Here is a 64,804-nt window from a genome sequence, read left to right on the forward strand (position 1 = left end):
CCAAAAAGAAGATATGGTCCGAATGACGTTGGTTAAAACCAATTAAATGATCACTATACAACTTTTGCTAAACCAAGTGGTTGGTGATTGTTCTTGTGCTGGTTAAACCCCACCAGCTCCTCACTAAACCTAGTTGGAGGATCTTTGTGCTTGGTGATTTGTTAATTTTTATTTTTATTTTTCTCAGAGATCAGTTAGTATTTCATATGTGTTTGAGTCCTGCTAAGACATCCCCCGAAGAAACTTTTGGAATCTCTCAATTCTGTGGGTGATTCTTGGTTATCATGACAGTTTTTATTTATTTATTATTATTTTTATTGTCATTCATAATATTTGTAGGGAATACAATTTCTTTTTACCTGGTGCTGGTCCAACATGTTCTCTGGGGAGGATGGTGAAGATGTTTCTTTATGATTCATAATACATACATTTGTTTTCTCTTTCAAAGCAATATTTAGAAATGTTCAACTGATTCCATTAAGTTTTGAGTTGCTTGAGTAAATGCTTTCTGTCAATATGCTCAGATATTCTACGAACAATGCAAACCTCAGAGGACAGAAGTGTGTATGACAGAGTTCTGAATGCCATCTTTGATGAGGAGATGTTAAGCGTGAAAGATCAGCAACATCGTGATGGAAGTGTGGGATTAGGTGGAAGGGATACTTCTGCTGTGCAGTATGCAGATTTACAAACTGAGGCTCGTGATTACGTTGTTGACATCACAAGGGAGGTGTTCAGACAACATTGTGCAAAACACCTTGAAGTAATACCTATGCATTTGCTAGATGATTGCCAACAGTTCAATAGGTTTCTTTCTTGAACTCTTCGTAGCGTGTTTACTATAATGTTTTTATGACATAGAATTACTTTCTGTTTCTTTTTATGTGTTCATTCATACTGATTATTTGTTATATCCTACAAGGAACACTGTCAAACTTTTAACCCACGGAGGAGATATGCTTGAACTTAGTCATGAGCTGCGCTTGCCTTTTGTTAGTTGGGCGATCTCCAGCCAGGTATTAAACAAATCAAAATAAATGTTTTGTTGCTTGTTTTTCTTATTGGTTTCATTCTTGTTGTACAAGATACAAACATTAATCCTTTTCAGTTCCTAAGTTAACTTCTTATTGGTTTCATTCTTGGTTGATCATGCTGGTTTGGCAGTTTTGAAGCTCTGCTTGGGTCTTGTTATTTTCCTTTGTGAAGCTAAGCGTGGTTGCATCCTAAGTAGATATCATACATGTTGGCAAAATCATTACAAAAGTACCCGTATACAAGGGGAAACTAGTAGTTTCATAAGTTGTTGAAGAAAGATTGATGGGACTTGAGTTATGTATGCTGGAAATCTACTTATCTTATCAATTTCTACAAGGTTCAGAATCTCAGTGAGATTTCACATATATTTTAGGTTTTATAAGGAGAGAGATAATGGCAGCAAAAAACAATTTTATCATTGTTTTTCATTTTGCCAAGTTTAGAAAAATACTGGCATTCTTTTAAGGGAAGGACTAGTAAATTCTGTAACATAGATGAAAATAGAAACAAAAAAAATATGCCTTTTAGCAGCAACAAGGGTGGGTGACAGACAAGGGCTCGCTTTTAATGATAAACTATATATACTGAATTGTGAACAGGAAAATCATGGGAATGTGGATGCAGACAATTTGGCGATGAGAATGCTAAAATGGGTGGTTTGAAAGGGTTGTATGATGGATTTAGGAGAATCTACTTGTGAATTAGTGATTGTTCATTTAATAGCTAAGAATCAATTGAAAGTTGAAACCTAAGTTACTGTTTGAAAGAAGATCAAAGTTGGATGAAAGTCTACAGTAGAGCACTGGAAACAGGGAGTGGCCGAGATTCATTGAACCCTGAGATAAGTTTTTAATGCTGACAGTAGTTTGATAAGTTGAAAAAAAAAACACGTGATATTTGTTATACAAGCTTCGGACATTAGGCAGTGTAATGTGTCCATCCAATAACCGACGCCTAGTTTCAATCATGCATTCCACCATTGCAAAATTCTGAGGACAACTCAGTTAGCAATGGATTTGTTTGGGACATGAATTATTGTTTTATGTTTAGCCGAGATAGATTTATTTATAAGATGAAATTATTGCTTTATAAGTTTATATACATGCTTCTTTTGTCTCTAAAATTTTATGATAAAGTCAGGGGGCATAACTTGGCCATTCTACTTGTAGAAATCTTCATTCAAACGTTACGAAATATCCTCTGTGTACAGAAGACCTGTTGGACATTCACCCCCAAGTCGCTACCTTCAGGTATGAATTAAATGCTCGTTTCTTATAGGTCTCTCTTTCACATTATATTTTATCTGTATAGAATGTTTTTAAAATGTTTATGCTCTATCATTAACTGTACTATGATTTTCTTCCTAAGTTGATGTTTGTGGCTTAATAATACAACCTTATGTCAACACAGGGTGACTTTGATATTATTGGAGGCGCATCAGCATTAACAGAGGCAGAAGTCATCAAGGTGATACATTATCTGATTTATTTATTTATCCCTGATTTATTTAGTTATCATTATTGGAGGTGCATCAGTATTCAACAAATATCACGTTATTTCTGGACAATAATTTGTTATTTGTTGGTAATTGACTAGCATGCGCTGGCCAATGAGTTGTGTTATAGGCTTTATAGCATATGCTTCATAAGTGTGTCTCATCTTGCAGGTGACAAGGGACATTATAGCTCGTTTTTTTCATGCAGTTTTTTGTGATATTCATCTAAACCATGGGGACTTACTGGAGGCAATTTGGGCTTGGGTAGGAGTCAAGGCAGAGCATAGGCAGAAAGTAGCAGAGGTACACAGTTGATGTATTCTGGATATTTCCGTAAACAATCTGTGTAATTCATTGATGGTATGATGACTCATAGATGCTGCCCTTTCTGAATGAAGCTTCTGTCTATGATGGGCTCTTTATGTCCTCAATCTTCTGAGCGGAAATCCAAATGGGTGGTAATCAGGCGTCAGCTTTTGCAGGTTTGATAAAAATTATTAAGTGTTTGCACTTTCTAGTTTTCTAACAATTACGAGTGTTCATCATAAAGAAAACAATTGTAATTGGAGTTACCTAGCAGCCAAGCGGATATTCTTGTCCTTATGATTTACTAAATTACTATCTAGTTTGGCATATAGAAACCAAATGAAAGTTTTTATCTGGTGTGGTTAATTCCTTTTATTTTTATTTTCTGTGTTGTTTTTTCCCTTAATAATGAAGTGAACAATGTCAGGACTGAAATGCTTTTCCGACAAACCAAAATAGATTGTCAAGTTATAGGATCTTCGATTCTATGGATTTTTATATATCTATTTTGTTTGACAAGAAACATATTTTCAGTAATAAAAGGAAACATTAAAAAACATGGGAGAAGTTGTCCACTGCACAAGCAGTCTACACAACTACAACAGTTACAGAGTACAGAATTGTAACATTACATGAATTGAAATCTAAAATACAAAAAGCATTTGGAGGATTGCCTAGTTTGGTAGCTATGTTGTCGTACAGTTAAACTAGCACAAAAAGAGTTTTGTTAACTCAATTGTGAAAATCATTATATTTTGAATATATTATTGGTTTCAGAAAGATTATCTATTTCTTAATAATTATTTTCTTTGACAGGAACTTAATTTACCGCAAGCTGTTGTAAATAGGCTGCAAACTGTTGGTTTACGGTTTTGTGGACCTGCAGATCAGGCACTTGCTAGACTGAGGGGAGCCTTGCCAACTGGTATTCTTTTCATGGCTGATGTAAATACTTGTACATCAATTGAGAGATGATAATCAATATCAGAAATTTAATGCAGATAAACAAACACGGAAGGCACTTGATGAGCTGTCGGATCTCTACAGCCACTTGAGAGTTTGGAGGATCGAACAAAATGTTTACGTAGATGCACTTATGCCACCAACTGAGAGTTATCATAGAGATTTGTTCTTCCAGGTATCTTAGCTTTAGATACATGCTAATTTTCCTTTTTCCTCTTCCAAATAGCATAGCTATACTTTAGTATTTCATATCGGAGGAAAGTTCATAGAACTTATTCAATGCATCTGAGGCAGTAGAGTGAAGAACACATTAAACAAATGAAATTTGAACTTTTCAAACATAATTAAAAGTGTTTTACAACCAAATGGCTGATTTCAAAATAAGCATAATACTTGGTTACTGAATAGTCAGTACCCAAATATACTGATTTTGTGCCAATAAAAAAATGCCATGTGTTTCTTGTTTTTTAGAGTCCAAGGAATATTAAATAACATGTTCATTATTTTTTAAGGAACTGTTATTGGCACTCCAAAATCTAATTGTGCACTCCTTATAAGCGTATTTTCTTTGTAGATATATAAAGTTTAGAGTGTACAAGTAGATCTTTGGAGTGCCAATAACAATCAATTCCCGTTCTTTAAATAAATGACCATGTGTTAAATATCATTGGCCATATCGCAAAGTCAGTATATTGGGTGTTAACCAGTCAGTGCCCAACTATTGTCCACAAAATAATAAATCAGATGGGCTTTATCATAGAAATTTACATAAAACATATGAGTGATCACAGAACATTAAGCAAAGAATTTTCACTCCCAAAATACGTCATTTCATTTCAAACAGCAGTCAATAATAAATAAAAATAATTCAAATACTACACCTTACAAGGCCAACACATTAGTCTCCTGATGTATGTACTCAATTGCGCATGTCACTTTTGTGTTTGCTAGTGTGTTAGTGTGATGTTTTTTTCTAGAAGAAACAAATTTCATTCCAAAAAATGAAAATGTACAAAAAGTAAACAAGAAGTCCACCAATGGACTGGATAAAACTGTTTGAGTGATTTTGTTCTTAAGAATCTGTTTGCAATATGTGTCCCATCAATATTCTACTACGCAATTAAAAATAAAATATATACATTCCCATACAAAATATTTGATAAGAAAAGAAATTTTTTATTTATAAAGATTTAAGTTAAAATTTCTCTCCTAGGTATATTTAGTGAAGGACAACAATCCTGGATCACTTGCCGAAGGTGCACTGCTTGCTGTTGGCGGCCGCTATGACTATTTGCTTCGTCAAATGTGGGGTCTTGAACATGTAAGTTACACGCATCTACTTTCTTCTAGTTACCTTTTGTTGTTTACAGGACCAGCGAGTGCTGGAAACCACAAGAGTTCTGAGTATATAATATATATAGATGTGGGTGAACAATTGATAATGTGCTTGAGCTCTTTTTCATTTGCATATGCCAGTGCCCTTATTATTGCCTAAGTTGCTTAGTAGAAAATTTGGAACTGAATTTAGTATGCCCCCTCTGACTTGACTATCACATGGCAAATTATACTTGACTATGTTATAAAACCCCTCATGCTACTCGAGTACTTTTACTATTTTTGAGGTTTATGTAAATTTTCATAGAAATCGTATGATACCAAGAAATCAGAGGTTTGAACGTGGGAAATCTTCAATACCATTCATTGAGACAAGCAATGTGTTGGAAGAGTTTTGTGCTTCATAGAACAGTTTTGTTCTTAGTGGCGGTCAAAATTTGTAGTGTTAGTGGGATATGCAATTGGTGGTAGGTATCAGATTTTGGTAGGATATGTGGTTGGGAATCACATCTTGCAATCACGTTTTTTATTTTTCCCATGAAAACAATTGTTGCCAGGTTTGCTCCCATGCCTTTTGAATTGGAGAGTTGGTATTTGGAGTTGGTGATGGCTATATTGTGGGTTATCTGAAAGGGGAGACATATGAGGTACAAGAGCTGTGGAGAGGGAAGGTTTTCGTCGGTCCTTAGGGTTTCAGTTACACCAGAATTTGAGGATTTTACTATCTCTTTATGGGCTAAATTGGAAGGCAGCTATAGGATAATGTGGCTGTAGTAGGTTCATTGTTTATCTCTGTGAATCAGATGTACTCTTTTATTGGTGCCTCCTTGTTCACTAATCCTTGTGTATCTTTCATCTTCTCTTAATCATATTTTGTCATTTCTAAGGAAAAAGAAGACACATTGAATGGTATTGGATAAGTTTTACCAACCAGATGATATATATTTATGCTATACTTACATCTTGTGTTTTCTCTTTTTTTTTTTTTTTTTTTTTACATTGACAATGGTTTTTGTTTTCTTTTTGTTAGAAATCAAACCCTCCGGGTGCTGTTGGGACCAGCCTTGCATTAGAGACAATAATTCAGCATTCTTCTATAGATTTTAAACCAATCAGGTATATTTTTACTAGCTTATTTAGTCTGTCTTGTTACATTGCTACTTGCCGCTAAAAGTCCTGATCATTATCTTTAATTTAGATAAATTTCTGTATGATTTGATTTTATTCTTGCAGAAATGAAGTTAGCAACATTGTTCTTGTTTGTTCAAAAGGAGGAGGTGGTCTATTGAAAGAGCGCATGGAACTAGTCGCTGAGCTATGGGAGGAAAACATTAAGGTTTTTAGATGGAATTTTCAAAGATTTTACGCTACAAATGGTTGCTTAACTGATTCTGTGCTGACCAGCGAATCCTTTGTCTATTAGGCTGAGTTTGTCCCAACACCTGATCCAAGTCTTACAGAGCAGTATGAATATGCAAATGAACATGACATAAAGTGCCTTGTCATCATAACAGACACAGGTGTTTCACAGAAAGGCTCTGTTAAGGTAATATATGTGCTAATGTAGGAATAATAGCTCAGAACAATTGATGTGTCAAAATGTGTGTTTATGTTGATACCATAATACACTCGCTGGCAAGAGAACATTACTAGTATATATATATATTAGTAAGTGAATAGTTTTCTCCGTGAAAAGTAGGTAAAACCAAAGCTGGGAAGTTGAGAAATGACATTACATCTGCAGTAAGATGCTATAAATTTGGCATCGATTAAGTTCTTTTCTATGTTTTTTACCATGAGGAATTTACGTTTAGTTGGAAGTGGTCCTAGTAGATTTATAGAATGATAAGATTTTTCCTACTTGTTAAATTTTAAGTTCAACATTCTTTCTTTATGATCAACTATTGCAGTGTTATTTTACCCTGTACATATGAGTGTTACCATTTTGATCGGATTTCGATGATAGTCATTCTCAGAAGGCTATAACCTATAAAAATATCTGATTGCTTCGTTTCTAGATGAGTAAGGATGTACCACCGGTCCACCGTACAGATTTATTATATTTCAAGAAACATAGATGAATTGGATGAAAAATAAAAGAATTTGATAATAAATCTGGAGGTGGTTTAGAGAGAAAATCTTCGCCCCAGATTATAGCCTACAAGACTTAAATGTCGGTTAAACCTTCGATTCTTGAAAAGCTTGGATTCATCTCCTGAATTAATTTTGGAACTTTGTTTAACTGTATCTCCAGGTCCGTCATCTTGAACTCAAAAAAGAAAAGGAAGTTGACAGAGAAGATCTTGTCAGGTTTCTGCTGGATGCAATGGCGATACAATTTAGAAATCCTTCCATTTGGACTTAGGCGTGTCATCAAAAGCACAACTTTTTCTGGTACGTGAATCAAGATGCCGAAGTACCTGCATAATTTCTGCATATAAGATTGCTTGTGAAAATAGTCCCAACAATAGCAGCTTTTTTTGTCTGTACCCTTTGTTAGGAGCCCTTATATGGTGTGTACACTGATTATCCAGCCCTTGTCCTGTTTCCATATTTTGTTCAGCTTTCCTTCAAACCTGTTGAGTTCGGGGGTGGTTACGCGGTTGATTTTAGTTTTCTTTTCTTGTGGGAAGATTGTTTAGGGTTCTTCACTTTGTATATGAATTCGCAAATTTGTATATATTTACGAGCCAACTTGTCTAATGAAACAGAAAATAGCAATAGCAAAGCTTTGTCATGTGAAGTAGAATGTCTTATTTCTTTTAATGAAGAGAAATTTTGGGAATTCTTGAAGCTAACGGAAGACTTGGCCCAAAAGCGAGGACAATAGCGTTCTGGAATTCATACAGCCGACCTCACTTAGTGGGATAAGACTTTGTTGTTGTAAGAGAAATTTTGGGAATCAAAACTTCCCATCGTCTCTAATTGTCTTCGTTTGGTTGACAACGACAGCAATAGGCATCCGCTCTCTAGGCGACATTGCAGAGCAAGAAATTCCTATCTGCATTACTGAAACCAAACATTCCTCAAATCTTGTTGCATGGAGTGGAGCACGGTCACAATATCTTGTAATTGGTCTTTCTTGTATGTTATTACCGTATGTTTCATCATAATTGTCACCATCACCATCTGTCTCGAGGAGCAAAGAAGGGTCAACTACGTTCATGACATGGCAGGCAACACTGTAGCTGCAAATTTGTGAATGCTTAGACCATCGTTGAACGTGTCGTCTGTAGGTCTTTTTCCAATGAAAAACATTGCTCGGCTTTAGATCATAGTGAACAATGGGAGTTTCGCAACGATGGTGGAGATATAGAAGCAACATCGATGGCAATATTCAATTTCTCCATAGTGCTCAATCTCTTGATTTGAGATTGGTCGTCTTTTGGATGCAACCATGAATCTAGGCCTTCGTTTTTCATGAACTTGAAAACTAGGCCTTTGAAGCCGTTACCTTGATTATCCATGCTTGAGCAAGCAGTTATGATCTGGAGAAGATTTTGATGCCTTATACTTCTTAAAGCTTTGCATTCATCAAAGAAACTCTCATACGCTCCTTGTTGATGAAGGTTTAATACCTTAACAGCAACTATCATTCTATCGCTAGGGAGTACCCCTTTGTAAACAAAATCAAAACTTCCCGAACCAATCAAATTGTCCACAGAGAACCCATTCGTTGATTCGAGAAGTTCAGGGTAAGACACACCCGATTTATAATCTTTATAAGAATGTGCCATTAGAGGTCTACCTCTTTGCGAATATGTAGTTTACTAACCTAATTTTCACTCAAATGATAATTTAAGAACTAAATCGGTAATTCACTTGAAATAAAATTAATTGTTCATTGGGTACAACGGTTGTGTTTCTGAGGTTAGACAGAGAGGAACAAGTCCAAATGCTGAGGACCGCGATTGGGCTGGGCTGACTAAGATTTTTCCTGTGTTATTTACACTATGATTTACTTTACCCAGACTCTGGTTGAGAGCAGTTCCAGCGTTGGCTGGTGCTCGGGGGAAGGGCTGGTGAACAAGGCCGTAGAGCCTGAGTGAGAGAGTCCACCATGTGGTTGCCCGAGGGACAAGCCTGGCATGAGTTGCCAGCCCGAGATCCTGAGGGCTTTATGACGCACGGCTGATGTCACCCAGACGTCAGCCACTTTTTTTATTTTTTTCTGTCAGGCGTGTGGCTCTCAAGCGCGCATATGGGCTAGTGGGCTGACAAGATTTCAGGAATTGGAGCCCGCGACTCATTGAAAATTGTTACCGTTAGGAAGCCACATGGCTTCCCACAGTCTGTTCGATCTCAACGGAAAAAAATTTTGGACTGTCTGATTTGCAACGGTAATAAAAATAAAAAAAACCTTATTTAATATCAATCGTTGGATCTGAGATCAACGGTTGATATTATTAGCCTTTATAAATATTAAAAAAAAACAGTTTTAAAAATCAGAAATGTTACCGTTGTGACACGTGGCATAATCTGGAGTGTTGGAATTCAATTTTTTTAAATCCAACGGCAGAGATTAATTAGTTGAATAAAAATTTAAAAAAAATTGTAAAAAATCTGAAATTTTTTTTTTTTTACTTTTCTATAAATACATTCTCATTATCATCTACTTTACACATAAAAAAAATTGAAAAATTAAAAAAAAATCTTATCGGAAATCCATCACCAATACTTATCTTTTTCGGATTACGACACGTGGCGCAACGAGAACGATTAAAAATCTGTCGGTCCAAAATTACAAATAAAATTATTTTGTATTATTTTATAACTTTTCTGACACACCCCGACCGAAATCAGGGCATGTTGGCCGTCACGTGGAAGTGACGTAGCCATGTGCACAGTGCGGAAGCTAATAAAGTAATAATATAAAAGTACGAATAATTAAAAACTAGCATACATAAGGTCAAAGTAAGTGTGCTAGCGTAAGTGAAACGCTAAGTTCAGAGCAATAAGTCTACCGCAGTCCAAAATAAAAATGATGCAACAACAGTGCACCCGAAGGTGACCTACATCGGTGAGTGTCTGTCAGAAATGCCAGGAAGCCCTCTGGGGAAACCACCGAACTTGCTAAGCAACTAGAACCTGGAGGGGCGCAAAACAAAAGCGTGAGTGGGCAAAACAAAGCTTTATGAAAACCATTTAGTAAAATACATTCTAACCCCTCGCCGTAAAACCTGTATACTTCCCAGAAAGTAAACATACATACGTATATATAAATATGCCAATCATGCTCAAATATATGCCATGTCAAAGCCTCATAATAAAATGCAAGTGCTCAGGTATAAACCGTATCAATAACATATCACTGGCAGCCGGAGTCACCTAAAGTGACCTGTGCGGCTGAATCTAGAGCTCAAATCTCAATCTCAATAACTAAACCTGCCCACGAGTCGGAACCACCTATAGTGATCTGTACGACAGGCCTGGGTGTAATACATATAAACACTCTAGTGCTACGATCACGTGAAGGCTGTACGAATAATCGCGGGTCACCTACGAGTCGGAACCACCTAAAGTGGTCTGTACGACAGGACTGTGCACCTAACTTGGATCCAAGCTGAGCGTGTGGTGCGGAAGGTGAACGACACTTGAAGGACTGTGCCCTACTCAGGGCGGGAGCACTAACACCGGGGGTGCAGGTTATGAGCTCTCTAAGCACCTCTAACCACTATTTAATGCGAATATTAAATAACGCTTACCTGGCACTTACCTGTGCCTCCGCATCACCAACGTATATATAACCGTATAAATGAATATGTATAATAACCATATATGCAACTAACTATGCATAATCACCAATAATAATAAAGGAATGGCATACACTAATAAACATATACATAAATTTCTGGGAATTATAAGTATATAGGTATATACGGAAAACAAAAGCCCACTCACTGGTATGTGGAAGGGTCGTAGCCCCCCTGCCTCGAGTGACCACGCTTGTCCTCGGGATATGTTTCACCTATATGCGAAAATACTATAAAAACGTTAATTTTAAAGCACATAACCAACTTCTCGTAATAACTTCTCATACATTGCTCAAAATGGACAATTGAATATACCAACGTGCCCTACACAACCTCAGGAACACACCAGAATTTTTAGAAAAAATTTTCACCGCCGCACGTGCCCCCACGCGCCGGCCACGCGCAGGCACGTGTTTGGCATGCTGACGGCGTCAACTGACGCCGTTAGGAATATTCCGTCAAAATTGACAGATTCCGTTAACGGCGTCAGGAATATTCCGTTAGAATTGACGGAATATTCCGTCACCTTCTCCAGCGAGTCTCCGGCGACGTCGCCGGCGCCGGAAACTGGGAAAACCTACAACTCGAGTTTTCTCGTTCATTTTTCAACCGTTTTTCATGATTCTTGCACCAAATTAAAGCTTAGGACTAGTAGAACACGATCCTACAAGTTTTAAGGCCTAAAAACTACTAGATCATACTTGTCCACAAACTCCAAAACTGGCCAACTTCAAACTAGGCGATTCCGACGTCCAATTTCGTCCAACGAAGCACTCCGAGGCTCCTTGGGACCTCACTAATTCATCTACAAGCTTCAAAATCCCAAAAACGAGCTAGGTTAATTTTGCATGAATAGTGACTAAAATGGACCTTGTGAAATCGACGTGAAAACGTCGAAGTTCCTACCTGAAACTGGTACGATCTTGCTCCCCTCGACCTCACGAGCTCGAATATGGCTTTAGTTCTCTCGATCTGTGGGTGTAGAGTGTGGTTGTGTGTGTGTCCGTACGTATGGTGAATGAGAAGGGGGGAGAGAGACTCGGGACAGAGAGCAGGGAAAGGGACAGAGGAATAGGGAGAGTGTGGGTGTGAGTGTGTGGCCCAGATCATGCCAACACACATACAAAACAACCCAAAAACGTAACGTAACAAACTAGGGGTAAAAGGGTCATTTCACATGTATGTTTCGATAGTTTCGGGACGGGATATCACATTTTTGGATAATGACACGCGGCGCAATGAGAACGATTAAAAATTCCAATCCGAAATTACAAATAAAATTATTTTGTATTATTTTATAAATACAAAAAATAATAATATTTTATTGCCTATTGCCAAGGTTATTGAAGTGCAACGATGAAGATGCAAAAGACAGTTACTATTCATTAGGACAGTTACTGTTTACTTGGTGGATAGCGTAGTGTATTGCCTAGTGGAAGGGTTCCCACGCTATAACTGCTATGAACATCATGCTCAACAATTTGAATCCAACATCCATCACAGTAACACATGTTTGAGTGTTTCGCCATCCTTTTCCATCCCTCTTTTCCCTCTGTATATTTTGTTGAAATCAAATAACTAAAACTAAAAACGAAATGATTATCTAATTAATAGTTGGTGGGTAGACTCAAAATGACCTATAAAATAACGGATAATTGACGAGTATATTTGTTAACGACCAAACATGTCAAACATCCGCCTAATGTTGCTTTTAACTGGTTGGGAAGCTAATTATGCCTTGTGTTATAGTTAATTAGTGCAAACTATCCTAAACCCTAAGCCCAATCAGTCAATTAAGTTAATTTTTCCACAACTAATTTTGTGAATTGAAAGGAATTTTGCATATTTGGACGAACGCAATAAAACTGCAAGGACAAAAAATGAAACCAAAAAAAAACCTTCATGGACGAAAGTGAAATCGATACAATTTTTGAAGGATATAATAATAAGGACAGCCACCACATACCGTATTGCTATCTACACTTTTCTCACTTCATAGTCAGAATCGTTCAATATTTTAAACAGCATCTCAAATCGATCAAAGACATAAAGTACCAGACATTGCCAATCGCAAAACCTCCCTCCCCAGCTTCGCTTCTGCTCATTGATCCTTCTTCCGGCAATGCAACACGACGGAAATCGGTTTCGACATGGTTGCATGTTGAGCATCTGGTCAGCAAGCCCTTGTCGGCGTTTCGCTGTACGTGTTCTTGTAAATGTTGCATAAGCTTTGAAGGATGCCATTGGAATCTTATTACGGATGAACCCAGGGCTGTTGTTATAGTTCCACTTGGCTTCAACATCTCAATACAAAATGAATCGCCAAGTTTTAATTTTCTGACATTTCACGATTAGGTTTTGAAATAGTATCGATTTATGTTTAATTTAATTTGAATATATGGTTCTTCATTGTGTTTGATGACGTGACAAGCACATTGACTCCTTTATAAGTTGACGTGGAAGCCACACTTGCATCACATAGACTAAAACGAGTCACCGTGAAGCTTCAGCTTCTCCTCAATCAATAATAGCAAACAATCACGTAGATTTGTATGAAAGCTCATTGGGTCAAATTTGATGGAAGACGCAAATGTTATGATTTCGAGACCTGAAGGTGCACTGTGAGAAAATTTACATTTCGTCATGCATTTTGAAAACCAGCTATAACTAAAATATATATAAAAAAAGGGTAAAACGTAGCTGGTAAAAAATGAAAAACGAAAAAGAGTTACAAACGTGATATTAGCTCAATTGATTAAGACCGTTCACCTGGTGTACCAAATTGTTGGAACTGAATAAACAAAAGAACTGATTGTCACAGAATACAGGTGGCAGTCATAATACTAATACTTCCATTAATTTTTTTTTACATTTCATCCTCCAATAAACTAAATTCAAACCTGCCAACATTAATCAAATCAAAGATTTTGATCATCTTACTTCCTTCTGCTTGGCCAGTTTTTAAAAATTATGCTGCAAGAATAACTTCTCTTGAGGTGATGCAGGTCCAATCTCTTCTTCCAAGCTCCTCAAGCCATCACCACCACTCCCACAGTTGCCCAAATTTCTACCCTCTGTGGTCTTCCCATCGGCATCGGCATCTGAGGCCGATGACTTCCTCCTCTGGGAAGAAGCAACACTCGGAAATGTGATCCATGAAGGAGCTCGGAATTCAAACCTTTGCGCGTCCTCCAGTTCTACCACATCAGTGTCGACTGACCTGTTGGAAGATTTTTGTGAGGATTTTTTGTGCATTCTACTGCTTCCCAATACCACCTCGGTTGGCAGAATAGGTTGCTCGTTACACGGGCTGCCCATTAGCATGGCAAGAGCTCGTTCTAGCGCTGTCGTCACCTTGTCCATTGATGGCCTCTCCTTCCCTCTCATTCTCACACATTTGCAGGCTACATTGGCAATTCTTTTCAAGGCTTCAAGGTCAGGTGGGGGTTTCAAAACTGGATCCAAAATTGCACTAATGTCTCCTGACTTGATCAGAGGCACTCCCCATTCAACTATATTTCCGTCTTCATACTGCATATCGATGGCTTTTCTGCCACTAAGAATCTCCAAAAGCAAAACACCAAAACTATAAACATCAGATTTGGTTGTAAGGTAATGAAGTCTGTAGTACTCAGGATCAAGATACCCTAGAGTTCCGGCTGGTAGCTCTGCCAATGGGGAGCCACTGTCTGCAGGTCCCAGTAACGACAAACCAAAATCAGCCACTCGAGCATTGTGCTCCTCGTCAATGAGAATGTTTGAAGACTTAATGTCTCGATGAATCACCGGTGGGCAAGCATAACCGTGCAAGTATTCAATTCCCCGAGCTGCTTGGACTGCAATAGTGACCCTTCGCACCCAATCCAATTGCTCTTTCAAGGCTTTGTTCTTTCCGTGGAGATGCTGATGCAATGATCCATGAGCCATGAACTCATAAACAAGAAGACTTTGTCCGCCTTCTTCACAATATCCGAGCAGATTGAGTAAATGTGCGTGGTTTAATCGTGAGAGCAAGTCTAGCTCTGTATGGAACTCTTTCGAATTCTTTTGCATGTTAGGAGACATTATAGCCCTTTTGACAGCAACAACTGTCCCGTCTTTTAAAACACCTCTGAAAACACAGGAGAAGCTTCCCTTTCCAACAACAGACTCCTCTCCAAAGCCGGCGGTGGCCCTTTCAAGCTCCTCATACGTGAACATCTGAGCTCTCCTTATCTTGAGGTCATCCAACTCGGGACGAATCTTACCATTGTCTTTCTGGAAAGATCCACCCTGACCATTCTTTTTCGAATTCAAATCTTTTCCTGTGCACTGACAGTTGCGTAATCTGTAGCGAACATATAAAATTGCAGTTATAGACACAACACTCACCAAGAACAGAGCAAAAGCAACCTCCGCAATAATGATAGGCAATTGCATGGACCAAAACCTTTCATTCTTCTTGCCATATGAAGATGAACAATTTGAGAAACATTCAGCTGAGTAACAAATAGAACAGTTATATTCACACTGTCTATCAGATTTCAAAGTACATTCGGTTTTTGGGTACATTTCATCTGGACAATCATTGCTGCACGGCATGCAAATATGAGAGTTAGGTAACTTGCAAGAGGCACTCTCATTACTGAGCTCATAGAAACCAGGAGCGCACGGAGTGGACTTGCAGAATCCAGGTGCCATAGGTAATGGAAGAGAAGTTGGGAATCCATGTCCCCAACAAACCGGTAAGAATGATTTGTCAGCAAGAATTCCACAAGTGAAGTAATTTCCAGCAGCAATCTCATAAACCTTAGCACCATTAGGAGCCGGTGTACTTTGTTTCACAATAAACCCCCAACAAATCACCTCACGGTCATAGCTCTTAATTCCGCAAGCATGGAACTTCCCTCCGACAACTGAAAGCATTGGGTCATTTGGAGCCATATCAACATTGCCCTGACCTGAATATGCCACTGAAATTTCTTCTTCCATGACCAAGCTTCTTCCCCAACAAACGGTTCTGGAATTCACAGGCTCCAAAATCCCACAAACATGATTCCCACCAGCTGAAATCTTCCGAAACCTCATATCTTTGGGGATCAAGCTGATAACCCTGCTACTAGTCTCATCACCCCAGCAAAAGACAGTCCTGTTCTGGGCAAACAATCCACAATTGAATTCTGAGCCAGCTGAAATCGACTGAATCTGCCCATCAAACACATAGTTTTTGGTCATGTTATATCCCCAACAATCAACAAAAGAAGTGTTTCTGAGCCTGCCAGTTAAAGGTTTTCGTAATCCACACAAATGATAATCACCAGCACTGATTTCTAAGTATTGAGCTTCTTTAACAATGGGTTGAGGGACACCCATTTGGATATAACCACTGCTTCCCCAACAATATGGCTGGTTGGAATCCATGAGAAGTCCACAAACAAATCCATCACCAGCAGTTAAACCGATAAATGGGAATCGATTAGGAGCCCCGTGTGTAATTGCTGAGTTTGATCCATAGCAGGTCACAAGATGAGACCCATCTAATTTTAACCCACAGAAAACTGGACCTTTCTCTCCATAAGAAACTGCAATGGCTGACATGGAACCTAGTCCTGAAGCTAAACACCATAAATCTGATAAAACTACAAGTTCAGCAAGAAATCCAGCTCTCAGTATGCTGATATTAAGAACCCAGATCAGGAAATCATTTACTGAAATACCCATTATAACAAGCCACTGTAAAGCTACTCAAAGATAAAGTTTCACCCACCAACTAAAGTTGCTGACTTTTATTTCCTTCCAAATTGAAGGACAAAGTCTGGTACCCAATGCAGTAATTTACAAGGAAAATCTGTGTTTCTGGTGTTTTTCTAAAGAAATGCAACCACATTATACTCCCCTTTTCTCCATAACGAAAAATGAAGAAAAAGGCGAAAAATTAAACTAAGTGGCCATGAATTGATAAACAGAAAAAGAGGCGAATATGTGACAAACCCACGTACCAGAAGCCACAGATCAGCAAAAACCAAGCAGGACCCAAATCAGAAAATCCCCTTCTGAAGCAGGCAACTTTTGCAAAAAGATTAATAAAGGTAACAACTTTAGAGAAGCCCACACCTCCAAGTTATCTGTTGCTGAAAACCCATGTGAGAAAACCTCATGTTTCTTCACTTTTCTGGTGCTGAAAACAAAACTTCCAAACTTGAATGGGCTTTCTGCAATTTTGATTCCAGGAAGCAAAGAAAACAAATCACCTTTTAGAATCCCATGTACTTATTTATTTGATTTGCTTTCAGGTTCATCTGTAAAACTCAAGAATGGGAAGAGTAATCTGGCACTTCTCTGTCCATGAAATTTTGCTTTGAATGAGTGTTGGGTGGTAAGGTGAATTTCATGAATGGAAATTAAAGAAAGCTGGATTGTTGCATGTGGTTGCAGGGTATTGTTGTTGCAGACTAGAATCTAGAGAGAGAGAGAGAGAGAGAAGAGAGAAGAGGAGAGAGAGCATTTAATACCATGAAACTGCAGCTTCTGAATATGGCGTTAGGTGCAGGTGAAGGCAATAAATGAGAAGTTAATGCAATTTCATCTTTTCATGCCTGCATTGGAGCACACTTGGCTACCCTTCTGAATTTTTTTTTTTAACTTTGGTGAAGATGCATCCAAATTTTTTTCCAATTTAAATCTTGCTTCCCCTACTTGATCATATCAAAGTGTATCGCACTTTCTCATGGTTTTTAATGTTTTTGTTTGCTCTTGCATGCATGACGTCCATATTTTGAATATTTTTAATAAGATTTACGTGTTTCTTTTATGTTAACAAATTTCATTTGTTTGCATTTTTATTGGTTTTTTTCCCCTTAAAAATAAGGTTTCACCTTGCTATATTCTCTTTTATTTTTATTTTGAACAAATGATATTATTTACATTAAGAGAAGGGAAAGTAAGTTTAGTCTCATAATAAGTTGTTTTATTCGTTTTTGGGTAATGTTAGACATAATCTGCATTCTTAAGGAGTTGATAAAAACGAGATATTTTACATCAACAGGTGAAAAAATTCCAACACAAACAAAAAGATTAAATAAAATGCATTTTAATTAACAAATACTTCATTACTTTATTTGCAAAATATTTAATTAGGATGTTGACTTTGTTGTTAAAATAATATTTGAGAGAGAGGAGAGAGAGGGACAGCTAGAGAGGATGAAAGAAGGCGCTTAACCGCTTAAGTGTTTCTAAAATTGTTATTTCTCTTTGCTTTTGTGCCTTTATTTTTACTAATTATGCTGGATTTTACTTCCTCTAAGTAATACAAATTATTAAAAAAAAAAAATTATATTTTAGATCATATAAGATTCTTATTCCTAGTTTACACAATCATACTAAACAAAAATACTATTTACAATACAAATTATATATACATATATAGTCAAACAACTTTAAACAAATAAAATATAATATAACAATTTAACATATCACTAACGTTAGCCCATCCTTATCAACACAACTCGTTAAGCCTTAACTCAAACAATGACTTTTCGTGCATGTTCCAGTCATGTTATGGGTCGTTGCTTAGTACTATAAAAAACGAATTTGAGTTACATTATTGCTAATTTATTGTACTCCTCCCCTTAGTATAGATAATATCGTTTGCTCAAGAAAAAAAGTTCATGTTATGAGTCATGCACAATTATATATACATATAGTCAAATAGCTTAAACCAAACAAAATATAATGGGAAAGTGTTATTGGCACTCCAAAAATCTTATTCTACACTCCTGTTGACTACAAAAATTACAAAACCTACGTGGCGCGCAGGCCGAGTAACTAATGAGCTAACTACGTCCTTCGGCTGAATGCGGGGCGTGCCAACTCGTCGGCCGAGGAGTAAAATGCGATGTTGTCGTGTTGGGTGCGCTGTTGACTTCTATATCTTGCGATTGCGACCGAGGAAGGAACGCTCTCGGCCTCTGGGTTCTATAGCCTGAAGACAAGGCTACTAATTCTACGGAGTTCACAAGTCGTCGGACCCTGATTCGGTCACTGTGATTATATTCGTAAGAGTATAAGCATGCCGAATCGAGACCAAACTGTATGGGCACAGGTACTCGAATGTGATGTATGTCTTGATGGTGAACGTAGTTCGGCCGTCGGAATGCCAAACCCTGAAACTTACTTGCGAGTATCCAATCATAAACTCACTCGGCGTTCAATACGCCGAGCAATGCAATTCGTAACACCCAACTATGCCGAAAAGGCTTAGTCAGATGACCTCTACCAACAAAGGTTCGAAAACCCTTCTCGGCCGAGACTTAGATAGATAATCGGTCGACCTCGACGTAGTGCTGTTTATCCAAACTGAAGGTGTTTCTCGGTCGGCTGATTCTGCGGCAGCAGTGCTGTTTATCCAAACTGAAGGTGCTCACCGGTTGCTTCCACAGTGCTGTTTATCCAAACTGAAGGTGTGTCGGCAGGAAAAGAAAAGGAAAAAATCTCAAGGTGTTTGAGAGAATTTGCGCAGGGCAATTGTATGCTGATGTTGAAGGGCTTTCTATTGCGTAATTTCTTGTATTTATAGCACCTCGCTCCTTGAATCTAATTCGCACTTTGATTCGGATTGGGAGTCCTTGTCCCATTTTACCTTTAACTCGAACAATCCTACTCCTACTGGGATTCTGAATTTTCCTCCTTTTGAGGCTTTATTCCTTGCCGGTCGAGACTCCTGGTCGCACCAGGACTTCCTCGACCTTTTCTATTCACCTGGACCTCTTAGGATAGGATTTGGGCGACCCTGCCAGCTGGCCCGGGTTTGTTATTCGGCCCATAGCATTTGTCATTACCTTGGGCCGAGCACATCTTGCTGCTTGGCCCAATCATAGTATTTTGGGCCCAAACAACTCCTCACAAGTGTATTTTTCTTTCCAAATATAGAAAGTTTGAAGTGTAGAATGAGATTTTTGGAGTACCTATAACAATTGTCATATAATATAGCAATTTAACATATCACTAATGAGCCCACCCTTATCAACACAACTCGTTAAACCTCAACTTGAACAATGAATTTTTCGTGCATGTTTGAAGTCATGTTATGGGTCATGCACAACTTTACTAGGTCTAGTCTAATATGTCCCAAAGTTTCTCTACAAAAAGTGTACGGCAAGGTAAGTTATTAACAGGCGTTTTGATATATTCGTCTTGTTTTTAAACTGTTAGACCAAACATATATATATATATATATATATGTATATATATATTTGTCTTTTAACGATTTAATTATACATCCTTCTACGATTTTGGAGTCACTCTTAATTAACCCATTTTATTGTACCTAAATTACAAGACCTAGAATAGTTTACATAAAAAATAGGATTTAGATCCCATCCGGATCCAAGTTGTGGGAATTCTAGGGGTCCTTACATCCTAACTGTTTATTGTACATCATGCGGTCATAAATCATTTGAAATTTATTTATTTAAAATTAAACACAAATAATACCTAACGAAAACTGACCACACGATGTACGATAAACTGCCATAATGTGAGGATCCCTAAGATCCCCACAAAGAGGATCCGGTGAGGATCCTCATCCAAAAAAATAAACAAGGAAAAAAAATGAAAGAAAAAGGGTTACTACATTCTTGCTAACTAATGTCTCTTAGTTTGAGGTTCAGCTCGTAGAGCCAAAGCTAGGGCTGCGTGGCACCTCAGTTTCACATAAGTAAAAGCTCTTCGGAGCCGGTGATGCTTGATAAAAAGTCTCATCTCTCCCCTTTGAGAAACCATGGGACTTTGTTATCTTGACACCGTCTACGTTGCTATTGAAGTTCCAAGTAATTCTTTTTATGTTCACATATTGTAGGTTTATTAATCTTTCTTTTAGCTTCACATTCCGCCGATAGCTACTCGTATCGATTATCACAGTTGAAAAATTTTTGGATCAGTTTCACATACTGTAACTTAGGCTTAGGACGTGTCGAGAGAATAGTCTGCTATGATACTATGATAAACTTTATAGGCTCATATAGTTCCACCACCAATACCACCGATATTGTTTCAAACTTAACTACTTATTACCAAGTGTTGGGTTTATCACAAAAGGCTTGGATGATATTAAGAGTAAAAACTCACATATATTATTTTATCATATGACCACTGTAGGTTCCTATTCTTCAAACCCTTTTTCCGGTGACTCCGATGAATCCAATCATGCTCTCATCGGTCTCTTTCTTGTATATTTAAGAACTTGGATCAAATCAATCAAGAAACCGAGACGGTTGTGAATTGGTGTTGATGGAAGAATTGTGCGGAGCCATGTTCGATGCCGACCATTTGAAGGACACTGCGCAGCAGTTCAGTGGGAGAAAACCTAGTACTTTATTCAAACTAAAGGATATGAACAATTTCTAGCCTTGGGAAAGTCTGAAAACTAACTGCAGAATTAAGAATTTTGCAATCTTTGCATTAGTAGATCATTTGCAGGGTTCAACGCCCAACTCTTTTTAAACTTCCGAAGTGCTTCTGTAATTACCAAGGATTAGGCTAATGCTTACCGAATTAATTTTCATGTCAACTTATTTCCCAACCAATACTGCAGTGTTACTCTGACTTCTACGTTACGGCTATTGTTTTTAGTGCTTGTTTAGAAGTGTTTTTACAATGACTGAAAGTACTCTTAGAGAAAATGTTTCTGAGTTTCGAAAGCATTAAAAATGCTTCATGCAAGAAACGCCAGTTATGTGCTCTGTTGTTTCTTGTAGGATGCACTTTAAGTGCTTTTTCATGATTCACTTACATTTTACTAAAAATATATTAGTTCAAAAATCATTTTTTTAAAAATAGCTTTCAACCATTTTAAATGCAGTTTGAAATGAACTCTTAATGTATTTCAGTATATTATATTTCTCAGTATTTGATTAAATTAAATTAACTAAAGCGGTGTGATTATCATGGATGGCTACCAAAGAGCCAACAAACTCATGGACCATACCATCCCTTATTGTCTTCCATCTTCATTCATTCCTCCAAACAAAACGGCACTCCGCCAACATCACAAATGCAACGGCTCCAATTTCATACTCTTCTAGTAACGACATTAATTAAGTTTTTATAATTGATATTCTTATTTTAAATTATACTACGGAGAACGAGAAAAGTTGAATTCAAAAAACAAAAAGGCGAATAGAAATGTTATATCCATCAAAGCGATCCATCACTTATAACGGTGGTTTAAGTTGATAACCTAAAAGTAGTGGGGACCAACCACATTTCAATCACCTTAATGGAGAGCCCATATTACTGACCTACAAATTTATTAATAAATATCTTTGTTCCATTAAACTTTGCTTTCATAGATTGTTGTGAATGCCATGCTCAATGAATTTTATATTTCATCTCAAGATTTTGTAAGCATAAATTAGTGAATAATTGACAACATTTCGTCCTGATTTACATATTACGTGTTCCCAATGCCAAATTAAACGTAATTTGACTCGTTTCATGCTAGAAACTTCTTATGTTATCGAAAATTGTTCCCTCACACGACCACAACAAAGCACAAAACACAATCGGGTAGCAAAGAGACGACGACTAGGAGCCCGAATTATTAAGAAACTTTTCAGTTTGTCCGGAGTACAGCTCGTTACACAAAGTATTATAATATAATTGATTGAAAACATTTTCTTTTAAAGTTTTTAACAAACTTTATTATTACACTTAATGCATCAGACCGTGTTTTAAACACATTAAACAATCTCTTCAAATTATGGGCAGCAAATGACATGCATGGTTAATCAAAGTTTATGCAAGTCTCGATAAGATTGTGTTACTAACGGTGGGCCCTAAAGCAGTATATTTGTGAGTTGTGATTTCTAATTTGATTTTCTTTACAATGAGTTTTGTAAATATTAAATAAGTTTAAAGTTGGAAGGACTTCAAGTTCGAGTTGAACTCTGAGTTTACTGTTACCCAACATGTGCACTCTTATTTTTATTTTATTTTGAATACTTTAAAATTTTTATTGTACAAAGAAATGTTAAGACGCACTCTAATCTTTTATAGTAAAACTCAAAATTCATCAATCTAAACCCACCCCAACTCACTTGTAATGACCCGTCTCCAATTATTACGATTTTTATAATTTTTAAATGTGAATTTACAAAAATACCCTTTGAGGCAAAGTGTTGACTTTTGTTGACTGCCGTGGGCGCAAACGGAACGCAATTTGAAGTTATAACGAATGAGTTATTAACATTTAAAGTTGGGGGCATTTTAGTAAATTGGTTAACATCTAGAAAATTCTAGATTTTTGGAGCAAAATCTGGGTTGCCACGTGTGTGGCCTAGATTAAAAGGAACAAAGGATGGTCGATGCAGATAGAGTATAAAGGAGAGAAAGGAGGGAGAGGTGAGACAAATCAGAAGAGGAGTGATGTGAGGAGAACCAATAGGAAGCAGAAGAAAGAAGGGGAAGGGAGAGAAACGAGAAGCACGGAATCACCCTTGACTCGTGCGACCCGCGAACCCGGTTGTGAACCGTAGGTTTCTCCGATGAAATTCATCATTTTTCCGATGGATTGGGCCAATCTATCACTCCCAATCCTCATATTGACCCTTCTTCCTCTACCATTTCTACATCAAATTTGGGAGGATTGAGTTTGGAATTGAGGGGTTTTGCACCAGTGGGTGCGACGGCTTCAGGGTGGCGATCCACCAGATCTAAAGGTACCTTAGTCAACCACCACCATCAATAGACTTCCCATGAGGCCTAGAGCAAAGCCCAATCAGTTGTAGGGGCGGTAGAGCACCGAAGATGGCGAATCAAGAAGCCCCCTTTAAAAGGTTTTCAACGGGTTTTAGTGGAATTGGGGCTTTTTCCCGGCCAAATTGGCCTTAGTCACAGGTATGAAAGTTGCTCCATTCACTGAGATCTTCATTTCTGTGAAGTTTGAGAATTTTTAGAAATAGTTGAATTTTCCGGTGAGACAGGGCGGCCGACAGCCACCGGCTGTGGCGCGTAGCCAATGGGCCGCCGATGCTATTTTACACTAAATTGATATCCTGATCTCATATTTGATATCCATATGATGTGATTTGATAATTGTGAATCTAGTTTGATTAAGGTGTGTTACTTGATAATTATATGAATCGACGATCCGACCGTTGGATCGTCACCAAACTTTGATACGTTATAACACGTAATATTTGAGGATATTAGAAATTCATAGATCAGGAATCTAACATGCGTATCTTCCCAATTAGGACATTTAAGTTATATGTTCTATTGATAAGAATTCTAAGACATGATTTGATATTTGTTCTAGGGGGCAATCGTTCGTGACGCCTTGATATTTATGCTAGAGAGTTGTAGCACAAACTCCAAGTGAGTGGGCTTTTCGGTTTTCTATATATACGTATATATGTTTCCCATTTTTCCCAGAAATGGTTTTAAGTGGAATTTCGTTTAAAATGCCATGTCATGGTTGCTTTACATTTTAGCCTATGCATTAGTATAGCTTTGCATAATGTTGCATGATGCTACGGAGCCCAGGTAAGCTACAGGTGAGTAAATTATGATGTTAGTGGTTGTGATGTATATGGATATGTCTGGATGCATTCGGTACTCATTATCCTGCACTCTGGTGTTAATGCTCCGCCCGAGGTCTGGGCCTAGCCTTCACGTGATCGTTCACCTCCTGCACCACACGCTCACCTTAGATCCAAGGCAGGTGCCAGCCTGTCATACAAACCACATTAGGTGGTTCCGACTCGTAGGTGACTTACAATACTTCGCATAGCCTTTACGTGATCGTAGCACTTGAGCGTACTTATTTACACCAAGCCCGTCGTACAGACCACATTAGGTGGTTCTGACTCATGTCTAGGTTTAGAGCCGTACAGGTCGTGTTAGGTGACTCTGGCTGGCATATCATTTTACATTGATTTATTTCACCTGGCTTACTTATTTCATTGCTGAGATACTTAACATGGCATATACTTGATTTTCACTACCCTCGAGCATGATTTCTATATATGTATGTATTATTATGTTATGGGAAATTATACGGGTTTTACGGTGAGGGGTTATAATTTTTTCAAAAATGTTTTTATTAAAAACTTTATTTTCAAGCCCACTCACCCTTGTTTTTGCGCCCTTCCAGGTTTAGCTGCTGAAAGTTCGTATCGACGAGGATTCTTGGTGAATTTCAGTATAGGTGGCTACCTCTGAGGGTATAATCCTTATCCACACTACTGTACTTTACTTATGCTCTGACGTTGCGTGAGCAATGGGCTTATTCCCGCTCGCAGTGCACTATGGTCCTTAGGCACTTTTAGGGCTAAATTTATTCATATTTTCCACATCACTATACTTTATGACTTCATCACCTTTCAGGTGTCGGCCAGCATAGTTCGATTCGGGGTCCTAGTGGACATTCCGGGTCGGGGTGTGTCACACTCTAATTCTTGGGTCAAAATTGAGTTTTGGACAAATTTTGGCCAGGATTTGAGTTTGGGTAAGTGGGTTGGCTCACTCCTGGGCGTGGACATGCCTAGCAGATGAGCATTGCACAGCGTAAGATGCGCGAAGCGTTGATAGTGTAGGGGTCCCATGCACATAGGTCTGTCGACCAAATGAAGTTTACAGCTTATTGTGGTTTCGATTGGACAAGTTGTCCATTTACTCGCTGCTCGACAGAAACGGTCTTGATATCCTCTGCTGAAGCAGAATATAAGACTGTGGCTACTTGTTGTGAGGTAATTTGGTTACGTTTTCTACTGGAGAATTGGTGCATTCCTTTAACTGGACCATCTTTTTTACTTTGTGATAGTCAAGTGACATTGCATGTAGTGGCCAATCCTTTTTTCCATGAGCGAAATCATCATATTGAAATGAATTGTCATTTTATACGTGATATGATTGTTGATAGCACGTTAGCTACTAGACATGTTGGTACGACACAACAGCTAATAGACTTGTTTATGAAGCCGCTCAAAAAGGAGAAGTTTTCAATCATGTTATGCACGTTGGGAGTTCTTGACATCCACTCTCCAACTTGGGGTACTATTAGACAAATATAGCAAATTAGTTAGAATTAGATTATAATTATAATTGTAATTGTACTCCTGGCAGGAATTCTTGTTGTATAAGGAATGTAATTGTATATATTGTATTCCATATAAATGAAAATATTATTCAAGCCAAACATATTTTTCCATAGTATTCCTAGCACCCCTACATCTTAGTGTCACGTGTGGATCCTAGATGTATCTCGGAATTGAGGTGTGACAAGTTTGATGTTCACCTTCTATATGTTTTCCATTCCGGAAAGTTTCTTCATCAGATTCCAAATTATCATAACAAAAACTGTTCTTCTCAACTGAACTGGTTGATTGTGAGCATCTGCAAGGTAGGACAATGTACAGAAACTGACCGTAGCATTTTTGAATTAACAAGAACTTCTAGTTTGAAGAGGGATTACTCCGGACTATCCCTCCCATATCATGATATTCAATTATTCATAGAGAAAAAGACATGAACAGATGGCAGAACACAGCCAAATATGCAGTAATGGAAGTCCATTCAATTTGTTCCTCACTGTCGGAAAAATTTGCAGTAAACCAGCAGAGGGCATTGAAGAAATTACAAATTCTCCCAATAACAAAACAGGTGAACTTATATGGTGTGCTGTAAAAATACAAAAATAAATCAAATTAGTTTTTGGATGGTCTTCGAGCTGCGTTGGCCAGGGATTTCCATTGCCTAGCTAGAGGTCGAGGGTTTAACCACATATGCAAGGTGTTGGGTTTTGTTGCAAAAGGCCTCTGTGACACTAGAGGTGGAAAATCCCCATATATTAATTGTATATTATTTTTCATATGTCCAAGTAAGGGTAAAGCGTACGATAGACATTCCGCCTCCCCTCGACCCTCGCAAAGTGGGAAGTTTTGTTAGCTTGACCTTTTCATATGACCGATGTGAAAACCTATCCTCCAACAAAACCCCCACTTGCGAGTTCACTCGCTATTAACTTCAAACAAAATTAAACCAAAACAAAACAATTGAACCAAACCAATAACCAAAACAAACAACTGAGAAAAAAACTAGAGCTAGTCTCCATATCTTAACTATCCCATAAGCGTCTTGAGTGAGGTTTCCGGTGAACATTGGCTTCCGTGGCCGAAGAAAGTGATGGCGATTCCTCAGGAGACTCTTCATGATTTGGACCAGAAGGCACAAGCCTCATAAGATCATAATTTGCACCTGAAGATGGTGGTGGCGGAGTATATACCTTCGAAGGTGGTTCTTCAGGAGACTCTTTTCATGGTTTGGACCAGAAGGCACAAGCCTCATAAGATCATAATTCGCAGGATCATCCAACACTTCTGCAGGCGGCGGTTGGACGACGCCATGTTTAGAATCTGGACCCCTAAGAACCTGCCTCTTGATCCAATACTTCAAGAGTTGATGTTGCTCAGCAAATTTGGTGGACTGTTTGTTTGGGGATCCTTGATCACCAATACAAGAGGAAAATAGGAGGAGAAGGCAAGCAACAAACAAGTGAGTCTTAGAAAACTCCATATTTGATTGTTTGATTGACAGTATGTTTTGAACCGGAAAATACGCTTTCTTATAGGATTTATTGGACGAATTCTGACAGAATATCACAGTAAAATCTTGTGTAATATTGGGCACGATAATCTAAATTACCGTTTTAAGAATAATTGGTCGAGATTTTCTACCACAAATACATTATTTTTTTTTTCAATTATATTACAAGGAAAACATACCATTTTAATTGTTAATTCAATAGTAATTTGGTTGTAATTCAGTGTTTATTTAAAAGGATTAAGTTGCGATATTTTATATTAAGAGTGCTACTAAACCCACCCCAATGTCTTATTTTCCCACCCACATGATAATCCCACCCATCATAGAAAATTAAAAAAGTAAAATGTTATTTCCCTACCCACCATTATTCCCAAAATAACCATAATATTTTTTTTTTAAATAACTCTAATATATCTGTAAATAAAATTATAAATAAATAAATAAAAATAGAAAAAAAAATGAAAGCAAATGCAAGACCTAACATCTAGACATTCATCATCCCCTTCACACATAACGCCGCCCTGCAGACCCCGAATCCCCAAACCACTATTCTTCCTCCTTTTTTGTCAAAACCACAGATCTCACACCCAATTCTCTTTTTTCTCCATTGAAGTTTCTCGCCTTCATCTAGCACACGCCCATTCCTTCCTCCAACCTTTCCGTCGATTCTAACCCAAATCTTTCCCAACCTCTTTCCACCAAAGATATCACACCCCACCCAACATTATTTATTTATTATTTAAAAATTTTTTTTTTCAAAATTTTAGTACTGAATTAAATAAGGGTTTAAGAGTCTTCTTTTAAAATGATAAATATGTTATTAACATTTTCATTAAATGGTGGGTGGGGAAATAAGACACCGGGGTGGGAATATCACCACTCTTATATTAATACGATAGTGAAACTTTGGTAACCATAAATTGAAATAATTTACTGACGAATTACAGACTGTATTTCACATGGCATATCCTGGGTTCGATTCCTGGCACTGGTGGATCGCACGACGTTGGCCAGGTGAGGCTGAAATGCCTATGTGAGTCTTCCCGGCCTTCAAAAAGTGGACTGTCGTGGTAAAGCCACCAGCTCGTCCCCTTTTAATAAGATGGATAACAGATCTCAAACCCTCAAATGCAACAAGCCACACGCTTTAATAAATCATTTTCAATCTCATCATAGCAGCATATAAAGATACACATTTGTCCATGAAGACGTAATTGTTCTTCCCTATATAGAAACTCGAGGTCTTGAATTCATATTCGTTTTCTAAGTCCAACTTTAGCATTAGAAATTTTCATACAATTAGAGTTTTGATCCTTGAATTAAAAATTCTTGAATATTAGTTTTTGAGCTCGTTATAATATGGAGCAATTTGAGTAAATTAGCGACGAAAACCCAATTGAACCAAGGCACATGACCAATGCTCCAAATCACTTTCAATATATAATAATAAAATCAAAGGGTATAAATATGTGAATCTCATCCTCTAGGGATTTAATCTCCAATGAGATCAAATAGCTAATTGTTTTATGAGACTAAATACAAGTTTTGTTCCTAAATGAAAAACATTTTCCTACAGAGAAGAAAAGTATAAAGAATTGATATCTCTCAATTTTTTCCCCAAAGCTCGAAAACGAGGTATGAGGCAATTTGACACAATATGTAGTCACATAACTTGATAGCACAAAATTTTGGTTTGAATGGTAAAATATCGCAAAACAAAATTTAGGCCAAGTTTATTAATATTGCTAAAAACTCATAAAAAATCGATATAAGTGTTGCATCAGTAAATACATTTTGCTTCGTGTGTGTGTGTGTGTATATATTAAGAGACAGGAGGGTTTAAACCCGAGTTGAAGAACAAATCTTTATTCATTAAAGCAATCCACCACTTGCAAGTTCACTTGCTATTAACTCCAAAAAAAATTAAAAATATTTCAATTATGCAAAAAGACTAAAGTGAATGTATTACTTGAAAACTGATCATAGCTTTCCTCTCTACACCCACCATAAACCCTAAACTAAACTCATAAATGAACGCTATCACCAATGCCACAAAAATTTGGTTTTCTTTGTCACGTAAACCCTAGACCAGGAAAGACGTACGGGAATCGCCACTGTTTGCGTCCAAAGTAAATATATATATTATTTTTTTTATATAGAAAATTTCATTTTAATTCTTAATAAGAAAAAGAGTTTTAGACTATAACCTTGTGTAAGATTAAAATTTAATTTTAGTCCCTGATACATTTAATCATCTCATTTATTAATTATATTTTGATGTTTTATTTCTTTCTTTTTTCATATTTTTAATGTATTAATTACAATTAATTTTTATTTTCATTTCATTCATCATAATATATTTTGATATCTATATTTAGGTAAACTAATATTTTTATTTATTTATATAATATAGGAATATACAATTTGTATAATCTACATTTAGGTACATTAAATCATTAATTTGATATCATCCGGTATATCCATTGATACAAATATATAGGTACATTAATTTAATATAATACATTTCGGTACATACATTTCGATACATTAGTTCAATATAATACACTTTGGTACATACATTTCGGTATTGACATTTAAGTACATTAATTTAATATAATACATTTCGGTATATACATTTAAGTTCGTTATAATATATGTAAGTACAAACATTTTGGTATAGTCATTTCTATACACTTATGTATTTACATATTTATATGTCACTAATTTCTTTTAATAGTTTCTCACTTAGGTTCATTTATAATTGAAAGAACTAATATGTGCATATTAATAAAATTAAGATTTTAATGTGGAGACATTAAATAAAAATGCACATTAAATAACAAAAATAGAATGCAAGTGGCATTTTACCACAGTGGTGAAAAGGAGTTGAGCCCTTGCATAACAGCATGAGTTCGAATCCCGTCGGTGGCTAATCTAACTCTAACAAAATCTATGTTTGACAAAAAAAAAAAAAAATATAAACTTTAATAAAAGTAGACCTTAAGGGATTAAATTGAATATATAATCTAGGTTTTAAAAAAAAAAACAAAAAAACAAAAATTCTAATCTTAAAAAGGGAGGCAGTGATCTCGGGAAACCCAAATGCTGAACATAACGTTATAAACGTACTTGAACCCTAAACCCTAAACCCATATCGGTGAAAAAGTTTCTTTGAACTGTGACATATATCATCTGTATGGAGTTTGCTCGCGTCGATATAGCTATGTTTCTGGTTTTGTCTGGTATCGTCCCAATGGATTGGACATTTACTGAACTTTTCTACTGTCAGTGATTGCCACATATAAAATGCCTTGCATGCGATATAGTATGTATATAGATAATCTCATAAGCTGAAAGAAAAAAGTAGAGAGATTTGATCACTGATCAGATAACTGAACCAAACTAATATCCAAAACAAACAACTGAGAAAACAAAAAATAGACTGTAGTTATTGATTATAACAAAATAAAGAAAGTGCCAAAACTAATGGAGCTATAGCTAGCATCCATGGCTTAATTATCCAATAAGCGTCTTGAGTGAGGTTTCCGATGAACATTGGCTTCCGTGGCCGAAGAAGGTGATGGCAGTTCCTCTGGAGACTCTTCATGATTTGGACCAGAAGGCACAAGCCTCATAAGATCATAATTTGCACGTGAAGATGGTGGTGGCGGAGTATATACCTTGGAAGGGGGCTCTTCAGGAGACTCTTCATGCCCAGAAGGCAAAAGCCTCATATTAAGATCATAATTTGGAAGTTCATCCAACACTTCTACAGGCGGTTGGACGAAGTGATGTAGAGGGTTTGGACCGGTAGGAACCTGCCTCTTTGATTCATAATTTGCTGGATCATCCAACACTTGTAGGGTGGTTGCACGAAGTGATGTAGAGGATTTGGACCGGTAGGAACCTGCATGCGGTTGGACGAAGTGATGTAGAGGGTTTGGACCGGTAGGAACCTGCCTCTTTGATTCATAATTTGCAGGATCATCCAACACGCTGCTAGGTTTAGCATCTGGACCGGTAGGAACCTGCCTCTTGATCCAATACTTCAAGAGTCGATGTTGCTCAGCAAGTTTGGTGGACCGTTTGTTTGGGGATCCTTGATCGCCAAAACAAGAAGAAGATAGAAAGAGAAGGCAAGTAACAAACAAGTGGGTCTTAGAAAACTCCATATTTTGATTGTTTGATGGCCATTTGAACAGCCAACTACACACCTTCTTATGGTGTTTCGATTTTTTTTATTTTTCATTTTTTGGGCTAATTAAGGGTTGCTTGACCTATAATTCAACATGATTCGCTACCCATTTAGGAACGAGATTTTCTGTTCCATTAATTTCGTGCTCTAGGATTTCAATCCCATCATGTACTTAAATGATAATTTTCAGACTATTGTTAATGTAAAACATTTAGATTCGATTTTTCATTCCAGAAGTAATTTATTTGGCATAAGAAGGATCCACTTTTCCTCCAATATTTTTTTTTCAACCAAGCATTTGTGGCTTTTTCAAATTTTTATTCGTTTTTTTTTTTTTTTTTTTTAACAAACGATATCGTTAGCAAGTTAAATTGTTAGTTGTTAGGAGGAGAGAATTGGTGAGAATGCAACCCGTATCATAGTACATAGGCATAATTGCTTGCCCCAATTGCAGTAAACCAAAAGTAAAACGTGGATATGAATCAAAGCTGATTTCCTAGTTAAATTGACACACATTGAAAGCTCTTAATTCGAAGCGGAAGGCGTAGAATCAAATCCAAAAAAAAATAACCGTGGAGGGGAAGAATGAGAAAGGACATTAAAGGTTTGTTTGGTGTTGCTATGTTTAAAAAAAAAAAAAAAAAAACTACTATGTTGTGAGAATAAATAGTTCTAAAATAAAATTGTTCAATGTTAGGTAATTTTTTTTTTAAAAGTGCTTTTAACAAAACAAAAAACAGTGTCTTGTTGCAGTCATATTTAGAATAGGAATGTGATTTTGTAAATCCTAGGGAATATGGGAAAGTATTATATATCGTAGATTACCTATTCAATGTTGTAATCCTAAAGGGAAAGATTTTACCATTTCTTTTACTATAAATAAAAGCACAATGATTTAAATCAAGCACACCTCACAATTAAATCAATCTCTCTTCTCCCTCAATATCGCCGAACCCCTCTCTTACTAGATCGTTCAATCAAATAGGCCTACAACATGTCTAAGTATTTAGAAAACTTTTATATAAATATTCAATGATGATAAAGGATATAGTATTGATGCAATATAATAGTTGCTAAAGAAAATAATGCAAAGGCAGAGATTATAATTTTGTAAAAGATGAGAAGGTATACTTATCATTTGAAAATTTCATTAAATAGGCATTGTTCACTATGCTTAAAAAAAAAAAATTAGAAGCATAATAGACCCTACTTCTACTTTTCTATGATTTTCTACTATCATTGACAATAATTTTTTTTTTTTTAGTACATCAATATTTTATACTTAGGAGAGAGAGAGTTCGACTAAGTCACACAATGGACAGCCTAATTTGGTATCGAATTCATCATCCACAAAATTCGAACATAAGACCTTTCACTTTCAAGTGAAGAGAAATATCATTAGACCGTAGTACTTAGTGGCTATTGACAATAATTTAAAAAAAAATACAAGCTTTTTTTGTTTTGTTTTACCAAACACATTTGGTTCACCAGATTTTTTAATAAGCTTTTTTTTTTTTTTTAAAGAAAGGAAAAAAAAAGACACCACAACCCTAAAGCAGCCCTAAAATGGTGAGAAATTTTTTCAATATAATGCCGAATGCTAGTTTAAGGGAATTAACAAGCAAAAGTAATGTCCCCAAACTTCAAGGGTTAACATTGATAGACCCAAACACTAAACCGTGTCTTAAGTCTTCCCAAGGCATAGAGCATTTATTGGAGGATCGCACAGCAAACCGTGAAGCCTTAAATCAATGAAGAGGAATTTGGAGTATTAGACATTGAAGTTTTGTACAATTCGATCTTTGGTCATTGAATAAAAAATTCCTAAATATCGGTCTCTGAGCTCATTATAATATGGAGCAATTTGAAAAACTTAGGGACGAAAGCTCCAATTGAACCAAAGCACATGATCAACGCTCCAAATTTCACTTTCATTTTATGATAATAAAATCAAAGGGTATAGATGTGAATATCATCCTCTAGGGATTTAATCACACACAAGATTAAATACCTAGTTGTTTTATAGGACTAACTACAAGTTTTGTTCCCTTAAATGAAGAACATTTTCTTGCAGAGAAAAGATGTATAAATACAAAACTCCCAAATTCTCCCCAAAGCTCGGATACGAGTTTGAGGCAATTTGGCAACAAAAAAAGGGTTTTATGTGGCAACTTGACACAAAATGCAGTCACATAACTTGCACATATCACAATGTAATAACAACAACAAAGTCTTATTCCACTAAGTAGAGTCGGCTATATGAATCATAGAACGTCATAACGCTTAGTTTTGTTGCACAACACAATGTAACAAATAATATAATTTATCCCCAAGTTCTAAATTAGAAAATAAAAACCAACTGAAATTTAATTGCGTTTTAATTCTCAGTTCTTACATATTCATCGACTCGTCTCAAACAAAGAAGGCTAAGCAAGACTAAGACAATGACCACATGTTTGGTCCACAATATTCATGTGCAATATGCATATAAATGATCATGAAAACATGGATAAAGACAACAGAATAAACGGAAATTAACCCCAATAAATATACACATGTAACAACTTTTAACAAAAATGAGTACCCATAAATGATACAGAAACAAAATAATATAAATTACCCCGTGTTGAACTGTTGATATGTACAGACTTTGTTATATGCTTGGTGATCGCCGTAACCAACACCTTGAAGAACTATCTCTTAGCTTTAATATGTTGCCAATGCTCCCGAAAATACAACCACCTGCAGCATACCGACGTTACCAATAATATAAACATACCTTTCAATTTTTCTAACATATCGATTTTGGCAAGTATCTCATCATCAAATCAAAGTTACAAGCCATTCTCTCGAGGTTCATGCAGTAGAATAAAATAATGAGTTTGTATTAGACACTGAACGGATAGGCGGGAGTACAAATTTGATGTCATGGATATTGAATTTATTCCGCCACGTTCTAGACCATCCATTTAAGAGGTGAAGTCTCTGCATCGTATGCATGCATGAAAAGAAAAGTGAAGAATGATACTTCTCTATAATTCTTATAATGGCACCCCATAACTAGCCACCGAACTTCTTGGATTGTGGCAGGTTGAGTTGAGAATCACCTAATTGCCATGTTAATTGACCAACTCAAATGCAATGAGGAAGTTAAAAGCATTCCATATAGCACACATAAAACTTCCATGAATGTACGTGTGTGTGTAGACCTTATAAACGTGTATCCCTTTTGATGGGGAGTCAAATCGGTACCCTGTAAACTAGGAACTTTATTTATGCATTATGTATGTACATCTGTATGCATGTTGTGTGTGTGTGAACCATGCTAAGAATAAAACAAAAGAGAGGCTCACTGCATTACGAGATCTAGCAACACCTTATGTTTTTCTAAACAGAGATCATGTAATGCTCCAATCTTACCATATTCATTCTCATTTGGAACAATGGTATACGCTATCGATGCTTCAACCCTTGGGCCATATGCACTTCACGAGCTCACTGGATAAGAAAGGCAGACAGTTAACAAATGTACAATGATGATTATACCACACATACGATGTGGATTACTCAAGATACAGATTATCCAAACAATGGGGTGTAGAAGAGAGAGAGTGCTCAACAAGTCTAACATCCCATGTGGATGAATTTATTAGTGTGCAAATGAATTGGTAAACTTCTGGCTTGAATTTGTGTCAATAACAGAGATATCCAGAATTTTCCAGTTCATCACATTCCATCTTGGATATGAATCAAACCGATTTCCCAGTAAAATTGACACACATTGAAGACTCTTCAAAACGGAAGGCGAAAAATTGAATCCGAAAAAAAAGGGGGAAGGAGAAGAATGAAAAGGACAATAAAAAGGTGAGAAAAAAATTTCAATATAATGCAGAATGCTAGTTTAAGAGAATTAACAAGCAAAAGTTATATCACTAAATTCAAGGGTTAAAATTGATAGACCCAAATACTAAGCCTTGTACTAAGTTTTCTTAAGGCATAGGACGTTAACTGGAGGATCATACAACAAATTGTGAAGCCCTAGATTGGATACATAGCCAGCCTGCCCAGGTTTTTAAGCCACATTTGAGCCAAGAATATCGTGCAAAATGTGAAGCCCTAAATCAGTTGCACAATAAGAATGTCCCAGATTTCTTAAGGCATGGGGCATTAAATGGCATGAAACCGTTCCTTTTGCTAGGCTAATTTAAGAATCAAAATTGACCTCGTATGGCAAAGCATGATAAAGCTAGGAAGTCAAAGTTCTCTCTTTTTTCTCTGCATGGTGATTGCATTTGCAAAAGGCCATTAACAACTACATGTGCGCAAATGGGCAAAAATTAGAAAGTTAATGCACAAGTCAGGAGTTTGTGCATCATTTCATGTGTAATACATCAAAACCTAACTTTGTTTGGATAGTAAGAAGCATTCCGAATGCAAGTGGATGAACTCATTCATTATGTGATTAGAATAAGATTTTCTTTGATAATAAGAACGTTATCAGAAAAAAATACACAAAGAAGAGGCCTTCCCAAATGTTAAAAGACAAGCAAAAAGAAAGGTGCATCATCTTTCAAATAAAAGTAAAAGTGTATAGTGAAGAAAAATGCTCCTAGGAGGCTAAAAGATACAAATTCAAAGGCATTTTTAATGGTTCTAAACTTTCTGTTATGACAACGGCTATATCACCTAATATAAATGATTTTATATCCGTACTCACACCAAAAAAATGAATTCAAAAACCTATCATGGTATCAGAACACCACTATCAATCACATGGTTAAAAGATACTTCAGAAAACCTTAGAGATCAGCCGCACGGATCTTCTAGGAAGGACTTTCCTAGTAATATGCTTCCTACTTGTTAAATTCTTTGCATCCGGATTACCATAGCCACTTTGAAGTTCACCTTCTATATGTTTCCTCTTTCTGGAAAGTTCTTCATTAGATTCCAAATTATCGTAACAGAAACTGTTCTTCTCAACTGAACTGGTTAACTGTGAGCATCTGCAAGGTGGGACAAGGTATAGAAGATAAGACAATTGCATATTATAATCAACAAGAACTTTTGGTTTAAAGAGAGCTTACTCTGGACTATCCCTCCCATTTGTGATGTTGTTCCTCTCCTGAAAACGGTAGTATGTTATTCCAAATCTATAACGTGACTGAAATTTATAAGCACAAAACAAACCCGTATACATTCATCCATGTTCATGCAAGCAAACACCTACACTAGAATACAAGGAGCAGAAATAAGACTTTGATGTTTAATCTTTGGAAGAAATTATTTTAATCATCAAAACCATGGTTACCAAATGATTTTGTTTTCCACGTGTGCATTATGCAGAAGCAATATATTTATATAGAACAAAAAGAGGATATGCAAGAGATAAAACAAACTTTGGATTCTTAGAAATTTTATTAACTGTTCACGTCAAATAAAACTGAACAGAGAGTTAGATTGACAATCAACAACCAAATTGTTGTAATTTAAGTAAATTTCTCTACAGTTGAAAAGAAAAAACTAATAACACAGAGGATTGCAAATTAATATTAAAAACCAGCAAAATATGGAAAATGCTGGCATTTCATGATATTCAATTAGTCATAAAGAAAAAGACATCAATATATGGCAGAACAAAACCATACATGCAGTCCATTGCCATCATCAGATACAAAATACAAATAACAAATCTTGAATAAACATTCAATTTGTTCCTCACAGTAGGAAAAAAATTGCAGTAAAACAGCAGAGGGCATGAAATAAATAAAATCTGTTGTTTAAATAGAAATCTTGAAGAGGTAATAACTTTATGTGCCATCCAAACACAAAGAATCTCCAACCACAACATACTCTTTTATCAGTTAAGTTAAAGCATAAGGATACTATCTTTTCTTTTTTACCCTCAACACAATATTCAATTTGAAGTATAGGGGTCCAGTATATACATACAACTTTATAATCTACTGTAGCTTATCTTGAACTTCACCATGATGTGAGAATTTTGAAAACAAAGAACAAATAAAACGAAAACAACAGTAAAGTACATAAACATCTAAAAAGAATCACAAACATTTTACTACAACATCAATGATAAAACAAAATGTAGAAGTCTAAGGTATCAATAAATATGACAATGCATTATTTTTTCAGTACACCCGCAATCATGTGACAGATAGTGGAAACAGGACCATACCCACGCTTCAGCAGATTTTGGCACATAGTTCCCCAGCAGATCAGGAACCTGCTCACATGAGCTGACTATTCCAAGTTCTGTTTCTAAATTGTCCTTTTGTACAAACAGACCCACCAATCCTCCATTTCCACAAGGTGAACATGATATGTCTTTGGAGCAACTCACAACCTCTGATGACTGCATCTCTATAGAAGCAACAGCTGAGTATCGAGGATATACCACACTAAGGTTGACAGGGCTATAATCATTCTGCAGGATTGGATTCAGACAATTATTGAGGTTTGAATTTTGATGCTCCATTATGACAGGACTTAATTGAACTTTTGATAACGAGTTGACAGCAGGAGCACGGATGGACTTCTGGAAATTATTAGGGACATTTGAATCAAGCTTGATTAAAGAGCCATCTTTAGCAAAGGAATGAGCACCAGAAATTATCTGCTTCTGTGGAACCGAGTCAAGTTTAGATGAGACAAGTGCTTGATCTTCCACTAAATGCTCTGACACGTCTGCAGCCATGTTGCACGATCTTACTGCTGAGGTTACTGAAGTTTCAGCTAGTTTAACAGAATAATCAAGGCCCACATTGTCACTTTTTGTCGGTTCTTTATCTTCAATGTACCCATAATTTATGTTCTGTATGAAGGAACTTCTCTTTTCTTTATCACCTTTTCCAATGCACCCAAGGTCCTCATAAAGACTCATAGACTTGTTTCTATGCACATTTTGACATGTGCAAACCTCACTTTTGAACCTCTTAGTCCACTCAGATAGGCTCGAATTGAAGTCAACATAAAGATTAATCCCCTCTTCTGACCTAACATGAAACTCAAAAGAAGAGGAAGGAACTTGTGTAGGAGTTTCCACGGAACAATCAACAGCAGTTTGAGCAGGGTATGCGCTGAAATTTATCTCCCTACTTTCAGTTTCAGGCACATTTTCCATGGTTCTATCTCTTGCCAAACCCAAAGAATCGTCAACTGCGTATTTTCTTGGGTACTCATTATGGCTAAGACCATTCCCGTTGCATTGAGCATAAAAATTCCCCCAAAGATTATACATTGGACCACCAAAACCTTCCTGTAACACATAAGAAGAATTTCCTGAGAAATCATTTAATCCTTTGAAATTCAAGACATTTATCATATAATAAAGTCCAAGCCCTAAGGCCATCTCCAGCCAAGGGCTATAGGCCACGATCGATTTTTCAAAGCAGAAATTGTTGGTTGTTTTGCTAACATTGATCGCACTCTTCTAAATAGAAGAATTGGTTTAGATATGGGTGAGAGCAGTGAGGGCTTTTGCACATTTAGCCCTAAAATTGACAAAATCAGTCTCCAACAATAGGGCTAAAGGGAATCAGGCTAAGTCTGGCCCCAGGGCAGGCAACATGGAACCCCCGGGCAGGCTAAGTTTGGCCCCATAAAGTAATAAAATATGAAGGGTATAAAATATAGCCCTGCATGGTTGGAGATGGAAAAATTTAGCCCTAAAGTAAGTAGTCTTTAAAATATTAATTTTTGGAGGGCAGAAACAAGGCCAAGGGCTACGTTTAGCCCTCCATGACTGGAGGTGGCTTAAGAGTCCAAGTTTTCCGTCATCTTTCGTATGCTTATATGAAATTTGAATAGGCTAAAATCTTTGAATGTCATCTTTTGTAAGTGTGATGTGAAAATACCGGAGCACTCCATTCATGCAGCACTCACAATTAGCTGAAACATGGACTATACAAGGAGGGACTAACAGATCCAACAATAAGCATAAAAACATGGGTACAGTTGGAAAGTGTTCCGATTTATGTCTCTTAAAAAAAAAAAAATATATATATATATAACCATGACGAGAATCCAAACGTTGCATTATTTTTCGCTTTCAGTTAACCCTGTAAACTTCATTTAACAGTTTGTAAATTCCCATTTGAAGCAAATGATTGGCCAGCTCAAGCTCCCACCTCATTAATTATCGAGAAATGGGAGCATTCCCATGAGAAATTGGAGGATATCATGAAAATGTTATAGTCCATAACGTAATATTAAATCGAATGATAGTAGGATATCATTAGCCTGAAAAATGTACCTGTAAGTAAGCAATCAGAGACATTGCCAAATCCGAATGCGATTTATTTGCAGGCAAGCCATATCTTTTGCACAATGTTTGAAGCTCTTTCCTTGAGAGGTTGTAATAAAAATCCTCATTCCCGTTGTTCGCCATCAATCTACATCAGAAAAATGTAAGAACAAGGATCTCGTTTAAGGGCACATCATTAGGGTTTCAATCAATTCCAGATTGTTGAGTAGTCCTACCAAAAATGAGTACAAAAACTAAAATGAAGACATCAAACTCGAAACAAGGACGAAAAATCGATAAAATTAACGAAACATCCGCACTAATTGCGCCACTTCCTACATGCTGAAATCGAAAAACTTCGGAAGAAGAAAGCTCTAAAATTTTAACCCTATTTGTGCTTTTGTAATGCTAATTAACCCAAATGCAACTCTAATTAGCAAAATTAAGCCCTAATTTGAACATAAACTAACAAAATTTGAATCCCTTACAGAAGATTAGCCCCTCTGTAGCTCCTTTTCAGCTCCGTCACTTTAACTTCCTGGTGATTCTGTAAACAACCGTTTCAGAGCAACCACTGTAAATCAGAGGCCTGCAACTCTAGATATGTTTTTGGCACCACAAACAGAGCATAGCAAGTGATTTAGTTTTCACCAGCAAAGATTTTCTTCCGCTTCAGATCGAGCTCCTCCCGCCCTCTCTGACTCTCTCTCTCTCTCTCTCTCTCTCTCTCTCTCTGACTCTCCCTCTCTGGATGCACCTTTTGTTTGAAAAAAAGGTTCACCTGACCCACTCTCTGTCTTATTCTCTTTCTCCCGCGCCTCAAGCTGGAAAATTTCGCTCTATTGAACTTCGGTCAATGTTTGGTTTTGTCCTGGGAAATTACAATTAAGCCACTGTTTATCCTTTCAAAAAGAATAATATTTGACTACTCAAAAATGAGTAGGGACTCTTACTCAAAATTTCTCAAAATTATTTATTGTCAATTTACAGAATTTCGTGTTTATAATCATAACCGTTCATATTATAAATTACCATATAAAGATCGCATCTGCAAAAAATCAATTAAAATTAAGGTCGTTTAGTTATCAAACTATTTAAAAATAAATGATAAATATTAGTAAAAGCATTACGAACCGTTTATGTATTTACTAAAATAGATGGATTAAACGACCTTAGTTTTAATTTATTTTTTGCAGAGATAATCTTTACAGTGTGATTCATAGTATGAACGGTTTTGATCATAAGCACAAAGTTCTGTAATTAAAATATTATGAATTTTGAGTAGGAGTTTCTTCATCTTTAAGTAGCAAAGTATTGTTTTTTTAAAAATTGTAGAAATAATTCTTTAACTTTAATGCAGTCAGAGCGGTGATCCTTCAACTAAAAATTCATGGTCATTGTTCTCTTAATTCATCAAAATGCAGAGTTATAGTCCTTTTCGTTAACTCAGTTAGAATTCTGTCAAAATAAGTCATGTTGGATTGGAAAGACCATTGCTACAATTGGATTAAAGTTGAGGGATCATTGTTCCAATTTGGCTAAAGTCAAGATTTTAAAAGACGTTAAGCGCTAGTTGAGTAGCGAGCTGGGGCCTAGGCCCTAGGCCAACGAGGCATATTTAAGTAAATATATTATATTTCATGTAAATAAGTGTCTGTTTATACTTAAAATATATATAATTTCATCATAAACTATACAATAGAATGATATATATATTATGAAGTATTGGAACATAATGAAAATATAGAAAACAAGTAGGAACTCCTACTCAAAATTTGGCTACTTAAAGATAAGTAGGAACTCCTACTCAAAATTTCTCAAAATTGTTCGTTATCAATGTTTAGAATCAGAATCGTTCATATTATAAATCACTTTTTAAAGATCACCTCTGCAAAAAAAAAAAATCAATTAAAACTAAGGTCTTTTAGTTATCAAACTATTTAAAAACAAATAAACGGTATTGGTAAAAGCATTGCAAACCGTTTATATATTTGCTACAATAAATTGACTAAATGACCTTAGTTTTAATTTATTTTTTACAGAGATGATCTTTACAGTATGATTCATAGTATGAACGATTCTGATCATAAGCACAAAGTTATGTGATTAAAATATTATGAATTTTGAGTAAGAGTTTCTTTGTCTTTGAGTAGCTAAGTATTGTCCTTAAAAAAATTGTAGAAATGATTCCTTAACTTTAATGCAATTAGAGCGGTGATCCTTCAACTAAAAATTCATGGTAATTGGTCTCTTAATTTATCAAAACACATAGTTATAGTCATTTTTGTTAACTCGATCAAAATTCCGTTAAAATGAATCGTGTTGGATTGGAATTATCAATGCTACAATTGGGTTAAAGTTGATAGATCATTGCTCTAATTGGGCTAAAGTTGAGGGACTATTCCTCAAATTTGATTAAAGTTGAGGAATTATTGCTACAAATTTTCTCATATCGTTTTCCATATTTGCGTCTTTATTCAGCTTTACGTGTGTGACATGTGATTCATTTTGATCAAAATTATAACGGAATTGATGAAAATGAGCATAGCTACACGTTTTAAATAATTAAAAGATCAAATGATCCTGGAATTTTAGTTAAAAAGCTATTACTCCAATTAAATTCTCCAAATTAGTTGAGTACCACAATAAAATGACTAATCTACGCTATATTTGCCGTCGGATGAATCCAACGGTTATAATAAAATAGATGTCCCAGATTAGGCCCCCACACACAGAGTGGAATTTCGCGCCACTTTTGTCCTCCGGTGATTTTCTTACTTTTTCCTTGCCTGATTTCTCCAAGTGACGGCGGTGAAGACTGAAGAAGAAGATGCTGTGGGTAGACAAGTACCGACCCAAAACCCTAGACCAGGCAACTGTCCACCAAGACATCGCCCAAAACCTCAAGAAACTCGTGCAATTCTACCCCTCCCTTGTCGATTTCAATTCCCAATTTCTACAATTTCATAACCCTAACTTCTTCTTGTGCAGGTTGCAGAGCAGGATTGCTTCCATTTGCTTTTTTATGGCCCTTCCGGCTCCGGCAAGAAAACCCTCATCATCGCCCTCCTCCGTCAGGTTTTCGGTCCCAGCGCCGATAAGGTCCCAATTTTCTCATACATTTTCCCGTTTATTTGTTTTGACCATTTGGGATTCAAATTATTGATCTTTTTCTTTTGGGTCTTCTTTCCACCTTTATATTGTTTGTTTTGGTATAAAATGGATTACAGAGCTATAACGAAACGAATTAGATGAAAAAAAAATGCTTAGCTCTTAAACATGCAAGGATGGATTCCTCCTTACAAGTCAATCAAAATCCGAAAAGTTTGCATCTTTTTTATCTTTGCGGTTCCAGTAATGAGCAGTTCGTCTGTATAATCCAACACTACGGTTTGCTTGTAAGGAGTGGAATAGCTTCTTACATGTAAGGAGTCAATAGTTGATAAAGTACCCCACTTAAAGTTGTATCATATACATAAATCTATCACCATAATTAAACGGGCATTTTATGGAAAAAGAATGATGTTTTCTTCTATTTGAAATTTTGTTTATTGGCGTTTGAGAAATTTTGTGATTGTGGTTGGCAGGTGAAGGTGGAAAATAGGACATGGAGAGTTGATGTAAGCTTCACCTTCTTTTGATTGATGGGAATGATCATTGTTGAAACTTCTGTAAAAATTATTACTTATCTGTCATTTAGGTGAAAAGCTGTGTTAAATTCCGGTTGCATATCTGAATGATTAATTAATTATGAATTCAAATTCGACTTTCTCCTCTTTATGATTCGTTTCTCATTTCCTTGTTCAGAAGGCATGGACTGGTGTCTCTTACCTCTATTTGTTAGCTTCTTGAAACGAAATTAGGTGCTTACTTTTATTTTTAGAGAAAAACCTCCAAAGATTGGAGCTTTAGGACATATTTTAGATCTCTTACATGATATGGCAGAAGGACACTGACATCTCCAACCTTTGTTGAGCATAGTACATTAACCAATTTATAACGCTCACCTTATTTCCAGATTTATGAAAGATTATTTTCCTTTGAACATCTCCTTGTTCAACCTAAAACTATTTTTCTATTGTTTTTTATCTCCTTATAACTGGTATTTGATTAAATCCTTCACTTGCTTCATTTGATTTTTCTTGTATTCCATTTTAACTAGAATTTTTATTTCCTATGATTTATTATACAATGTCAAGCACAAACCATATTGAACTGACTACAATGTCAAGCACAAACCATATTGAACTGAACCCCAGTGATGCAGGCTTTCAGGACAGATATATTGTCCAAGAGATAATTAAAGAAATGGCTAAAAATAGGCCCATTGACACAAAAGGGAAAAAAGGATACAAAAGTAAGTTTAACTAATATCCTATTTTTTATGAATATACACTTATCCAATGTATACGTTTGGAAGTATTTCTTTTGTACATTCACTTGAACAGTATGCAATATTTCTTTAGAATAATTCGCTTTTCATCTTTATTTTTTTTTTATTTTGTTTTCTCATCCTTTTCAGAGTTCTTTGCAATAGGCATTGAATCTTTCTCTCTCGTCCCCATTCTAAAAAACTAAGAAAACGAAGAAAATGCAGTTCGATGATCAACAAATTGGGTGTTTCTGTCTTTACGATTTGTGTCTTGAATCTACTGATAACATGTCCTCTTTGCAATGCCAGTCTTAGTGCTGAATGAAGTTGACAAGCTTTCAAGAGAAGCGCAGCATTCTCTTCGAAGAACTAAGGAGAAATATAGTGCTTATTGCCGGCTAATACTATGCTGTAACAGTTCTTCAAAGGTTACTGAAGCAATCCGGTCTCGGTGTCTAAATGAGCGAATAAATGCGCCAGCAGAAGACCAGGTTAAATTTACTGGCATACAACTTGTAGAATTTGATATCATTAAGTATGTTGACTTCCACTGTCAATGACGTATCACTTGATGATTTCATGTGGAACCTTTTGTGCCAGATTGTTAAGGTATTGGAGTTCATTGGAAAGAAGGAAGCGATGCAACTTCCTTCTGGATTCGCTGCTCGTATAGCTGAAAAATCAAATAGGAGCTTAAGTAGAGCTATATTGTCATTAGGAACTTGTCGTGTTCAACAGTTAAGTGCCAGAGTTCTAATTGGTCATCAGTTGTGTGAAGCAGTTATTTTCTTTCTATTCACCTTGCAGGAATAGCACAGGTTCTGATGGCTATGGTCTTCTGTGTACTTTTCATGTGGTTGTAGGTATCCCTTAACAAGTAACCAAGCAATACCCCCATTGGACTGGGAGGAATATGTTTCTGAAATCGCCTCTGATATAATGAAGGAGCAGAGCCCAAAAAGGTTTGGCTCTTACAATATTGACATCTATTGCAGCATTTTGACTGTAGTTTGAAATTGTTCTAGTTCAATGGTCAAATTGAACTCAAGAAAACACTGTAAAATGTGGAAAGCCATTGGCTGGCCTATTTGTCTAGTAGAGGCTGCCCCCATTAATTTTATTTTCATTCATCATATTTCTTTCACAACAACATATCCAATTGAACTTATGCAGATGTTTCATTAATTGGGTTGCTTCAAATAGCCAATTTCACACTTTTTTCGTATTTTTTTTGTTTATTAGTTATCTAAAGGAAGAAAGGAAAAAGAAAGCCACTGTGGATTGGTTCAAACGCTCTAGGTTTCTTGCTCTAATGAAAAATAAATAAAATCATTGGCAGCTCAAATAATAGCTTCTTATGCAAGATCCGTAGGAGGTCCATCATCATGTAGCATTTTCCAAATTAGGTATTGGACCTTAGAACCCTCTTTGCTACGCCATTTTAAGAGCATGCCACCTTTCATGTTCCTCATTCTAATTCTTGGATCTCCCACTGTGGATGCCCACAGATTTACGGTACACATGTCACTTATTTACTTTCCTTGTAGTGAGATTTTTATGACAAGCATTTTTGGCATCTTCTAGTAGTTGGGCTTTGGTTTATGAATGAAGATCATGGTGTAAATTCAGTGAGTTCTTGTCAGAGTTACTTTATTATTCTTTGTTGCTTGCGAATGCTATACTTTGCCTTTAAACTTTTTCTTGTATCTTACTGTACAACCTTGGATGCACTATTCTTGGAATACACTTTTGATAAACAAAATAACGTCTTCTTATCACATGCCTTACCATTTGTGATATCTTGATGCGTGTATGCATAAATCATAATCCATCTTCTCCTCCTTTGCAACATTTCATTGATGGTTAATCTGCTATTAGATGATTGTCAGTCTCATTGGCCTTTGTGGTTTCTCTTTCTGGTATTGAAGCAGAATGGAGTCCACATAGCCAGATGTGACATAATTTTTATGCATCCTGAAGTTCGTTGTCTTTGGGATTAATCTTGTAAAACATAATTCAGCCATCCAGTTCTGTGTCTAACCTCCCATGATATTTTGTCGAATTTTTCGGTCTGTCATCTAGATTATGTGAAAGAGTTGTATATTTTGAATCTAAGGTCATGATTATTAAAAAAGGCTTTTTATTCCCACCAAGGGAGATTTTGTAATTGCATGAAAATGGAGACCAGCTGGCCCTTGTTTAGTGTAATGCAATTATCTAACATGAAAGGATTTGAAAATTTAATTTTTGTTATTTTGTTAGAAGATTCTGTATTTAATTCATAATGGGATGTCTGAAGTCTGAAGTTTTTCCTTATATTTTTGTAGCTATATGCACGATTTTTGAAGCATGAATGGTGATTCCTGGCTTCTCATTCGGATCTTCTACTATTTCCTAAAGTTTTTCTGATAAAAAATTATTCTGTTTGCTTAAGGCTTTATCAGGTGCGGCAGAAGCTGTATGAGCTACTTCTAAATTGTATTCCTCTAGAGATCATCTTGAAGGTACAATTATTTTCCTTTATTATTGTTTTCTATAATTTGTTGCCCTACCTTATTTGTTTTAGGGATTATTAAGTGGTAAAAATTTTATGAGCTCATTTAATCCTACAGAATAATCATTAAGTGTGTCTTTCTTTTCGTTTCTACAGTTTTTCCTCAATTTGATTTGAAAGTTATATCTTCTGTTATCTCAGAGGCTGCTTTATGAGTTATTGAAGAAATTGGATGCAGAACTGAAGCATGAGGTCTGCCATTGGGCTGTGTATTACGTAAGTATAATCATTTTCCGTACCCTTGGTTCCAATTTGAGTTCCTTTTGCACAATGTGGTTAGATCAAGTTGTTTATATATTGACCATCTCTGCTTATTATGAGCTTGCATCTGTTGTGCTGCAAATAAACATTAGCATACCACGACCACAAAAGTTATGCTTAGCATGCTGGTGCCATCACATTGGTCTACAAGTTAATAAAGTTTTGCACATTTGGTATTTCATATAATAATGTCCTAATAGTCATTTTCCTTCATTTTTTAAAATCTTTCCCACCTGCTTTACATATTATGGTAAATGATAAAATCCCGAGAAGACAATGCAGTTAGGGTATCCATGATCTATGGTTGATTCTATTACAGGGTAGTATAATTGGTGGATTCTTCTGGTCGTCATTTGATGTTATTGTATGGTATTGGGAGCTAGGTTGTGGTTGGTTATACATACATACATATATATATATATACATACATATATATATATACATACATATATATATATATATATACATACATATATATATATACATACATATATATATATATATATCTCAGTGTTTTCGTAGCGCGCAAAATTTCCTGGTTTGTTGCGAGGTGTTCAAAATTTTCTACAACGCGTAGTTGATTCGTGGAGTTCCCAAATAGCATACGCTATTTGATCAAAGTATATGCAATTGCAATAATAATTCGGCTGTATTGTTGAATACATTATCATGGATTTGGGCATTTGGGCTTAGGCCTTCCACGGTAGTTTGAATGAGTGGGATACCTATATACAAGAATCAGGCAACCTAAGTTTAATACCGTCTAGTGTAACACTACTGCTACACTAGTGTGAGAGAGTTCAATATATTAATACTACACTCATGAGTTCAATATATTGGTATCACACTCAGTTTCCGGCCCAAATATATTGGTATCATACTGACTTTTGCTGGCCTACTGTGGAAGGCCTTAGTGAGACCAATAAAAAGGAATTATCAGGTTTATTTTTATCAACACAATGTATTATTTGTATCATAATATTTTATATTCCGCAAGGCATAGCTTAAGCCTTAATGTGTTGACGCATAAGCTTTTCGGGGAATATCTTTACATCTTATTGTCCTCTGGGGCTACACCTTTGTAATCCTGTAGAATTATCTTTACATTGCATTTCTTTTTTGTTTACAGGAACACAGGATGCGTCTTGGGCAGAAAGCTATATTTCACCTTGAAGGTACTTCTATCTCACTGGATGCAGCATGAGATTATGATAAGTAAAAACGATGAAACCATACACATTGTTATGTTGGATGCTCTGGATATATGGGTTAAAGTGTTTTCAAAATATACTTGACTGGAAAAAAAATGAAAAGTATTAGAATACCTTCACATAGTGAAAACAACACCTCATTGCATTTAAGGTTTCATCTATTTTATGTGTGCATGGTAGATATATTAGATTTGGCAGTACTGAGTAATGTTGGATGCCGGCTTTTTATAATGTGTGCGATATTGTTTTTGTATTCGTGTTTTTTTATTTTTTGTTTTGAAAAGAAAAAGGATTGGAATGACGAAATGATATTAAACCTAGAACTGAAAACCATTTACAATTAATACAAGCAGTTTATGTATTATTCATCCTTTCTTCTTCATATGTTTCATGTCCTTTCTCCCTCTTCTCACCATCTCCATTTTTCTCTCTACGAACAGGCTTTTAGTTTTCAGTACATATACCCAAACTGTTGCTAGATATTTGTTTGCTTACCAATTTAGATAGAGGCAATCTGCAAGTGAAACTACTTTACCATATTTTCCCCGTAGAGTAACTTTTGTGGCGATCAGGATTCATTTAGGTTAGTAATTACAGCTTCCCCTTTAGCATGTGCCCTTCAAGCAGTTATAACGGCATTGGTTACATGTTATATAATATCAGATTCCGTTTTCTGTTACAACTGTCAGATTCAAGGTAGTTTTGATAGATTCTAGCATCCGATGATCTCTCTCTCCCTTTCTCACACGCGTGCACATACATTTCTCTATGTTTGTGGGGGCTTGTACTCTTGAATGACACATTAGACAAAATGAAGTTGCCTATTGAACTGGCATTGCCTCTAATGGAGTTCCTCTCAATCTTATTTTGCCAGCATTCATGGCGAAGTTCATGAGCATCTATAAGGCTTTCCTCGTTGAAGCGTTTGGCTGAACACTGCACTAGCATGGTTTCCCATCGACCTGAAATGTATTTGTTCAACTTGATGGCAATGAATTGTGCACACAGTACGGTGGTTATCGTGTCAGTTGATGTTATGGATGACGTGCATTGCCAGCATCGTGTAAGATGGTTTCATTTTCTTCCTGTTTTTCTCTTTTAGTTTGTAGAATAGTTAGTTTGGCATCCTCCTATTGAGAAAAACTGTCAACTTGTTTATGCTAAATTATCGGATTGATATCCATTCTTTTTCCACTTTCGATCGGTGGGTGTTGAATCTCTCAAAAGTGGCAGCCGAGGATGGTATGGCTCAATCCCATCCCCTTACGGTGGTCTTCTTCGTTTGCTGGGGGATCTCGAAAACCAGATGTCAATGTGTTTTTTAACACAAATCCCCGTCTCCATTCACTACGGCAAGGAAGGCCAACGTTGCTGCTTGGGAGTTTCTTGCCTCTACGCCCACTCCCGGTTTGGGACCTTCTCGTTGACCAACAAGTGTTACAATTTGGGCCCCTTGTGCTTCTTTTGTGAAAGTAAATTTTGATGGATCTCTCTCGTTGCCCAACCGGGAGATGGGAGTGGCTGTCGGAATCCGTGATCATATGGGTACCGTTGTGGGTGGGCATGGCACCCGCGGGATGGTTGCTTCCCCTCTGGGAAGTGGAGGCTCGTGCTGCGGCTTTGGCAGTATCAACGGCAATTTCAAAAAAGTATACCAAGGTAATCTTTGGGTCTGATTCTGCCGAGCTTATTTAGAGTATTAACGGGCCTCGTATTTCTGCTCCCTTGACGATTTTTCCTATTTGGGCCTAAATCAGGAATCTCTCTCATCGTTTCCAGTCCTGCAAGTGGACCTCGATCCCCCGCCAAGCGAATTCCGTGGCCGACTGAGTTGCATCGCATTTTAAAATAGGAATGTGCCTGGAAGTCTGGGTGACCAGACCCCTATCCACTCTAGTTTATATCCTATCATTAGATGGTCTGCCATGTCCACATTAGGTGTTTATAATGGTTATAGGCAGGGGATCCCCTTAGTTCTGTGTTTGTTTTCCTTGGTCCCCTTCCCCTATAATCATTACGTTTTACTCAGGGCCGGCCCAGGCCCAGTGCCGGCTGGCGATTGTTAGGGGCTCAAAAAAATTGGGGCACCAAAATTATTATGGTGGTATGCTCATATATATTTTCATAAAAGGATAAATATTTAAAATTTGGAAAATTAACAAAGAAATTTAACTAGAATTAACGGTTTTTGTTGTTTGAAATTAATGAGAGGTCATGGGTTCAAAACATCATGAGTGTTTATTTACTTTACAAATTTCTTTTGAGAAATTTTATTTGAACTCATCTAACATTTTTTTACACCTAACTTACTCTTTACACCCACATAATTTTTTATTAAATTATCAATATCTCTTTAAACCCAAATTTACTACCTAAACTATCCTCACAAACCCAATTCAATATGTAAATTTATCTTAACACCAATTTGAAAAATAAAAAACCAAAATCAAAACATTCTCTCCTTCCAACAATTGCTTTCGATGGAGTCTCTGTCACCCTCTATAGTGTTGCCCTCGATAAATCTTAGGTTGCTTTGCATGACCATGTCAAACAAGATGTCCCCTCTAAACTACCCTCTTGCATTTATTGTGGCTTCTCCAACTTACTTGGTAGTGTGTGCATATATTTGAGTTAAGAGTTCATCATGTTTGTACAGAAAAGCCTCATTGAGTTTGAGTTTTATCCAACTGTTGTAACGTACTTGGTAGGCTGCAAAAACAACACTAATGAACTTAAAGATTTTTTTAATATCTTTTTTATTTATTAGTCTGCATGGATTTTATAAGAGTTATATGTAGACCACATTCAGATTCGGAAGATTGATGTATGTATAACATTAATTTGCATAATTCTTACCGGTGAAGAAAATTACGGTTCAAGAGAAACTTGAAAGATTAGCAAGACGAAGAAACACGAACTATTGTGATGTCAAAGAAAGAAGTATTAAAAAATGATGAAACAAGTACACGAATGTAAATTGAAGAACCACATTTTCTTATAACATTATGAGTTTGTGAACACCACATTAAGTTCAACCAAAAAGAAAAAAAAACTTCGATATCATGTAATTTTTAACTAATCAAGGAATTGCCCACACAAAATTTTAACCTCGTTAGTTAATTAAAAGCATGTAATTATACTGTACTTGGTTTAAAATCATTACTGAGGGTCTAATCGCAAAACTCATCTAGAGAACAAAGTGTTAATTAAATTAAAGAGATATAAGCCAATTTATTGAGTTTTTGTCACAATAGAATGTAACAGAAAAATTACGTGATGATTAGGGTTTGATTATTGGATGTGGGTTTATTAAGAAATATATTTTTTATTAATAATTTCATCATGTACTTGATGGTAATTATGCAATGGGTTAATAAAGACATTGCACATTTAAAATTTAAATTGGGTTTAGAAAAAGGTTATATGGGTTCAAATAAAATTTCCCTTTCTTTTCTTAAGAGTATAAATTTATAAAATTTGGCCAAATGATAAAAAAATTGACCATAAGTGGTGGCTTATATTGTTTAAAATTAACAAGAAGGTCTTGGTTTCGAAATTATAAGAGTTTAAATTTATGAAATTTGGCTAAATGATCAAAAAGTTTAATCATAAGCAATGGTTTTTTGTTATTTAAAATTAACTAGAGGTCTTGAGTTAGAAATGCTATGTGCATGTTTATTCGTTTCAATTTTTATGAATTTCTGTTTGGTTATTAATTTCTTTTTAATTACTATGTAGTAGTATGTGGGTTACAGTTTTTAAACACTTTCAAAGCTCAGATAAAAAGGAAAACAAAACTCATCATCTATCTACTTGTAAATCTAGGGTTTTTTTGTTCCCTTTTGCCGATACAAAATAAATTAGTTTTTCCGTATTTCTAAATTGCTAAATTGAAGTGCTTTTCTAAATATCTTTTATTAAAATTGTAAAAACAAATAAATTTCTTGCATGAAGTTAGGGCATATTTTTTAGCAGCGCCTCGGGCTTATAAAATCTCAAGACCGGCCTTAGCTTTCTGGGTTTTTACTTTCATGCTATGCGGTTGGGATTAGCTCCCTGTGCTTTTCCCTTCCGTTTTATGTGTTTCTTCTTTGGAGGTTTCCCTCCTGTTTTAATGAATATGTTTCCTCGACCAATAAAAAAAAAAGAACTTTAACGAAAAGGTCATGATACTGTTCATTTTAACGAAAAATCATATTTTTACACTAAAAAATCAATCTTGGTAGTATTCACTTTATCATTTATTTTGTCTTTATCGTTAAAACTCAAAATTTTCAAGCCATTTTCATTAGTTTTTCTAAAAAAAAAAAAAAAAGAAGGGTAGCCACTGGCTGGCTGGAGCCTAGATCTAATCCAACGGCAGTTGATATCCCACTTGTTCATCAACAGCTGGACAAAAACTGCACTCCGAGTCTGTTACGGAGCATTTTAATTATTTTTAATATATATAAACATATTATTTATGTTTAAAAGAAAAATAAGAAAAAAGAAGAGTTTATTTTTTTTATTTTTTGTAGAAAAAAGCGGTTTGTTGGTGGCGAAGTCAAGACAACTCATTCTTTTTAGGGGCAAAGAAGACTCATAGAACATTTTAGCCTCTCTTCAGCCACAATCGTGTAATTCACCGGTATTAGGAATCGAACTCAAGATGAACATTGTGAAGTACGGACTTGGAATTGACAGATGAGTCCGGGTTGCCTTGTGAAGTACGAACCTGGAATTAACAGATAAGTCTGAGTGGAACCCAGGAGGAGTGCGAGTGGCTTGGTCAACCTATAATTAACAAACGAGATTAATACGAAGACCTGCTAATTGAACTTTTTAATTATACAACAGAGTATCTGATCACATATTGCACAAAACGAGCACAAACTGCTTCCCTACGTGTTTTAATACTTTACATGCATAAACTAGTATCTAGTCAATTTACAAGACTTGGGGACTACTCCAAGTCAATGAGACAATAAAGGAAAATACAAGATTCCCAATTCAATTACAATTAAACCAAATCTTAATAGGAGAACCTGAAGGAAAATGGGTATCGGGTCGGGTTTGGTATTGTAATGCGGTTCTCGAATCCACCCCAAATTTTTTTTATTAATATAACTTTATCAAGAGACGCTCCATTGCTGACAAATTAGTAACTTGATAAGGTGATAATCATTTGTATAAAAAAAAAAAAAATACAGTGCTAACGACTTGTTTGTGTTCACGCCACAAAATAACTTAATAACTAATATTTTAATGATAATCTAAAAATTATCGGTTAAGATTATGAGACAGATTGTAGAGCAGAAACATATTAGTTGTTAACATATCATGAAGCTCTACCAACACTTAATCCCATATGGATGAATGATCAAAGCTCCGGTTTGTCTTTTTTTATACAATGATATATTTAACTAGGATAAAAAATAAATTGATATTGAACTGTTATCCATGAATTTAACTTCGTACCTCTCATTTACAATGTACAAGTGAAGAGGTAGAATTTAGAAGAAAAAGAAATGATGAGATCATAATTTTTCATAAGTAAAGTAAAAAAAAAAATAAATGTCTCCATTACTCCATAGGTGGGGAAATTTTTCAGTGTGTTGGAAACACGGCTCGATACAAAGTGTCAAAATACAAGAGGTTGGAATATTACAACACTTGATGTACCAGGTCGTGTTTTAGCTCAATAAAAAATCGGGAGATTTTGGATGCGGTCCCTATCTATCAATATTCTTTGACTGAAACTTTGATGGTTTTCAATTTTTCATCAAAGTTCTTGAAATTAATGTGATAATTTATTCTATTTATGTTACTATATTTTTAAATTAAAAAAATTAAAATTTATAGTTGTTTATGTTAATGAGATTTTAAATAAAAACCCATAATTTGTGGGATTAAAAATATTAAAGTATAAATTATACTATTTTGTGTGTGTGTGTGTGTGTGTAAACATGCGTACATTCATCAAAATTAACAAAAAAAATTATTGTACCAAAACATGGGTACATTCTTCAAAACCACACAAAAAATACTAGATATGAGGTTTAATAATTTTAGTAAATTTCTTCGATAAAACTTGACATAGATACATTCTCAAATCAAAAAAAAAAAAATGTAACCATATAAGTTTAAAATGGATTAGAAAAAAAATTGAATTGATTTTATATTAAAAAAAGGGTACATTTTACCTATAACAAAGTGGTATATTTAAGAATGGGTACATTTTAAGAGTAAAAATTTGAAAAAATTACATGAATGGGTATATAAGATTAAAAAATTGAAAACATTTTTTAAAAAGCTAAAAAGCTAAATTTCTATTTATTTTGGAGATGTTTTGGATTAAAAATCAGTTAGGAATTTAATAAAGGTGTGTGTGTTAAAATTCTAAATCAATTATTAATTTTTATTTAAAAAATTTATGTAGCTGACATGTAAATTCATTATTACATTAATGCTAGGGACTTCGATCAAACTATGAAAACTAATAAGGTTTCAGTCAATAAACATTAGTAATTAGAGACCGAATACTAATTTTTCCTTATATCTTTGTATATAAAAAAAAAAAAAAGGTTTTCTATGAATAAAAATACAAGATAATTGGTGTGACATCCCACATCGCCCAGGGGTGATCCTTAAATGTATATTCCCATCCCTACCTAGCACGAGGCCTTTTGGGAGCTCACTGGCTTCGGGTTCCATGGGAACTCCGAAGTTAAGCGAGTAGCGCGCGAGAGCATTCCCAGGATGGGTGACCCATCGGGAAGTTCTCGTGTGAGTTCCCAAAAACAAAACCGTGAGGGCGTGGTCGGGGCCCAAAGCGGACAATATCGTGCTATGGTGGTGGATCGGGCCCGGGAAGTGGTGTCGCCCGGGCCGGGATGTGACAATTGGAGCTAGAGACCGAATACTAATTTTTCCTTATATCTTTGTATATAAAAAAAAAAAAAAGGTTTTCTATGAATAAAAATACAAGATAATTGGTGTGACATCCCACATCGCCCAGGGGTGATCCTTAAATGTATATTCCCATCCCTACCTAGCACGAGGCCTTTTGGGAGCTCACTGGCTTCGGGTTCCGTAGGAACTCTGAAGTTAAGCGAGTAGCGCACAAGAGCACTCCCAGGATGGGTGACCCATCGGGAAGTTCTCGTGTGAGTTCCCAAAAACAAAACCGTGAGGGAATGGTAAGCCCAAAGCGGACAATATCGTGCTACGGTGGTGGATCGGGCCCGGGTTGTGGTGGGGGCCCGGGCCGGGATGTGACAATTGGAGCAGTGATGCATAAACTTTAACTAAATTAGAGTAATAGTCCATAGATTTTAACTCAATTAGCGCTTTGGTCCCTAAATTAAAATTCATGATTATTGATCTCTGAATTTACTATAATGTGGAGCAATGATTATTTTGGCTAACTTCGTTTTTACCAATTTAAACCCTTTATTTTGGATATATAATCTAGCAGAATTAAGCAAAAAGAACATTGCTCCACATTATAATAAATTCAGAGACCAATGCTCACGAATTTTTTAGTTCAAAGATCAAAATTCCAAGTTGGCCGAAAGTCAGGAATTGTTGCTCCAATTTTCTCATCAAATTACTCCTCGACCGTTGGTTTGTAAAATTATTCTTTGCAAAATAAAAAGGGATTGTTATTGACACTCCAAAATTCTCATTTTGTACTCTAAACTTTCTCTATTTTTGAAGTGTCAACAATGATTCGCAAATAAAATTGTCATCAAAATGGTAAAACAAATCAACCCCGAAATAAGAATAACCCTGCTCTCTTCTGGGGGCGTCCTCGGCGTTGTATGCTTGCGGAAACAAGCTAAAACTGAAATTTAGTTGTATGCTTGCAGGACCCGGAAGATTTTTCATTGCAAAAGATAACTGGTGTAGACTTGAATGTCACATGTTGTTGAATTTTTTACCATGCTGTGCACAGCCTCCGTCGCGATGGTGCATATGGTTCTCTAAACTAAAGAGAGTAAAATTTTTCTGTCTTAATTTACCTGGAGGGTTAAGTAGACGAAGGAGGAATGCCTCCTAGTTCCAGACAAGTCAGCAGTGCAATCTGTCGACCTCAGGACCAATGTCGTCCCGCCATTTAACCTCGAAAAACGTACAGAATGTATAAAATGGTTTTAAAACATGGTTTCTCTCTATTTTTATCTTTTTTATTTTTTTTATTTTTTTTATTTTTTATTTTTTTATTTTTAACAATCGATATCATCTACACTAAGGAGGGAGGGTGATCTTAGCCTCACAATAGGCTAGCAATAATGTGGTTCAAATTCGCTTTTGACGAGAATCGAACTTAAGACCTTTTACTTACCAGTGAAGAGGAATATTTCTATATCGTAATACTGCATGGCTCCCTAACATTTTTATCTAAGAAATGAATGTCAATATTTCCATAAATTCGTAAATTGTACATCGTGGGAAGAAACTGCACATTTGCATATGGGAGGAAACTACACATTTGGCTTTGCAACTTTCTGTCGAACTTACATGTGTAGATGATTATCTTGATAACTACACATGTAAGTTCAGAATAGAGGTGGTAATCGGCTTTTGGACAATTTGTTTGCATTTTTTTCATTTGTTTGAAGCAAGGTCATATTGTATTTGTCGAATAAATTAAACTTATTGTGACAGCTTTCCATTGGTGTTTGGTGTGAGACTCGACTTTGAGAAATTTTTTAATAGGAAAATTCATTTTAATCTTTGATAAAGATGATTTTTAGACTAAAATCATGAGTAAGATCAAAATCTAATTTTAGTCCCTTGATACATTAATCATCTCATTTATTAATTATATTTTTGATGTTTTAATTATTTCTCTTTTTCTTCCTAAATTTAATGTATTAATTTTATTTCATTATAATTATAATTTTCATTTCATTCATCATGATATATTTTGTTGTAAACATTTAGATAAATTAATTTTTATTTTACAATATATTTCGATGTACTTTGTCTTCTTCATTTAGGTACATTAAATTCATTATAATACATTTCGATGCATACATTTAGGTACACACATTTTAGTACATACATTTTGATACAAATATTTAGGTACATTAATTCAATATAATACATTTCGGTACATTATTTTAATATAATACATTTCGGTACATACATTTAGGTACATACATTTGAGTACATACATTTAGGTACATTAGTTTAATATAATACATTTCGGTGCATATATTTAGGTACATACATTTCGGTACTAACATTTGAATACATTAATTTAATATAATACATTTCGGTACTAACATTTAGTTACATTAATTGAGTTTTTCAAGTTTGAAGAATGTTAAATAAAATTAATAAATTAAAAAAAACTTTTGTTAGGTAAAAAAATATATTAAAATGTGTATATCAATAAATTTAAATATTTAATGGGAGAAATTGAATAAAATACACGTTAATTATTTAAATTAAGGGCACATCAATGGACTATAATTAATATGTAATCTAACATCAGGTTTATTTTAAATTTCAATCTTTTTCAAGATTAAAGTTAGAAAACCCCATTGATTAAAAGGAAAAATAATGAAAATGACTTGAAAACTTTAAGTTTTAATGAAAATGATAAAAAAATATTGTAAATAAATAATACCATGATTGACATTTTATAATAAAAATATAATTTTTCATTAAAATAAAATTTAAAACTTTTCGTTAAAGCACACTTATAAAAGCCTCAAGAATCGTCTGCATATACCCCAATCATGAAGGTTAAAGCCGCAAGAATAGTCCGCATGTCATTTTTGTCAATATCCAATATAGAAGAAGAATTGCTTGGATGTGATGATTTGTCAGGCAGGCCCAACCTTTGTTCAGATCTAAGTTGTTTGAGTTGGCTCATTTATGATTGCACCATCAATGACAATGGATGAACAACAACGCCTGGCTGCTTGTTAACTATAGATGATTTTTCAGTGTGACAGGAATACAGTACATTATGTATTTTTATGTAAATGATGAAAATTTTTAATTTTTAAGTTATTAACCTTTTAACATATATATCCCACCTTGTATAATGACACGTAGTGAACCATATTGTGTGCCAATCACAGTGAAAAATCTCTCATTAACTAAGAGAGATTTTTTAATATGACCGGAATATGGGGTGGTACATCACTTGTTATCATATAAATGGTAGGATATGTTTGTTAAAAAGTAACTTAAAAAATATAATTTTCTACTACTTATATAAAAACACGTGATGTAGTATCCGTATTATGATTCCAATGAAAATTTTCTGTTTAACTAGGGAACATCCACACTGTGATTGGCGCCCGCACTGTGAATTGGCTTTGGTGGTTGATTTGGGAAATGTATTAAAAAAAAAAATGCTTGACTGCTGAAAAAGCGTTGGGATCGTTGGAAACTGACGTTTGCAAGTTTCCAAAAAAAAAAAAAAGTGACGTTTGCAATGGGATAAGATCGCTGCCAACAGGTACACTGAATACCGATCTAATCATGGCGAGCTTTCTACTTTCTTCCAAGCAAACGGAAAGTCAGAAAAGAAAAGCATTCTCCCAAATATTTCTCGACAGTTTTTGGCTTTATATAGGGAATCACACATGGTCAAGCAAAGGGTTACACTTTTATATTTTCTAGAGCATTTTACACATAGTCAAAGCAAAGGGTTACACTTGTATATTTTGTAGAGCATTTGACACATAGTCAAAGCACATACATAGTCAAAGCAAAGGGTTACACTTTTATATTTTCTAGAGCATTTCTAGTCAAAGCACATACATAGTCAAAGCAAAGGGTTACACTTTTATATTTTCTAGAGCATTTCTAGTCAAAGCACATTCATTGTCAAAGCAAAGGGTTACACTTTTATATTTTCTAGAGCATTTTTTACCAGTTCGGATACCCCCTTATGTTTTTTCTCAATTATGTGTTCCTGGGTTTTGTTTCTTTTCCGCTTGTGATGTTTGGTTTCTGGGTGTACAAACTTTTATATTTTCTAGAGCATTTGACACATATTCAAAGCGCATTCATTGTCAAAGCAAGGGGTTCCACTTTAATATTTTCTAGAGCATTTCTAGTCAAAGCGCATTCATTGTCAAAGCAAGGGGTTCCACTTTAATATTTTCTAGAGCATTTCTAGTCTTGTCAAAGCAAAGGGTTACATTTTTATATTTTCTAGAGCATTTTTTCCCAGTTTTCTTTTTCGCTTGTGATGTTTGGTTTCTGGGTATACAACTACTGGCGCACACTTCGTATGTTTTATACCTTAGTTTGCTTCATTTGTTTTTATACCGCAGTTTTTAACCTCTGCAATAGTATGAACAGTTTTCTTCTGTATGCATACATATATTTGTCTTCTTACTTCTAGGCATTATCTGAAGTGAGATTATGTATTGGGGTTTTTAAACTTTAATCCTTCAAGAATATTGAAATTTAAGATGAACCTGATGCTAGATTGCATATTGATTATAGTCCCTTGATGTGTCCTTAATTCAAAATAATTAATGTGCATTTTATTTAATGTCTCCCATTAAATATTTAAATTTATTAATATACAAATTTTAATTTATTTTTTGATTAATTTTTTTAAAATTTATTAATTTTATTTAACATTCTTCAAACTTGAAAGACTCAATTAATGTACCTAAATGATAGTACCAAAATGTATTATATTGAACTAATGTATTTAGATGTTAATACCGAAATGTATGTACTGAAATATATGCATTGAAATTTATTATATTAAATTAATGTACCTAAATGTGTATACCAAAATGTATGCACCGAAATGTTAGTACTGAAATGTTTTATATTGAATTAATGTGCCTAAATGTTTGTATCGAAATATATGTACCAAAATATGTGTATCTAAATGTATGCACCGAAATGTATTATAATAAATTTAATGTACCTAAATGAAGAAGACAAAGTACATCGAAATATATTGTATAACAAAAATTAGTTTATCTAAATGTTTACAACAAAATATATTACGATAAATGAAATGAAAATTATAATTATAATGAAATAAAATTAATATATTAAAATTAGGAAGAAAAATAAAAATAATTAAAAAATAAAAATGTAAGTAATAAATAAGGTAATTAATGTATCAAGGGACTAAAATTATATTTTGATCTTACTCATGGTTTCATCCTTTTTGTCATGCCATGGTCATAATATTTGGAAGAGGTGTGATATCTACACACCCCATTTTACTTCTCACGCACATTTTTTATTTTCAACCGTTGGATCGGATGAATTGAAGAAGATCAATGGACATAAATTATGAAGAGGTGTGTGAGAAGTAAAATGAGGTGTCTGGATAGCACACCCCTATTTGAAATTATTCAAAGTTTTCTCATCTTTTATAGTTATTTACTTATTGTTATTTTTCTGTATGTTGATCCCAAAGACATGTGTAACAGTGTAATACAGTAAGCGTGCAATCGTAAATGTAATAAGTTGTTTGGACTTAATCAAAAGTTAACAAGAAGATAAGAAAATTAGAAAAAAAATCAGAAGATAAGAAAATCAGAAAAAACTTACCAACAATAAATACGAAAAAAATTAGACAATAATTAATAAAAGAATTCCTAAAATCATTTAGACATCTGAGACGGAAGAATCTAATGAATAATTCATATATAAAAAAATTTCCAAAAAAAAAAAAAAGTTCAGTGAAGAATTCTCCAAAACCTAGAAATTCAAACAAAGAATTCTAGAAATCATAAAAAATTTACAAAATTCCAGAAAATTGAAACAGATTTTTACATGCAATAGATCTAGAAGCTACCTGATGTGATGAGGAATCGTCTGAGACCAACTTCGAGGGCGGTTGTTGCCGGAATCGTCAAAATCCTCGCCGGCCGCCACTGTGTACCAGTTAGTCGCGGGGAGAAGAGAAAGAGAGAGAGGAGAGAGAGAAGGGAGAAAGAAGAGTTTGAGGAAAGGGTTCGGTTTTGGTTGGTCTGTGGTTTGAGAAGTTTAGTACTGCAGCGAGAAAGCAAAGAGCGAGAGCGAAGAGAGGAGGAAGAAAAAAAGAAAAAGAAATTCAGTATATTATAATTTGTACAGACAGGGCAGATTGAAATAAAAGAACCAAAGCAAGGGCTGGATTTTAGTATAGGCAGTGATCTGGGCACCCAAATGCTAACCATATCGTCATAAACGTGCCCTGAACCCTAAAACCCTAAAACCATATCCGTGAAAAAAATTCTTTGAACTGTGACATTCTGTATGTAGAGTTTGCTCGAGTCGATATAACTAGGTTTCTGGTATTGTCTGGCATAGACCCAATGAATTGGAAATTTACTGAACTTAATTTTCTACCGTCAGTGATTGCCACGTATAAAATGCCTTGCATGCGATATATATAGTATGTATACAGATTATCTCATAAGCTGAAAGAAAACAGTACAGAGATTTGATAACTGATCGGATAACTGATCAGATTACAGAACCAAACTAAAAACCAAAACAAAAAACTGACAAAACGAAAAATAGAGACTCTAGTTTATTGATAACAAAATAAAGAAAGTGCCAAAACTAATGGAGCTATAGCTAGCATCCATGGCTTAATTATCCAATAAGCGTCTTGAGTAAGGTTTCCAATGAACATTGGCTTCCCTGCCGAAGAAACTGACGGCAGTTCCTCAGGAGACTCTGCATGATTTGGACCAGAAGGCACAAACCTCATATGATCATAATTTGCATGTGAAGATGGTGGCGGCGGAGTATATACCTTTGAAGGTGATTCGTGAGGAGACTCTTCATGATTTGTACCAGAAGGCACGAGCCTCACAAGATCATAATTTGGAAGATCATCCAACACTTCTACAGGCGGTTGGGCGAATTTATGCAGAGGATTTGGACCGGTAGGAACCTGCCTATTTGATTCATCCTTTGCAGGATCATCCAACACTTCTACAGTCGGTTGTAGGGGATTTGGACCCGAATAAGGAACCTGCCAAAACAAACAACTAAGAAAACGAAACATAGAGACTGTTGTTTATTGACTATAACAAAATAAAGAAAGTGCCAAAACTAATGGAGTTATAGCTAGCATCCATAGCTTAATTATCCAATAAGTGTGTTGAGTGAGGTTTCCGATGAACCTGCTGTCTCTTTGATTCATAAATTGCAGGATCAGCATCTGGACCGCTAGGAACCTGCCTCTTGATCCAATGCTTCAAGAGTTGATGTTGCTCAGCTAACTTGGTGGACTGTTTGTTTGGGGATCCTTGATCACCAAAACAAGAAGAAGATAGAACGAGAAGGCAAGTAACAAACAAATAGGTCTTAGAAAACTCCATATTTGATTGTTTGATGGCCACTTCTGACTGCCAACTACTCAAGCTAATTTATAGGGAGCTCCTAGTCTCCCTCTCATTCTCTCTCCTCCTATTTGAACGGTCACAGTTAAGCTACGTCAACCTTTTATGTTAATTTTTTAATGGCCAGAAGAAGACAAAAATCAATCTGTAAGAGGAGGAGAGGGAAGAAGATGGAAATAGGAGGGGAGAGAATCCTACTCCAATTTATAAGGCACTTTGTTGGTACATTGAAGATTGAACCAATATTTTTTTTTAACAATAATGTGTGTAGGTTTAGTCTCACAATGGACTAGTAATAATGTGGTTCAAATTTGTCCTTGACGAGAACTGAATATAACACCTCCCTCTTGCATATAAAGATGAATATCATTACAACGCAATGCTAAATGGTAATTGAACCCATGTTAATATGCACGAACCTTATCTTGATTGACATACAAAGGGTACATAGTTGGATAGTGGAGCAACTTTTATTTCGAGCTACACTTCCGCAAATTGTCCACGACGCATCACTCTGCCCCTTCCTCAACATGCACGAAAGATCAGAAAAAGTGTTTTGTGCATATTGACTTTTGAGAGGTTTGAAATTTTCTATAAAAACTGACATATATAAAATTAGGGGTTAAAATTTAGCTGTTTATGATAAATACCCATAATCAAGGTTAAAGTGCCTACGTGTGTCTCCTAATTTTTGTGATGTGAACTAAAAACTGCTACTCTTACAATTTAATTGTACTATTATTTGTATCATTTTTCTATAATAGAAATAGACACACATACATTAATGCACCTTATTTTTATTAAAATATGGTATAAATAGTATAAATGGTTGTATAATTAGGTAATAAATGTAACATCACTCGTGCGCAATGCATGGTGAGTTTCTTGTGTGACAAAACACCATAGCAAGTATTAATTAGAAAAGCCAATGCGAAACTTCCTTCTGGACTCGCTGTTCCTATAGCTGAGAAGTCAACAGCCATATTTGAAGTATATCTATACAAGATCCCTTGACGGTCCATGTCACGACTCATGTTCCAAATTTAGGAATTGAACGTTAGAACCCTCTTTTTGCTAAAAAACAATGCCACTTTTCATCTTCCTAGGTGTTGGCTGTGGAGTAGGATTCTTTCTCATTCTATTCTCATCCCCTTCCCTTTCCTCATCTCACACATTGTTTTTTGTCTTATTGTCTCTATAAAAAAATCAATATAAGATGTTGACGTGGTTTAACCGTAATCATTCAAATAAGAGGGAAGGGAAGGGGAGAAAGAATAGAAGGGGAGATAATTCTCATCTGTTGGTTGTGGGGGCGCTCCAGATTTGTCGTCTGCATGTCACTTTACCAAACCATTTTGTGATCAACAAATAACTTCTTCCTTATCACATGCCTTACCTTTTGTGATCAAAATTTTCAGTCTTTAATCTAGATGATGTGAAAGTGTTGTATATTTTGAATCTAAGGTCATGTACTAAAAAAGGCTTTATATTTCCACCAAGCGAGATTTTGTAGTCGCATGAAAATAGAGACAAGCTCAAGGGATGTCTAGAGTCTGAAGTTTTTTCTTATATTTTTATAGCGCGTGGGATATTCTTTTTGTATTGGTGTTTTTTATTTTTCGTTTCGAAAAGAAAAAGGATTGAAATGGACGAAATGATTAGAAGATAGATTAAGAGAGAGAGAGAGAGAAGATAGAACGAATCATAGATTTTTTTCTCTTTTTTTTTTTTTTTTTTTTTTGAATGAAAGACAATATATTATTGACTTCAAAAAGAAGAATACATTATATCTTGGTCAAGAAGGTCCTGAATAAGATTAAGAGGTCCTGAAACCAAACTACTTTATTGTCAATTGAAATAGCAATCTTAGCCAACCTATGAGCAACGCTATTACAAGCTTGAGGGGTATATAGAACTTTGTAGGGTGTAAAGAGCTGGCAACTTGAATGATATCCCTTAAGCTTGTTATAGCGTTGCTCATAGGTATGTAGCTCATCTCCTCCTCCCTTAGTGTAGATAATATATTTTCTTCAAAAAAAAAAAATTGACTCATCCTACCTTTTTATCTCTCTTTTTTTTTTTTTTTTTTTTTTTTTTTTTTTGAACATATTGCTCATGCAGCAATTCTTGCAACTTTAACAACGTGCCTGCCTTCATAA

General features: G+C 35.5%; 4 protein-coding genes across 8 annotated transcripts in view; 2 read left to right on the forward strand and 2 right to left on the reverse strand.

The window, feature by feature from the left end:
• The window catches only part of LOC103953603 (eIF-2-alpha kinase GCN2), a 17,924-nt gene extending 9,515 nt beyond the window's left edge, over window positions 1-8,409 (forward strand). The window contains exons 17-30 of one of the 3 annotated variants that reach the window (XM_048579815.1): window positions 525-807; window positions 923-1,016; window positions 2,205-2,285; window positions 2,446-2,502; window positions 2,702-2,833; window positions 2,929-3,012; window positions 3,653-3,761; window positions 3,838-3,974; window positions 5,013-5,120; window positions 6,165-6,250; window positions 6,368-6,470; window positions 6,558-6,680; window positions 7,389-7,528; window positions 7,929-8,409. In XM_048579815.1, coding sequence (XP_048435772.1) covers window positions 525-807; window positions 923-1,016; window positions 2,205-2,285; window positions 2,446-2,502; window positions 2,702-2,833; window positions 2,929-3,012; window positions 3,653-3,761; window positions 3,838-3,974; window positions 5,013-5,120; window positions 6,165-6,250; window positions 6,368-6,470; window positions 6,558-6,680; window positions 7,389-7,499 — 1,508 coding nt within the window. In that variant the 3' untranslated portion in view covers window positions 7,500-7,528; window positions 7,929-8,409. Of the gene's footprint in view, window positions 1-524; window positions 808-922; window positions 1,017-2,204; window positions 2,286-2,445; window positions 2,503-2,701; window positions 2,834-2,928; window positions 3,013-3,652; window positions 3,762-3,837; window positions 3,975-5,012; window positions 5,121-6,164; window positions 6,251-6,367; window positions 6,471-6,557; window positions 6,681-7,388; window positions 7,878-7,928 lie in introns of those variants that run through there. The other 2 variants (XM_048579814.1, XM_009365363.3) reach the window with 2 other exon arrangements.
• Window positions 8,410-13,598: 5,189 nt separating this feature from the next.
• LOC103953602 (serine/threonine-protein kinase-like protein ACR4) lies at window positions 13,599-17,404 on the reverse strand. The gene has a single exon (XM_009365362.3). It carries the CDS (start codon window positions 16,585-16,587, stop codon window positions 13,849-13,851), a length of 2,739 nt encoding a protein of 912 aa, XP_009363637.1. The 5' UTR covers window positions 16,588-17,404; the 3' UTR covers window positions 13,599-13,848.
• Window positions 17,405-34,012: 16,608 nt separating this feature from the next.
• Window positions 34,013-40,692, reverse strand: LOC103953600. 3 transcript variants are annotated; one of them, XM_009365361.3, is made up of 7 exons: window positions 40,412-40,691; window positions 39,933-40,071; window positions 37,857-38,936; window positions 36,748-36,785; window positions 36,569-36,666; window positions 35,084-35,161; window positions 34,013-34,405 (listed from the first exon to the last, which is right to left on the reverse strand). In XM_009365361.3, the coding sequence occupies exons 2-6, from the start codon at window positions 40,065-40,067 to the stop codon at window positions 35,151-35,153; spliced, it is 1,362 nt and encodes a 453-aa protein (XP_009363636.1). In that variant the 5' UTR covers window positions 40,068-40,071; window positions 40,412-40,691; the 3' UTR covers window positions 34,013-34,405; window positions 35,084-35,150. The 3 variants fall into 3 exon arrangements, with proteins under 3 accessions (XP_009363636.1, XP_048435773.1, XP_048435774.1); XM_048579816.1 differs by having other exon boundaries at window positions 36,462-36,666; window positions 40,412-40,690; XM_048579817.1 differs by lacking the exons at window positions 34,013-34,405; window positions 35,084-35,161; window positions 36,569-36,666 and having other exon boundaries at window positions 36,758-36,886; window positions 40,412-40,692.
• A 2,046-nt stretch (window positions 40,693-42,738) lies between these two features.
• Window positions 42,739-51,363, forward strand: LOC103953660 (replication factor C subunit 3-like). Its single transcript, XM_048579821.1, has 13 exons — window positions 42,739-42,837; window positions 42,915-43,025; window positions 43,511-43,541; window positions 44,110-44,280; window positions 44,605-44,786; window positions 44,896-45,032; window positions 45,159-45,257; window positions 46,730-46,799; window positions 46,991-47,065; window positions 48,240-48,285; window positions 49,196-49,384; window positions 49,549-49,980; window positions 50,079-51,363. Exons 1-11 carry the CDS (start codon window positions 42,754-42,756, stop codon window positions 49,252-49,254), a joined length of 1,065 nt encoding a protein of 354 aa, XP_048435778.1. The 5' UTR covers window positions 42,739-42,753; the 3' UTR covers window positions 49,255-49,384; window positions 49,549-49,980; window positions 50,079-51,363.
• The last annotated feature ends 13,441 nt before the right edge of the window (window positions 51,364-64,804 follow it).

Source organism: the organism of the source record quoted next, unplaced genomic scaffold, assembly GCF_019419815.1.
Source record: "Pyrus x bretschneideri cultivar Hongxiangsu unplaced genomic scaffold, Pyrus_bretschneideri_v1 Contig14, whole genome shotgun sequence".
Taxonomy (NCBI): Eukaryota; Viridiplantae; Streptophyta; class Magnoliopsida; order Rosales; family Rosaceae; genus Pyrus; species Pyrus x bretschneideri.

What these genes read in the sequence shown, in the direction of transcription:
- LOC103953602 (XM_009365362.3), bottom strand. Translation starts at nt 16,587, where the DNA reads ATGGGTATTTCAGTAAATGATTTCCTGATCTGGGTTCTTAATATCAGC.
- LOC103953600 (XM_048579816.1), bottom strand. Translation starts at nt 40,067, where the DNA reads ATGGCGAACAACGGGAATGAGGATTTTTATTACAACCTCTCAAGGAAA. An exon ending in CAAAATCTGCTGAAGCGTGG is followed by an intron (nt 36,786 to 37,856) that starts GTATGGTCCTGT and finishes TACCGTTTTCAG; the next exon opens with GAGAGGAACAACATCACAAA. An exon ending in AATGGGAGGGATAGTCCAGA is followed by an intron (nt 36,667 to 36,747) that starts GTAAGCTCTCTT and finishes CCCACCTTGCAG; the next exon opens with ATGCTCACAGTTAACCAGTT.
- LOC103953660 (XM_048579821.1), top strand. Translation starts at nt 42,754, where the DNA reads ATGCTGTGGGTAGACAAGTACCGACCCAAAACCCTAGACCAGGCAACT. An exon ending in AAATAGGACATGGAGAGTTG is followed by an intron (nt 43,542 to 44,109) that starts ATGTAAGCTTCA and finishes CTATGATTTATT; the next exon opens with ATACAATGTCAAGCACAAAC. An exon ending in GGAACTTGTCGTGTTCAACA is followed by an intron (nt 45,033 to 45,158) that starts GTTAAGTGCCAG and finishes ATGTGGTTGTAG; the next exon opens with GTATCCCTTAACAAGTAACC.